Source organism: Dermochelys coriacea, chromosome 1 (genome assembly GCF_009764565.3).
Source record: "Dermochelys coriacea isolate rDerCor1 chromosome 1, rDerCor1.pri.v4, whole genome shotgun sequence".
Lineage (NCBI taxonomy): Eukaryota > Metazoa > Chordata > Testudines > Dermochelyidae > Dermochelys > Dermochelys coriacea.
In genome coordinates, this window is record NC_050068.2 from 178667500 (window position 1) to 178739588 (window position 72089).

Genomic DNA, 72089 nt, shown 5'->3' on the forward strand with positions numbered 1-72089 from the left:
TTCCATCCCTGTTGTTCTTGAACTCATTCTGTTGCTGAACTGACCTGTCATGCTTTCAGAAAAGGAGAGCTATTAACAAATCTAATGTACTTCTTTTACAACTTATATACTTTTTATGAAAGCCAATTAAATTATTATTATAGTGAAGAGTGCAATACTGATCGCTACAGGACAATTACCCTCAAAACAGATAACAGTTTCAAACTATGTCATTTTCGTTGGAAATATTTATGCTTTGGGAAGATTTCATAGTAAGAGATGCTTTGGTTTTATGCCATTGTTATCTTTTTAACCATTCTCCAGGCCCCATTTTCATGCATAACACCCAATAACTGCACCTTCATCTTCAGGGATTGTCCAATGCCACTAGTTTTTCTTCTTCCATGAGTACATGAACCACAGTGTTGCCAACTCTCATAATTTTATTGTGAATTTTCTGATATTTGGTCTTTCTCTGGAAGTCCTATCACTTGGAGTCATGTTGTTATCTGAAAAACAACAACAACTTTTTAAAAAGTAATTTTCTAGCCCTCATTCTTATGGTAAAAAACTTGTAAACATGACCTCTTAAAAGCTCAAAACCTAAAAGGCAAGTAAAAAGAACTCAACACTTGTGATTTTTTAAATCACTGTGTCATAATTTTGGGGGATCTGATTCATGATTTTTGAATGTTTGGGTTTGACAATACCGCCAGTCTCCTTTCTGGTGCACTGGAGGTGGAGTACTACTCTTTTTTCATTTTGATTCTATGTAAAAATACAAAACAAAAATGACTTTTTGATGTTAGCATAGCACACAGAATCCAGTCATAATAAGATCCATATTACAAACCCATATTATTAATGCTGCTTACTGGCATTAATGCTGCTTCTGTAAAATTAATCTAATTTCAGTTAAGTATTTTCCTTTTACTTAATTCTTTACTTCTGCTAATTGTTTTAGTAAGCTTGACTAAGGACTTCATGAGTCCTCTGTAAAGTAGGCAAGTATAAGTAAGTAGACTTATCTCTATTCCACACATGGGAAAACTGATTGAAAGAATGAAAGTAAGTCCCCTTCTGAAAGGCAGCCAGCAAGAGTTGGGAGTAGAATTCAGGAATTCTTTGCTACTAGTTCTGTGCTCATACCAATAGATAGGGTGACCAGATGTCCCGATTTCATAGGGACAGTCCCGATATTTGGGGCTTTTTTCTCATATAGGAACCTATTACCCCCCACCCCCTGTCCCAGCTTTCACACTTTCTATCTGGTCACCCTACCAATAGATATTAAAAGCACCTAAACTTGTCCAAAAATTTAAACTAGTAGGTTACTGATAGGTAAAGTACATGAGAATCAATGAAAGTTTGTCTACATCTAGGTATGTCTAGATAGCTTTTCAATAATGTCATACATTTAAGAATTTGTCTTTCTTTTTAGTCTTTACCTAGCTCCGTTCAGCATGATATTTGTGGTCCAGATCAGATTCCATATCCAAGACATGAACCTTAGAATTTGTCCCCATCATCCATTGGAGTACTATACCACTTATAGTTAAAAGAATTGCAATTAATACAAAGGAGGGAAAGTTGGGTGCATCAAGGACAGTTGGGCACATAACTGCCATTTGTGTCTGTGAAAATCTCCAGCAAAGTTCTTTGACTTTGCTTCCATCACATCAGACGGTTACAGCAAATACTGATAGGGCATACAGTTGATTTCTTGATAATACCAACAATTAGATTAACTAGAGTTGGTTTGAGGAAGCAGACTTTTAACGAGGATGTGGATTGTTTAAATTTGAGCTCAGTTCTATAGGGGGACCCTGTGTACAGGAGTATAGCGGTCAGCAAGGGACAGGACGTGGCCATGCTAGGGAAAGGGGCCGGCAATTTGCTGAGCAGATTCCTCTCATCTTGTGCCCCTGGAGGATTTATATTAGGTACTCCAGATCCAACCTCAGACATTGGGCTGGTGTAATCTCAAGAGAGTGTAACTCACAGCTTTTCTACTGCAGTATTTTATCTTATTTTATTTTATTAGCCCAAATAAATGGAATACAATATGAGTGTATGTGGACTTAGCTGGAAGTGCCCAGACTCAATCCAGAAGAGGGGTGTGGTAGTTTTTTTTCTTGAAGCTGCATAGAATGCCATCATTATTGGCAAGCAACCTGCAGCTGCGGTGCAGATCAAACAATACGACACATTGTCAAGGACTGCCTGCTAACCAAATTCAATGGTGGGCTTCAAGAGCTCCACTTCACCACTGACAATGCTATTGCTTGGCTTGGCAAATATGCAAAAACTAAATAAATATGGCAAGCAGTTCTGCATGTCTTACACATCCTTATCTTGAGAGCTTGTACAATAAGAGCCCAGGTTGGGAGAGCAATATGTTATGGAGCTACTGAGAGTCCAAGGAAAGCTGATGTCTCAAACCTGTAACATTTTAACAGCAGGCAAGATTTTCTATCTGACCACATGAACTGAAGAGGCCAAGTCAAGCCTAAATCTGCTAGATAGAGCTGTACTCACCAGAGTTTCTGCAGTTTTCATGCAAGTTCTGAAGAGTCCAAAATTTTGTTACCCAAAAGTGTAAAAACAATCTCTGAAGATCAGAGGAGAAAAGTGTGATTATATGGGTGTGCTAAAGTAAAGTAGTGTGAATATTATGCTGAACTGTTCCATTGCAATTGCAGCTGTGAAAGTCTGCAGAGGGAGAATTCCTTGGTAAAATTTCTACCTAATCGCTTAAAAAAAAAGTGTTTTGAGTATTTCATGGGTTTCTATTTCTTTCTATTTACTCATCTGGCCCCCATTACTGGAGTATCTGATACCTCACAAATATTGATGTATGTGTCTTCACACCACTCTTGTGAGGTAGGGAAGTGCTATTTATCCCTATTTGACGGATGGGGAACTGAGGCACAGAGAGACTGAGGACAGTACCATGCTCTCCTGCAGTTTGGACTACTAAGGGGGTCAATAGCAGTGAACACCAAAAGTGCTGCGCTATGACTCCCCCTGTGTTGACACTGTAGGCATGAGCTAAAAGGTTCCTACTTCGCATTAATGTAGCCCTGTTTGAAGAGGACTACAGTCATGACACTTTTTGGTTCATGCCCCCAGCATTCACATGGGAGAGTCACAGTGCAGGACTTTGGTGTTGACGGTTGTTCACACCCCAACAGTGTAAACTGTGGAGCATTGTAAACATGCCCTCAGTGACTTGCACAAGTCACACAGGAAGTGTGTGTGTCAGAGCAGGAAACTGAACTCGGGTGTCTAAAGTCCCAGGTGAGTGACCCAACCACTGGGCCATCCTTTATCCCTTTCTTTCTAATAATGCAATTGTTTTCACATTAAGAAAGTGTGGAATACTCTCTTGGAAGGTGACTAGCAGCTGTTCATATGACCTAAAGTTAGCATTGTTCATCCATTTTTTTAGAAAGAGTTATGTTGAGGTGCAGGAAAGTGGCGTATATAAGCATTTGAACATATTTAACCCATCCAGGTTACAGTAGCTACCTGAGGAGAAGGATTCGTCCCCTTCCCCTCCATGCAGCTACCTAAATGCAAAAAGAAACCAGTCATCACATGGTCCCAGGAATATTTCTTTTCCTTCACTCCTTCCATTTCATGATAGAGAGGTTCTCAAATATTTTTTGGAGTGTGTATTACAATTTAATAGCAAAACTGTGTCATGGGCACTTCAGGATCACATGAACCATCCCCCTATTCATGTAGTATTTGTGTAACCTCAACAGTAACTGCTTACATGAAAATTCACATTAGGAGGTATTTAATGCATTCTTAGCTTCTTTTTAATATATTTTGGCAGCTGGGCACAAGGAGAAGATCCAGCACAGTGTGACCAGCCAATTCTCCACAGACCATGGTTTAGGAAACCTGGCTATTTTATATCTTTTGTTTTTTCCATTAACATCTTTCATTTCTTTATTTACAAGCCTCTACCATATTTTCTTACAGGGACAGCATAAGTATTCATATCAGTTTATGCAGTGAGATTACTCTGTACATTTTTTGGGTAATTTCTATCAATTTTTTGGTGTGATATCCAATAAGCTGAATTTGTGGCTGTCATCATCTCTACAATCCCCAGCTATGATTTACCCCAGGGTCCCTCTGATGGAAGTGAAACTCTGTGAGCCAAGCTGTATCTCTCTTGCCCTTTCTTTCTTTCTTTCTCTTTCTTTCTTTCTTTTTCTTTCTTTTTTTTTCTTTCTTTCTTTCTTTCTTCTTTCTTTCTTTTCTTTCTTCTTTCTTTCTTTTCTTTTTCTTTTTCGTTCTTTCTTTTCTTTCTTTTTCTTCTTTTTCTTTCTTTTCACTGTTGTCATACAGCAAATTCATCCCCTCCTAGTTATTAAGGTGTCCCTGAATTTCACAAGAGTGACATAGACTTATAGAAGAGAAGGACTAGTCCAGTCTCCTGGATGCAAGGCAGGACTATGTAATAACTAGATCATTCCTGACATGTGTTTGTTTAACTTGTTCTTAAAAATCTCAAATGACGGAGATTCCAATTTGTTCCAGAGCTTAACCACCCTGACAGGAAGGTTGTCCTAAAGTCCAGCCTAAATCTCCCTTGCTGCAATATAGGCCAATTGCTTCTTGTCCTATCCTCAGAGGTTAAGGAGAACAATTTTTCACCCTCTTTGTAACAGCCTTTTATGTACTTGAAAACTGCCATTCTTTTCTTCAGACTAAACAAACACAGGTTTTTTTTTTTCAGTTTTTCCTTTCAGTTCATGTTTTCTAGACCTTTAATAATCGTTGTTGCTCTTTTCTGGACTTTCTCCAATTTGTCCACATCCTTCCTTAAATGTGGTGCCTAGAACATGACACAATACTCTAGTTGAGGCCTTTTCAGCAAAGAGTAGTGTAGAAGAATTACTTCTCATGTTGTGCTTACACAGGGCTGTCCCTAGCCATTCTGGGGGCCTATGCAGTCCCCCCGCGGGGGGACAGAGGAAGGGTTGGGAGGCAGGAGGAACCGCCCCCCAGCACTCCCTGGTGTGCAGCTGGTTCAGGTCTGCACTTCCTGCAGCCGGTGAGTGCAGGCCTGACCCTGCTGCAGTCCTCATGGGAGTGAGGGCAGGGCTGGAGCCATGGGGAAGAGGCAAAGCAGGGGCTGGAGCAGCACACGGCTGCATAAGGCACCAGGAAGTTTGGGGCACCAAATTTCCTGATGTCCTACACAGCTGTGTACTTTGCGTATGGGTAGGAATGGCCCTGTGCTTACAACCCTGCTGTTGATATATCCCAGAATGATGTTCACTTTTTTTGCAACAGTGTTACACTGTTGATTCATATTTAGCTTGTGATCCATTATAACCCCCACATCCCTTTCCACAGTACTCCTCCCTTTGTGGTCATTTCCCACGTTGTATGTGTTCAATAGATTGTTCCTTCCTAAGTGGAGTACTTTGTATTTGTCCCTATTGAATTTCATCATGCTTACTTCAGACCATTTCTCCAGTTTGTCCATTGTCAATTTTAATCCTATACTCCAAAGGAGTTGCAACCCTTCCCAGCTTGATATCGTCTGCAAATTTTATATGTGCACTCTATCATTTGCTAAATCATTTATGAAAATATTGAACAGAACTGGACCCAGGACCAATCCCTGTTGGGCCCTACTGGATGTGTCCTTGCAGTCTGACTGTGAACTACTGATGATTACTCTCTGGGAACAGTTCTCCAAACAGTTATTCACCCACCTTATAGCAGCTCAACCTAGGTGGTATTTCCCTCGTTTGTTTATGAGGAGGTCATGTGAGACAGAATCAATATCCTTACTAAAGTCAAAATATACCACATCAACCACTCCTTTCCCACCCCATTCATGAGGCTTGTTACTGAGTCAAAGAATGCTATTAGGTTGGTTTGACAAGATTTGCTCTTGGCAAGTCCATACTAACTGTTTTATCTCCTTATACTTTCTAGGTGGTTGCAAATTGAGTACTTGATTATTTGCTCCATTATCTTTCTAGGAACTGAAATTAAGTTGACTGTTCTGTAGTTCTCTGGGTTGCCCTTATCTTCCTTTTTATATTTGCCCTCTTCCAGTCCTCTGGAATCTCACCTGTCCTCCATGAGTTTTGAAAATAATCACTACTGTCTCAGATATCTCCTCATTCAGCTCCCTGAGTATTCTAGGATGTATTTCATCAGGCCCTGCTGACCTGAAGTTATCTAACTGGTCTTAGTAAATTTTAATTTTTCTTTCCTTATTTTAGTCTCGTTCCTACCTCATTTTCACTGGCGGTCAGTATGTTAGATATCCAATCATTACTAACCTTTTAAGAGAAAACTGAAACAAAAAAGGCATTTAGCACTTCTCCCATTTCCACATCTTATGTTGTTGTCTTTCCACTCTTCCTGAGAAATGGACCTACCTTGTATTTGGTCTTCCTTTTGCTTCTAATGTATCTGTAGAATGTTTTCTTGTTGCCCTTTATGTGTTTAGCTAGTTTAATCTCATTTTGGCCTTTCTAATATTATCCCTACATGCTTGGGTTGTTTTTTTGATATTCATCCTTCATAATTTGACCTACTTTCCACTTTCTGTAGGACTCTATTTTTGTGTTTTAGATCATTTACGATCTACTAGTTAAGCCAGGGAGGTCTCCTGCCATACTTCCTATCTTTCCCACACTATGGGATCGTTTGCTCTTGTGTCCTTAAAAATGTCTCTTTGAAAAACTGCCAACTCTCTCTCTTGAACTATTTTTCGTCTTAGACTTGCTTCCAAAGGGATCTTACCTACCAAATCCCTTAGTTTGCTAAAGTCTGCCTTCTTGAAATCCATTATCTTTATTGTTCTGTTTTCCCTCCCACCATTCCTTAGAATCACAAACTATCATTTCATGATCACTTTTATCCAAGCTGTCTTCCACTTTAACATTCCATTGTTAAATAGGTCTTTGCCTTTTTGTCTCTGTCTAGACTAGTGGTCAACTTCTCATGGTCTATGGACTATGTCTAAGCAGTCCGCGAAAGGTTGTCATTACCATAGAACAGTGGTTTCAACTCTTGTCCACAGACCCTGGGGGTCTGCAGATTATATCTAAGATTTCCAAAGGAGTCTGTGATTCCATTCAATTGTTTAGGGCTCTTCAAATGAAAAATGGTTGAAATTCCTTGGTCTAGACCTTTTCCTAACCCTCCAGGGTATTGCTGAGGACATGCAACAGCTTTTAAAGAAGAAGCTGTTTACCCCCTGTACGTAACTCTAAATTAATCCAAAATGGTATGCATGTTTCAAATATTTGATCTAGAGGCTATCTAGATTCCTTCCACTGTAGTTTCCCTGCAGAAAAGGGTTTTACAGTAGCTTATGTGCCTATATTTTTTGTGTCATATATTCTGATTTTTTTAAGGTGATACTTTTGAAATGTTGTAAACTAGCTCCTCAGAAGTCTAACTACACGCCTCAGAGGTTAAAGTCCACGTCACATAAGTCTGCCCTGCCTGCAGGAAGATGTGCCTTTTTTTCCACACTGACTCAGTAGTAATTAATAGAATTCATTCTGCAAAGCAAGAAATTCCATGCAAGGCAGGGGAACTTTTAGGTAACATGGCTGTCGTGAGACTTAGCACCTTTTTGATCTGCGAATAAATCAGGTTTCCAAACTCCTACTCACTTTGATGGTAGTGAATGTCTCCTTTCCCAACAGAATCATTCTCAAAAGCATACTCCTGGTATGGGATATCGGTCTATTCTATAACTGAGGAATGCAACATCTTTGTGTGTGAGAGAGACCAAACCTCTCATGGGAGCTTTTTTGGGGGGTGTGCATCCCATATCAGCCCTGTAAACAAAAACATAAGAGGCCAATTGGGTTACCTGATTTCCCTGTGAGAGAGGAGGGCCAGGGCTAATTGAGAGTGAGCCTAGCGGGGAAGGGCTGGGAGAGCTGTATAAAGCCAGGAACTGCAAGCAGAGGGATATCAGGGGAAGAAGTGTGTGGTCACTTCCTAGGCAGACAGAAGCTGTTGGGAGCAAGGAGGAAGTCTAGTGGGAGAGTAGCCCTGGGATCCTGCTTGAAGGAGTCTGGTAAGAGGCTGGGGGGTGAAGTAGCCAGAGCAGCAGAGTAAGCTTCCGTGATAACTCAGAAACAGGCAAGAAGAGAGAGAACCCAGGGAAATGGCAACAGGGACAGGGATTGACACACCTAGACTGACGTTGTAGAGTTCCTGGGCTGGAACCTGGCATAGCAGGTGGGCTTGGGCTCCCCTGTTAGCCATGGTATAGTGCACAGACTGGACTCACTGTTTAGAGATGATATTTGGACAGAGGTCTTGTTGGATTTCATACCCTGGAAGAGATGACTAATGGTGACCTGGCCAGAGGGGATATGTTACCAGAAGAGAGACTATTGCAGAGTTAGCAGAGAGCAGAAGGAGAATCCTATGCTGAGAATTGCTTTCCCAGATCTAGACCACAAGGAGGGGTAGGAATGGCCATACTGGGTCAGATTCAATGCTCCATCTAGCTAGTTAGACTGTTGTCTGACAGTTGCCAATTCCGGGGCTTCAGAGGGGAATAAACAAACAGGCAATCATCCCTTGTTGTTCACTTCCAGCTTCTGGCCCTCAAGGCTAGGGACACCCAGAGCTTGGGGTTGAACCCTCATCATCTTGACTAATACAAGGGTGCACTAGGAATGAGCGATAACTCTGTTACAAAGGGTATGCTGATTTACACCAGCTGAGGATCTGGTCCAGTAGCTTAGTGTACTTGTGAGTATGAAAGTTATTAAAGACACTCTGTGGAGACCTTTTGTTTTAGGTATCTCTGACTAGAATGGTGTCCCTAAAAACTCTGGAGTCACCCATTCTAGCTTGCTGTGCATTAAGAGACATTTTGAAGTTGAAAGTCCTGATTACAGATCAAAAGGTAATTCTCATTTTGTAAATCAATGCAAAATAATTGTACAATATGGATACAAATAAAGGATTATATCTGATCAGGGCTAAATGATTACTATCTTGAACACTGTATTACGAACAGCTGTAGTTTCACTATTTCACTTTCTCATTATGATTTGAGAATTATCCTGAAAGCATTAAAAGGGTAACATTTTCTCTTCCTGTTAGTACGTGGAAAAGCATGTGATATAAATAGCTGTTCAGTTTCCTAAAAACTTCACCTTTATTTGTAAGAAGTCTGCCTGCCTAGGGGGCAGAATTTAATGGAATTTAAGATGCAGGATTCACAGAGAGAAGACAACCCTTTCTGGTTTTTTTTTTTTCCCCTCATGGAGATTTTATGCAGTGTTTAGAAAAGCTGGTCAAAAAATCTAACCCCAAATTTTGGAGACCAAACCTTTCCCTTTTCTGTAGTGCTTCTATTAGGGTGTGGCTGCTAGTGCTGTCTTTGGTTAAAGTTGCCCAACACATCCCATTTTAAGACTCTGTGTCAGTTAATTATAACTTTGTCAAATTATAACTACTTGGGTGAAATTTTTTCATACAAGTCTCTGCTCTGGCTGAATGTTTTTGGAAAATTTCAGCCACAGTGGTTCTGCTATTTCCAGCAACAACCTTGGGGAAATATTTTGTTTTGCCCATGTTTAACAAATTCTTTCCCTCCCCTGATATTTTGGAGCAGAAAGTAGAAATTTGGCACTGGCGTCGGTGATCCATCTTTTGCCGCCCCTGTGAAAAATCTTCTTACATTTGGGCAAGTTATAAACTTTTTGGGGAAAAAAATCCCAGTTTATATGTGATCAGTAGAGTCTTGTTACATTTCAGCATCTAAAATCTCTGTGAGATGCTGTCCTTGGTGAGAATACTTGTACCACTCAGCTCTTGGTACTGAACACACTGCGAATACTGCATCTCCACAGAGCAAATGAGCATGCATCATCCCTCAGAGCTCCTGTCTCTGGACCAGTCCCGTGCCTGTGTATTCCTCATAGAGTGAGCATGCTGTAGCCTGGGACTACAGAGGCAATTCTGGACTTAATCTGGATTTATGCTGCTCCAAGCCAGGGTACGTCGGGGGCACTATAAATGAGAGCAGGGAGTCTGTCTCCCCCTGTGCCCTCTATGATTGCCTAGCTGGTACGGAGGAGGAAGCTGCCTGATTTGAATGCAAAGGGGGACACATACTGGACTGAATGGAGGGAAAGGAGTAGTTTGGGGTGAGGAGTCTGGTGAGATAAACTGAGTCGGAGTTGTGGGGAGACTAGAACTGGGAGCTGTGGGGAAGCTGGGACTGGAAATCAGTGAAGATAAGTGGAAGTGTTCAGGGAAGGGGATGATGGACATCTCAAATGGAGAGCTTGGTGGTGGTACCTGGGACTAGCTGAGTAATGAGACTGAGTCTGGGATGAGAAGTGTGGAGTTAGGGACTCTGTAGGCAGGAGAATGGGACTAGGACAAGGACAGGAACCAGAAAAGAGAAAAAGACGACAGGACTGGACAAGAATAGATTGGAGGGGTTGGGAAAGAAGGAGGTCTAGGTTGGGAGAAAGGAGACGGAAGAGTTTGTTTTCCCCTAGAAAACACTACCCTCTAGACCTGAAAGGGAACCCAAGATTCCAGTTTCTCCCCACTCCTCTATGGTTAGTAAATATTTGTGAACCATCACCCCCCTTGCAAATTGTACCTCATTCCCCCTTCAAAGCTGATCCCCGTAGGTATTCCAGTAGCTCAAGTAGTAGAGGTCTGTGTTAGCTAAAGGTTTCCAGCCCTGCTGATGAGCCATGTGGGTATCAGTATTAAGTCACATAATGGAATTTTGTTTTGTTGCTGCCTGATTCAGAGGAGGAATTTGAATCCACATCTCCTACTTCCTAGGTGAGCTCTTTAATTACCAAGTTAGTCATGCTTACTTTCTCTCTCTTTGGACCAATGAATATCTAAGTAATACAAAATGGAACAGCTTCAACAGGAGCAATTGAGAAGAGAAGAGCTAGGCAATTAGGGTACTCTCCTGGTGGGAAGGAAACCAGAGTCCAAGTCCCTGTTCCAATTACAATTTATTTACGTAGTTATATAAAGTGGGAAGGCTTCAACGGAGAGATGGAGAGTGCCCACCCCAGACCAGCCTGGTGGTTATGACACTCACATGGCTGGGGGGTGGGGAAAGATCTGAGTTCAAGTCACTGCTCTGGAGAGGGGCAAGTTAATCACTGTCATAAAGTTTATAATGGGGATGGACACACCTGTTTTTGTGAAGATGGCCCTGAAAAACCTTTTTCCACCCAAAACTAATTGGGTCAAATTCATGAATAGCTTCAAGTTGACCAAAACTGCATTTTTCAGCAAACAAATTATTTGTCCTTTTTTTTTGTCAGCTCTGATGCTAGTACTCTGCAAAATATGGTTCTAGTGATCTCAAATTGGGCACCCAGAGTTATTGATTTTCTTTTACCTTAATCTCTGTGTCCTCCATTTCCTATCTATAAAATGGGGAAAATAATATTCCTTCAGGTGCACTAGCCAACAGTTGCTCGGATTCAACAAAGATGGTTGCCAGAGATTCAACCAGTGCAAATGTTCTAGTGACATTATGATGACCTAATAACTCTGTTAGGTCGTGCTGCAGTTGCTCATTCAGCCACCAACTGATAGGCACCAACAATTTAGATGTGTTTGAATGGGTAGATAAGTTGCTAGAACTGTGCAAATACCAGCATTTTGATTTGTTTGATGGAAGCAAACCAATTCCTCCAAGGTCACTTGGAGGTCTGAGTTTGCTGAACACCTTCTAATGCTGATTTTTAGTTACAATTACAATGTTATGCCAACATAGAGGTTTATGCAGATATGTATCATATGTGATGAGCTACCCAGGACATACCCAACTTCCCAGAGGTTTACGAGGATCATTGAGTAATTCAATAATATCTCTAGCTTTTGTTTGTATCACATTTTGAGTAAATTAAAGTGTTCTCTGACAGCTAAAACCAAAATCTAAATAGGGCCCCTAGCAATGAAACAGATAACTCACCAAATATCAAATATTGAAAAGGTCATCTTGAAATGGCATAGGACATTTTATTTCATAAAATACATGCATTGCATTTCTGGAACCTCATTTGTGTGACAAAAACTCTGAGAAGAACAGAGGTTGGCACAAAATCAATATACTCATACAGCGTCTGTAATAAAATTTAAGCTGCTCCTCATTTTTATTATTTAAGCAGTTCTTATTACAGGCTAAAGTCAATCTGATTTCCTATGTAATTTCTAGGAGCTGCATAATTTCCAAAAACATCAGGGGAAGGTAATTTAAAAAAAATGGCTGGAAGGTGCTAATACAACTTCAGAGAGAGAGAGAGGTTTATTTCCTTCATTTACACCAGGAGGTTACTAATAGGAAGGGAGCTGTTGAGGAAGTGGCAGGTAAGGGATGCTAGTATGCCATGTAGTTGATGGCATATGTATTATGAGGCAAATTTGGTCCTCATATCTATGGCTGTGGAAAGAGAATTTGTGTGTTGTGCCACTGTACATGGAGGAGTGAGGACATGATTTGGGAACCATACAGGGATTCACACTCCATGCAAAGCTATACTAAAACTTGAAGGTGTTTGGCAGAGGCAGCTGGAGGAGAAAAGGGAGGGAAATGTGGGGTGAGCCCAGATGACCTGTCACTGCATATAATCCCCACTGTGGGAGGAAAAACAGGGGATAAGTGGCTTCAGAGCTGTTCTGTGGCCTGGGCAGGAAGGTCCCCGGGACTGAGAACAGCTACTTAGAAGGTAGCTGTCATGAGGAATTAGCCTTTCCTGATCATTTACTATAGGTGGCACAGGTCACTGCCTTTGTTAAGGTTGCCCAACACTTCCCATTATAATACTGTTTTCAGTTGCTTATAACTTTGCCAAACTTAGAAGATTTGAGTCCAAAAGATTTATGCTAGGTGCCTGCCTCAGGCTGGAGTGTGGGGGTTGTTTTGTTTGTTTTTTGTTCAGTTAAAAGAGTGCACCCACTTCTAAGAGTAAGGTTAGGGAGGGAAATGTTTTGTCCATGGTTTTTGTTTTTGTTTTTTGTTTTTAAATCTTACAACCCTTAGCTGAGAAACAATAGCTTATGCTGTTTAACTTTCCTAAAAACTAGGATGAAAACTTCATCCAAATTGGAGAGAGTGCTTTTTTTTTAGTGAATTAGGATATTTGTACAAGAGAAATCCAAAACAAAATTACATTTTAAATTTGTTTATAGCTTGGGGAAGTTTTTTTAGAATTATGATTAAACTGTTATCAATGGAGGGAACTAGTACACTGGACTGAACTATAAAGCACACAGATGTCTTAAGTGATTTAAGTTATATACAAACCATGGATATGCAGATGTTGTGCCAAAATCAGAATTTTATAGTTCTGTTACTAAGCACCCAGAGCTGCCAATCCACTTTACCTACCATTGATAATCACTACCACTGGAGATCATACTGAATCCAAGCCTTGCAACCTTCAGGCCATCATGCAAGATTTAGGTTTTTTTCAGCAGGCATTCCGCTAACAGCTGCAGAATGTCCCCAGCGATATGTCCCTGAAGGAAACCACGCAGACTGAATATGCAAGTAAGCAGATTAAAATTGAAGGGAAGAAAGTTTTTCTCTTGAAGCAACTGATGCAAATCAAAATGTAGGTAAGAGCTTTGGCACTATGGTGAGAGGTGCTTCAGAAGTGTATATCATAGTAGAAATGCCTTGCTTTAATTAATGATGAAATCTGCAATCTTTACCATAAGTGCCTGGCAGAAATATTGCCCTCTAGCTCTCCCTACTGGATCATTACGATGAATTTCACATATTTAATGTGTGCAATGTTACATCCCTGTATTACACAATTAATTCATATAAAGCAAGCATCTTGCTGTACTGTATAAATATTTTATATCATGTTCATGAATGAACGTATAGGGCCATCTTTCGTTCATTTTTATCCCACTTCTGGTTTTGTAGCATACCAGAAGAAAACCAGCTTGTTTATCCCTTCACGGTTCATGAAAGTCCCCTCTAGAATATGAAAGTAGTTCTTGTGGTTAAAATTTCAAAAGTGCTGAAAGTAACAGGCTCTTAGGATCCATTTTCAAAAGTGACATAGGCACTTAGGAGGCAAAGTCTTACTGAAAGTCAATAGGGTTTAACCTACTAAATTCCAAAGTCGGGCTACTAAGTCCCATTTTCAAACATAGGTTACTTATACAGTTTTGAAAACATTACCCCATGTCACTATCATGTGTCAGGCTGCTGAGTCCAGGTGCCAAAAGTGCAAGATAAATGCAGTTTATGACTTGAATCCTCTGTTCATCACAAGTCTCAAATTCATCACATGTGAGAGTGAGTATGCTAGGATGCATATTTATATATCCATGTGTAAAAAAGACACACGTATTTCTAATTTGGGAAGAAGATTGTACAGGAGAAAATATGAGATCCTTACTTTGTTTCATTCTGAATTATGCATCCTTATTTAAGACAAAGTATTTGAGTGAAAAACTGTTTAAGAATATTAAGGTTGCAAAGTGAAGTACTCAGAAGTAAAAGAAACTCCAAATGTAATGTGTTCTCAGAGCCTTTATGTCTACTCTGCTCTGCATAAGCCATTAGAAATCTAGTTACATGATCACATGCATTTTTTTAACTTAAATAACATTTTTAGTAATCCAGTAAAAATCTATCTTTGTGCAAATTTCAAGTTTCTAATATCTCCTGCTAAGGACCCAGTATACTTCCAAACAAATTATAAGTGCCTTTAAAAATGCACTGGCTATAGTTTCCTGTCTCCAAAATGTCCTAGGAAAAATGTGCAGGCAAGTGCTGTAGTCATTGTCTTTTGCTGGCACCTCAGGAAGTGACTCCTGTAACTCACTTGTGGCTCTGCTATGTATCCATAACGTGTGGCTCTAAAATCTTTGTCACACCACAGTATACTGTCTTCTGTTGAAGAGAGCAGCGATTTCTGAAAGGGTTTCAGTAGGGTCTGCAGTGAGAAATTTTACAGAAGATACACAATCCTTCAATGAATTCAGTAAAAGTATTGTACAGTGTTCCACTGGAAAGTAAATGCAGTTTTTTCAAAGCACAAATTACATAATTTTAAGAAAGTATGTATGTTATTATGGTTTAACTGCTGTTTCAGTGGAAAAAATCAACATAACAAAAGTATAATTTACATACTTATGGTCTAAACTGGGTATAGCAGAATGGAGACCAGTATTGTAATTTTACCATCATTGTAAAAAACACAGCAAATACCCAGTTACTAGACCAAACTTCCACTGACTAAAATGGAGTGACCACAAGTTTCTGCTGTAAATCTCACAGCATTTTTAATGCTAACTCAGCTTTTACTTTGCATCCACAACCATTATCTCTACCTGTAAATCCCAGTTAACCTTTAAAAATGCTCCCAATCACTATTTTTCTTACATTTTTCACCACTTGTGCTTGGTCAACAGCAATTTAAATGTATTAACTGAGAGTGCCTGCATTGTAGTAAATTAGACTATTTGTATAAAGAAATCCAGCAATTACCCCAAAACTAAGCATTTATTTACATCTGGAATTTCTTGGACCCTCAGTCACACTCATACAATGGCTGTAAATCTGAAACTTACAGAAATATGTCTTAAGAGTGCGCAAGGAATGCCATCTGAGTTCCCCATGCCATGCTGTGGCAAAAAAGGGCTACTGTGATCCTTAACTGTGTATGAGTAGGGAGGTGATTTTACCTCTCCTAATGGATGACAATGGTGTGACTGATACTATAACATCATGCCCAGGTCTGGTGTTCATATTTTAAAAAGGGTGTTGAAATACCAAAGAGGGAAGAGCCACAAAAATGATTTGAGGGTTGGAAAAATGCATTGCAGTGAGAGACTTAAAGGGTTCCATCTGTTGGATAAACTAAACAGGAAATTGAGAGGTGATTTGATTATGGTTAAGACTGCAATTCTGTCACAGAGGTTGTGGAAGTCACAGATTCCATGACTTTCCATGACCTCTGTGACTTCCACACCTGCAGCAGCCAGTGTGGCTAACCCCAGGGCTGTCTGAGCAGCTGATCCCAGTGAGCACCCACACTAGTCACTGCTGGAGTGGCTCCAGGGACCACCCGAATATCGGTCCTGGTGGCAGCTGGAGCAATGGCCCTGGGGAGCGCCCCAGCATCAGTCCCAGGGTGGTCCTGGGACTGCCCAAGCAACATCGGTCCTGGGGGCAGTCAGAGTATCAACCCTGGGGGTGGCCTCTGAGACCATTGGGGAAAATGGTCCCTGGGGGCCTCAGAGCAGTGGGCTTCTGGGGGCAGTCAGCCCCACTGCTGGAGCAGGGGACCCCAGAGCAGCAAGGCCCAGAAGAAGAGATTTAGTAATGGGTATTTATAGTAAAAGTCATGGACAGGTCACAGGCCATGAATTTTTGTTTATTGCCTTTGCCCTGTCCATGACTTTACTGAAAATATCCATGACAAAATCTTAGTTTAAATTATGGTGTATAAGTACCTGCCTTGGGAGAAAATACTATGTACTAAAAGGGTCTTTAATTATAATGGAGAAAAGCATAACAAGAGCTAATGGCTGGAAATGAAAGCAAGACAAATTAAAAATAAGGCACACATTTTAGCTGTGAGGGTGATTAACCCTTGGAACAAACTACCAAGTGCAGTGCTGGATTCTCCATCTCTCAACCTCTTCAGCTCAAGAATGTGTATGTTTCTGGCAGATATGCTTTAGTCAAGTCAAAGTTGCTTTGTACGGAGCTCTGTAACTGCATGAAGCTCTATTGCTTGTGTTTAGGAGGTCAGACTAGGTGATATAATGGTTCCTTCTGGCCTATGTCACAAGCTGGATGACTCTTTAAGGGAATTCAGGCCTAGCTTTGTCTGTGATGGCAGCAACTATCCCTCACAACTGATCCTGAGAGGGTGGCTTAATTCCAATTATTGGATACAGTTGGACAATGGCCATGAAGGTCTACAAAGAGAAAGCTCAGTTAGGAAGAAGGAGACTTAGGAGTTTGGGAGTTCCTCCTTACGTGTGTGCTAGAAGTTAGCCAGAAGGAGAACTGGAGAAAGCCACAGGACAGGAGTTAGTTCCTGTGGTTTGCCTCAAAATAGCAACAAGGCTCCATGGGGAAGGTTGGGCATTCAACTGAGGAACAGAGTGTAGGGGAAACAAAAGAGGGATGAAAGATCAAGCCCAAGGATGTCAGAAGTGGTTTGAGTTTATATTTTCATTTGGGATTTGTTGAGGGACTTCAGAAGGAAGACTGTGAGCCCCCTGCTGGTGAACAGAAACAGGCTGTGAGCCCTTGGCTGTTCAAGAGGTCATGTAGCCTGGGAGTGAAAAAAAAATATACAGTGGGTCCAGGAAGGGTTTGGGGAAAAGGCCTGATGACAGGCTGAGGTAGGAAGAAGCCTAAGGAGGAACCCAGGGCCAGACAATATGCTGAATAAACAGATCTTACCAGCTCACCTCAGGGTCCCTGGGCTGGAAGCTAGAGGATAGGGAAGACTTGGGTTCCCTACAGGCCTACTGAGAAAATGGTACAATGAGCCAGAGATCCAGCGTAGAAGGACTAGTGAGTCTGAACTTGGATCAAAGACCCCATGTGAGGCTATTGGACTTTGATTGGTCACACTGTCTTGCCCCAGACGGGGTGAGACATGAAAGTGACCTGCCAATAGGGCAGAGTCACAAGAAGAGGCAGATCACCACAGAGCCAGAGCAACTTCAGTGGGGGGCACAAGATAAGGAGATCCTGCTGTGCTAGCCCAACCACAAGGGAATGCACCAACAGTGAGTCCACTTATCTACACCTTCATCTGTTAATCAAACATCGTTATATGCAAGCCACAGCTGCACATGTTCTGAGCCAACTTCAATGGAGGTGTATAAAACCAGGTAAACTTGGCTCATTGTCTCTGCAGCATCAGAATATGCACAGACTGCTCTGTTCTTTTCAATGCTGAAAACAATCAGCTCTCCAGTGGACACAAAATTTAAAACTCTGAATGAATTCACTTAAAAGGTTAATGATGACCAGACACTCAACACCTTATTAACAACAATGGTGAAGGATCTCAAGTCGAACTCAGGAAAGAACAGGTTAAAGAATATTTAACTAAAGTTAGATATATTCAAATCAACAGGGCCTAATAAAATTCATCCTAGGGTACTTAAGGAACGAACAAAAACAATCTTAGCACTGTTAGCAATTACCTTCAAGAACTCATGGAGGATAGGTGAAGTCCCAAATGAGTGGAGAAGGGCAAACATAGTATCTAATATTAAAAAGGGGAATAAAGAGGACCTAGGGAATTATAAACCAGTCAGCCTAAATTTGATTCCTGGAGAGATACAATTATTAAACAATCAATTTGTAATTACCTAGGTAAGAGGATTGTAAGGAACACCCATCATGGATTTGTCAAGAACAAACTGAATTTCCTTCTTTGACAAGTTACCGGCCTAACGGATGGAGGAGGAAACAACAGATGTGATATGTCTTGGGGCTGTGGGTTTTTCTTGTAGTGGTGGTGTTTGTTTTGGGTTTTTTGCTAATAGAGGCTTTCTATAGAGTCCCACATGACATTCTCATAAGCAAACAAGGGAAATATGGTCTAGACAAAATTACTATAAGGAGGGTGCAAAACTGGTTGAAAGCCCATACTCAAAGTAGTTATCAAAAGTTTGCTGTCAACACCCAGGCAGAGTATTCTGTTCCATTTTACCACAGTCCAAGCCTTGTGTATAGGAGAGTTGCATGGATCAGAGGTCATCAAGCTGAAACATATAGCCATATTTCCAAATATGGCTTTTGGGAAAGTATGTCTTTTCAAGATTTAAATAGGAGCTGCATAAAAGTGGGTTTGACCAAACAGTAGGATGCATTCATCATAGTGATATCAAAATTTGAAAATACTGTAATCTGCCATAATAAATGTTATCACAGAATACTATTTTAATTCAAGACCACACTGATAATTTTTAAATAGTTTACTGTAAATGCAAACACCAATTCACCCTGATAGGCTATTTAAAAATCTTTCAAAGTAACCTTTATGGCAGATCTGACAGTACGATTTTTTCAGAGTTTTCAGAGTCTATAAATATTCCTAAAGGGTATTTCTTAATATCAGGTCATGTACTAATATATGATGCCTTTAGGTTGGCCATCTTTAGCCCAGTTTCTTCAGCAGATGCATATATTTTTAATCATGCTTTAAATTTACTTGTCAGAATAAGTGAGATTTTTACTGACTGGTGCACACAGTGGCACGTAGTTGATAAAGCACTCCATGGATCTCCATTCATCAATTTCTTGCATGTGTACAGTTTCATTTTTAAACACTATAATGTTGTGTCAGGTGGACTGCATATAGGTGTAGGACTCTATTCAATAAGCTACACTTTGTGCAGGTGATTCTTGATGTTAGTATGGAGTTGGGGTGCGATTGCAATTTTCAGTTCAACATTGTTTTATTCTTTTCATCCCACTCATTTATAGGCATATGGTTGTAACTGGAAAAAAGAGGGCTCTTTTCCTCACAATAATTACAAAGGGACAGAGCCTCTCCTATAATTTGGCCGCTTAGCACAGTGCTGGAAACCTACCTGACCTCTCTGGCTGGGAATTCGCCTGGTGTGAGGGGACCCCAGGTGCCTTGCAACTGGTGTAGCACTCCCATTTATATGACCTCTCACTGTAGTCACTGGTGTAGGGTACATATCAGGTATCAGAGGGCATGGCTACTGCACTCCAACTAATTTCGGCTCATTTTGTCAATGCTGGATCCATTGCCAACCAGTATAGCTTAGAGCAGCCCTGAAGATGTTCTGAAGTATGCTCAGGATAGTTTAGAACTACAACAGGGAAGATAGAAAACTAGATTCTCACTAGAGAGCCCTGTACTCTTTCCTTTGTATATATTTATCCTTCTGGGAAATTGATATTATACCTACATCAAAGAGGCTTGAGGCTTAATGTTTGCAGGGAGATATGAAATGCTTTACAGAAAGGTTCTATATAAATAATTATTGTTTTGGAACAGAAGGAGCTCATGCATCCAATCAAAATCCATCCTGCTACTTAGGGAAATTATATTATGCACTTTACTATGTCTATTCTCTCTGGTCTTCATGCTGTTTTCAGATACATAGCTGCAACTCCTCATGAAGTCCATGAGAATTGCATTATGGGATAGACTTGCAGAGTCTGATCTGCTCTGTTCCTCCAGTATCATGCTGGTTTCTGTTTCATAGAAACTTAGGGGCCTTGAGAGGTCAAGTCCAGCACTCTGTGCTGAGGCAGGACCAAGTATACCTCTAGACCATCCCTGACAGGTGTTTGTCCAGACTTTTCTTAAAAGCCTCCAGTGATAGGGATTCCACAACCTCCTGTGGAAGCCTATTCCAGATCATAACTGCTCTTACTGTAAGAAAGGGTTTCTTAATACCTAACCTCAATCTCCCTCACTGCAGGTTAAGCCTATTTCTTCTTGTCCTACCTTCAGTGGACATGGAGAACAATTGATCACAGTACTCATTATAAAGAGCCCTTAACATATTTGAAGATTTTTATCATATTGTCTTTACTTAATTTCATCTTGTTGATTTCAGACTAATTCTCTAATTTGTGAAGGTCTTTTTGAATTCTAATCCTTTTCTCTGAAGTGATTGTAACCCCTCCAGCTTGGTGTCTGTGCTCATAGAATTTGCAGATCTTTCCACTCCATTATCCAAGTCATTAATGAAAATATCAGTTCATACCAGATTTAGGACTGACCCATGTGGGACACCACTCACAGAATATCAGGGTTGGAAGGGACCTCAGGAGGTCATCTAGTCCAACCCCCTGCACAAAGCAGGACCAATCCCCAACTAAATCATCCCAGCCAGGGCTTTGTCAAGCCTGACCTTAAAAACTGCTAAGGAAGGAGATTCCACCACCTCCCTAGGTAACCCATTCCAGTGCTTCACCACCCTCCTAGTGAAGAAGTTTTTCCTAATATCCAACCTAAACCTCCCCTACTGCAACTTGAGACCATTACTCCTTGTTCTGTCATCTGGTACCACTGAGAACAGCCTGGATCCATCTTCTTTGGAACCCCCCCTTTCAGGTAGTTGAAAGCAGCTATCAAATCTCCCCTCATTCTTCTCTTCTGCAGACTAAACAATCCCAGTTCCCTCACTAGATAACTGTAACTAAGCTTAATTCAGCACATCTGCAGACTACTAAACAATTCAGTCCTCATCTGCTGAGTTGTTGACCTAAGTCAGGTGGGGCAGGACAGTGCAGAGCAGAAATAAAATATCCCTGTAACATGTGCACAAAGCATCTGTTCCTTGCATGGCTTAATGATGCAAGGGAAAACATGTTAAATTGTATGATTTATCATTACAGTTTTTCCTAATTAATTTCAGATGATGCATTTTTCCATGCTAGACAGCCATGGCAGTGCATTACACATCTAGTGGATGTGTGTGTGTATGTACTCTTTATTCAGACATGTTGTATACATATATACACACCCCATATCTGAATAAAGAGTACATATATATCTATATTTACCTATATAATATAAGGCAAATATGTCTGTTTATCAACTGTCTTTGGAAAGAATCAAACCAACAGCAGTGGGCAGAAACTAAGGACCACAATCTTGGCACATACTGCAACGTCTATGTGCGGATCCACTGTCTTCTTTCAGTGGAGCCAGCTAAGAGAGAGGGGCCCCCAAGGCCCGACATTTTCCTCTTTCTCCTCTTTTCCCTTTCTAGCTTTTATCCCTTTGCCTCTCGTCCTATTTCCTTCTTACACCTAACTTCCTCTTTTCCCTTCTTTCTTTCAGAGTGTGTGAGATGTGGAAGGCAACAGTAATTAGAGCCCTGCATGGACACAAAATTTATATCTGCAAATGCAGATATCCATGGATAGAAATCCGTGGTATTCATGGAGCTGCAGGGTTCTACCGGGCCCCAAGTGGCGAAAGCTGCACATGTCAGGCTGCTGCTTCCAGTAGCCAGTGCCCCACGTGGGCAGCTCATATGGCGTGGCTGTACCACTCCCAGCCCTGCCCAGTGGGTGAGCACCAAGCTCACTGACAACTGTCTCTGGTTGTGCTAGTGTGTAGAAATGGCTCACAAGCCCCTGGACAGGAGAGGCAGACCTTGGTGTGGAAGGAACAGCTGCCAATGAGTCTGGTGCCCACCCCAGTGGACAGTTGACCCCAGCTGGGGTCAGTTAGAAACTAAGTGTAAGCTCCTTTAGACAAAAAGGTAATTTACTAGTTATCTTACCCAAAGTTTGCTCTAGCCTTTTTAACCAAGCTTGGTTGAGACCACTTTTTCATGAAGCAAAAGCGCTTTCCTTTTACTTCCTCGGTGAAGGGCACAGGAGACTCCTCTGTCCTCCTCAAACAAACCTTTGTTGTACACCTCCAGGTAAGGTATTTTCATCTGCTGCTTTTTTCTTCCTGTTAGTTTCTTTCTGATGTCCTTACAGTTCCTCATTTGCACTTACTTCACACTAGTGATAGACCAACTGTGAATGAGGAAATATTTAATTTACCTGTAAATGGACAGATGGACATGAAAACATCTCTTGTTTGACAGAAAACCTGTTTTTCACCTTTTCTGGTGATACAGACTAAGAATATATTGTCAGTAGCTATTTACATAGTATCTATACATGTGTTTCAGACTAGAGACCAAGTGGCTAGGCTGAAGTTCTGCAGAAAAGGACCTAGGTGTTACAGTGGATGAGAAGCTGGATATGAGTCAATAGTGAGCCTTCTTCTCAACAAGGGCAAACAGCATTTTGGACCGTATAAGTAGGAGCATTGCCAGCAGATCGAGGGACGTGATCATTCCCCTGTATTTGGCATTGGTGAGGCCTCATCTGGAGTACTGTGTCCAGTTTTGGGCCCCACACTACAAGAAGGATGTGGAAAAATTGGAAAGAGTCCAGTGGAGGGCAACAAAAATGATTAGGGGGCTGGAGCACATGACTTATGAGGAGAGGCTGAGGGAACTGGGATTGTTTAGTCTGCAGAAGAGAAGAATGAAGAGAGATTTCATAGCTGCTTTCAACTACCTGAAAGGGGGTTCCGAAGAGGATGGATCCAGGCTGTTCTTGGTGGTATCAGATGACAGAACGAGGAGTAATGGTCTCAAGTTGCAGTGGGGGAGGTTTAGGTTGGATATTAGCGAAAAACTTTTTCACTAGGAGGGTGGTAAAGTCCTGGAATGGGTTACCTAGGGAGGTGGTGGAATCTTCTTCCTTAGAGGTTTTTAAGGTCAGGCTTGACAAATCCCTGGCTGGGATGATTTAGTTGGGGATTGGTCCTGCTTTGTGCAGGGGGTTGGACTAGATGACCTCCTGAGGTCCCTTCCAACCCTGATATTCTATGATTCACAATTATATTGATGACCAGAGTGCACCAGCTTTCATTTGAGAACTAGAACATACATATCAGATTCAGGAGATTCCTGTAACCTCTTGATAGTTGGCATTAAGAGATTCTTTAGACACAATGACTGTCAAGCCACTTATGATTTGTTTGGGATGAGGGGTAGATTCATTTTTGTTTCTTTGTTTGTTTTAACCCTTGGGTTTGGCAGTACTTCAGGAAGCGTGTGAGAGAGGGAAACTAAAAGGGATAGCAAGGAAGAGTATGTGAAAGGGAAACAATGAATGGTGGAGAAGAGATGGTAATGAACACAGAGTATCGAATGAAGCTGTGTAAGAGGGTATGCTGACTCAAGAGCTAACTCAGCATTCTGTCCCTCAAATCTCTGCCCATTTACACTAATTGAACTGTAACTAAAAGACAGGAAGTTGGCAAAGCCAATTAACTGAATGGGGATATAGCTGAGGGGCAAATTGCATGGAAGTATCCCCAGCAGGTAGGTGTATCTAAGCAATCGGGGAGAAGAGTTGGAAGGCAGAAGTAGGCAGAATTGGCTCGTCCTTCTCCTTCAGAAATGCCACCACCCTTCCGCAGAAGCAAATGGGGAAGCTGGTGACTTACTGTAAATTCATATGCAATAAAACAGGGTGAAGGAGGAGACGTAGAGTGGTTGTGGTCTGTTATTAAGGCATGACAGCCCCTCCATCCATCCAGGAAAACACTCAGTCCCACTTGTTGGTCTTTAATGCTTTAATGCTCTTATGCTTAAAGTTAAGTATGTGCTTAAGTGCTTTGCTAGATTAGGACTTGAATGAGGAGGGAGGAAGGAGAGGAAATGAGGTAGACAGAATGAGGAAGAGGCGAGAATAAGAGATGCCAAGAATGGGAGTGCATTTATCAGTTTTAAACTTGATGTCTGGCATTACTGCATTCTGTACACAAGAGAAAAAAATGAGTTTGAATTGGGACTTGTGTAAGCCTTGAGGGTAACCTTATTCCTTTTCCTCAAGCCATCTTTCCTGTTAGTATTTGGGGACAAGGTGGGCTGAGGGAAGAAGACTTGTGTCTTATGTTAGCTGGTGTGCTGATTATTAAAGGGAGATTGACTATTACAGCATTTTCAACATGTTTTAATATAGCAAATTGTGCATAAGCACACAGAGTGTGGGATTGTCGCATGTTGATCTTTTTAAGAAATTGGACAGAATAAAATAAACAAACAGTTTGCAGAGTATCCATGTGGCTCAATAGATATCAGTAATAGGCAGACACACAAGTGGGTCTGGGAAATATTCTACTGGTGGGTGAGCTATGAATTTCAAATATAGTCTTCCTGTTTCATAGCCAGTCAGGGCTTGAGCCTGATCTGCTGAAATTACTGTATGTGCAAAATATGAGACTCTTTGGGATGGTTAGTACTTGCAGGGAGCAATTTTTGCACATAGGGTACAGTGCATGCAGTTTCACAGAATTCATGCAGAAGGGCAAAATACAGGAGTGATGTCCGGTCTGTTTGTGATGGAGGTGGTTGGGTGAAACTAGGGGAAGGGTCTGCTGGAAAGCTGGCAACTCTACTGGGGCAGAATTAAGGTTCTGGTGCATTCTCTCTGTGTGGTGGTGGGCCTCTGGATGGGAAAGTAGAAGGTATGTATTATTCGTAGCCTCAACTTTTCATTTCCTTGCTCTTTTGGTTTTGTGAAGATCTAGAACAAACTTAACTGACACACAGCAAAGTGCTTTGTGCATTAATTTTCCTAGGGGTTTGTGCATGTGTTTGTTTTTCTCTTTGTCTTTATTGTTTGGTTTCGTTTGTGTGTTTTTTAGATAGGATCTTTGGGGGAGGAGAGATTCCCTTTATGAAGAACAGGATCTTTGTTAAAGCCCAGTTGGCATGGGAATGGTGTTTTAATGAAGACTATATTCTGTGAGAAAGGAGCCATTACTATGTCAAATCCTGCTCTTCATTAAATTGTCCAGAGGACCCAAGTGTTCTGTTCCTGAACTGGCTGAACAGTAAAGCTGCTGGAAATTTTTTGATTGAAAAGTATTTTTCACCCAAAGTCTTTTTTTTCTGAAAATGAACCATTTCCAAACCCAGCTAGATATTTTTCAAAATTGTGGTTGCTGTGTTTTTTGTTTGTTTGTTTGCTTTTCTTTTTCAAAAAAGAGCCATTTGGGGATGTGGGCGGGAAAAATGTTCTAATGCAGAAAGTTTTGTCCAGCACTTCTCAGCTGATTCATGAGCTTGAGCAAGCTGAACAGTTGAATGAAGAGCAGGATCTTTGACATAGCAATAGTTCCTTTTAGACAGAGCAGGATCTTCAGGAAAGCAACAGAGTACTTTGAAGATCCTGATCTTCATGAACAGTTCAGCGGAACCAGAAGCAGGTCATATAATTTAATGTATCAGCCAGTGCTTGACAAACCATCAAGAACTGTGTAGAAGATCTCTTCTCTGATGTAGCACAAATGTTCACAGACTATCAGAATTCATTCCCCAAACTCCTGATTTTAGATGGAGAGAGCATTATTGAGGGCAGTTTTTCTCTACTCATGTGTTCCAAAGGGCTTCCCTTTACCATGTCAAGGAATGGAAGTGTCCGTTGTAAATCTTGTTCTCTGTCCCTTAACTATTTCACAATGGCTATGTAACAAAGGGCTTGTCCACATGTGGTGTGGACTACATAGTTATGAATTGCAATGTGCAATGAAGTGTTGCTCTGTAACTGCCCCTGCAGATGCTGCTAGCACAAACTAAAAGGTACCTAGTTCACATTAACATAGTCCTGTTTGAAACAGTGAGGTAGCTATATGATTTGTACAGCACCTGGCACAAATGGGTCCTGCTCCATGACTGGGATTCTTAGGAGTTACTGCTAATTTTCATGAAAAATATATTGGCATATGAGTAGAAACCAAATACTGAGGATTTGTTACTGTTTCCATGTTACGAAACTCCAGCTGAACAAAGGATCAATTCTTACTGGATTTAAATGAACCTGTAGTGATGGATGAGATTAGGGTACTTTTAATGCTAGAGAGGGAGCCAGGGTGGGTGTTAATAATAAGATAGTAATACACTTTTAGCAGTGAATAAGAATGACTTTTAAAAAAGAAAAGTGTGTGGAAACATAGAGTCAAATTGAACTGAATTGTTTACCACCATGTAGTTCATGGTAGTGGAGCACTCTGAGTTAGCTAACAGCATTAAATTAGAGACTGCAATGATATCTAGGGATTTTTAATTTGCCTCTGATAGTTAATCATCCAGTAATAAAAAGGACTAGGATTTTGTAGAGAATCCATTTTTGTATCAGTATATGTTAAAGGCAGCTCACTGAGAATATTTTAGACTGCATTTTGTTCAGTAAAGTGGATATGGTAAGTGCAGTGATCATTGGGGTGTTTTTGGATACAAATACAGGTACATTAAAATGTAAATGGCCCAGTTTGACAAATCAGAAACATATTAAGCAAAATGAATTGCTAGTGTATACAAAAAGAGAATAAAATTTAAAGAGATGCTGAAACAGGATCGGGGGATAGTGTAGTGTTATGTAAAACTAAACATATATAAGTTTTAAAACTATTGTGGATGAATTACACTTCATTAAAGAAACCAAAACCTGTGGCATAGATTTTTATGGAAAGAAATATAAAGAGGATATTTGATGAGCAAAATGGAAAAATCGGATATTGCTGCTGCCCTTTCCTGGAAGGGTAAGTGGGAGAATTCCATTCTGTTGCACCTTCCCCAGCAGATGGATGATGATGCAGACTGAACCTTTTTGCACCTGTGGGGTTGAATCTGGCCCAGTAAATGGAACTCAGGGAGTTATTTATGAAGAGAGTTTGACAAAACTGGGCTTCAACCACACAACAGAACCACTAACCCAGGAACTTATCCTTGCAACAAAGCCCGTTGCCAACTGTGTCCACATATCTATTCAGAGGACACCATCATAGGGCCTAATCACATCAGCCACACTATCAGAGGCTCGTTCACCTGCACATCTACCAATGTGATATATGCCAGCAATGCCCCTCTGCCGTGTACATTTGTCAAACTGGACAGTCTCTACATAAAAGAATAAATGGACACAAATCAGACGTCAAGAATTATAACATTCAAAAACCAGTTGGAGAACACTTCAATCTCTCTGGTCACTCGATTACAGACCTAAAAGTGGCAATACCTAAAAAAAAAAAAAAAAAACAAAAAAAAAAACCCAACACCTTCAAAAACAGACTCCAATGAGAGACTGCTGAATTGGAATTAATTTGCAAACTGGATACAATTAACTTAGGCTTGAATAGAGACTGGGAGTAGATGGGTCATTACACAAAGTAAAACTATTTCCCCATGTTTATCCCCCCACCCGTTCCTCAGACATTCTTTTTAACTGCTGGAAATGGCCCACCTTGATTATCACTACAAAAAGCTCCCCCCTCTCCCCCCTCCTGCTGGTAATAGCTCACCTTAAGTGATCGTTCTGGTTACAATGTGTATGGTAACACCCATTGTTTCATGTTCTCTGTGTATATAAATCTCCCCACTGTATTTTCCAATGAATGCATCCGATGAAGTAAGCTGTAGCTCACGAAAGCTTATGCTCAAATAAATTTGTTGGTCTCTAAGGTGCCACAAGTACTCATTTCTTTTTGCAGATTCAGACTAACACGGCTGCTACTCTGAAAACTAGGCTTAGTTAGTCCTGGGAGAAAATAGTTAAGAGAGGACATGTCTGAAGCATTTCAACTGCCTAAAGATTAATTAAAACAGCAGATATAAAATTAAACTTGATCTATTTAAGGTTGTTGGAAAGATCTGATCAGGTAACCGATGAGGGTGAAGTTAAGAGGGAATATATGCAAGAGGAATTTATAATAATAATGAGTAGAAGAGAGTTGTGAATATATGGAATGGATTTGAACAGGTCATGGAGTCAATTTACATTTTCTCCCCTGCTTGTCACCATAATATTTAAAACATCTTTCCACTCAAGTAGAATCGATATACTTAAGCAAAAATTGGATAGTATGTGTGAGTTCATAAATTAAAGGGATGTTAGACAAGTTTTGTTTTGCACAAACCATCACTCTTTCTAAATGTAAAGAAGGGAATTTTCACTGATTGTGCTTTATCCCCAGGATGGATGTGGAGGTTTTGCACCAGAGTGGTTTTTTTCCCCCCATGCGAGTAAGAAAAAGGGTTTTTAAAATGTTTTAAAATGTATAGAAGAGAGATGGCGAAGTTATCATGAAAGTATTACAGACAGCTAGGCTACTTCTTAGCAGATGACAGAACGAGGAGTAATGGTCTCAAGTTGCAATGGGGGAGGTTTAGATTGGATATTAGGAAAAACTTTTTCACTAAGAGGGTGGTGAAACACTGGAATGCGTTACCTAGGGAGGTGGTAGAATCTCCTTCCTTAGAGGTTTTTAAGGTCAGGCTTGACAAAGCCCTAGCTGGGATGATTTAACTGGGACTTGGTCCTGCTTTGAGCAGGGGGTTGGACTAGATGACCTTCTGGGGTCCCTTCCAACCCTGATATTCTATGATTCTATGATTCTATGATTCTGGTCCCTATGCAACTACTACATCTCTTTATTAGTACTAGACCCTATAGTAAAAAGAAAAGGAGTACTTGTGGCACCTTAGAGACTAACACATTTATTTGAGCATAAGCTTTCATGAGCTACAGCTCACTTCATCGGATGCATTTGGTGGAAACTCCACAATTTCAGCCCGTGCACGTCGGCGGAAGCACTCTACGTAGAAGTCCAGTCTGCTGTTTCAACCTTCAGGAGGAGTCCACCCAGAATCCTTCTTTTTGTAGTGTTGGTAGGAAGGTCTCTGTGGGTTAATATGTTGTTCAGAGGTGTGTTGGGAATATTCCTTGAGTCGGAGACGTCGAAAATAGGATTCTAGGTCACCACAGAACTGTATCATGTTCGTGGGGGTGGAGGGGCAAAAGGAAAGGCCCCGAGATAGGACAGATTCTTCTGCTGGGTTAAGAGGATAGTTGGATAGATTAACAATATTGCTGGGTGGGTTACGGGAACCACTGTTGTGGCCCCTTGTGGCATGTAGTAGTTTAGATAGCTTAGTGTCCTTTTTCTTTTGTAGAGAAGCAAAGTGTGTGTTGTAATTGGCTTGTCTACTTTTTGTAAAGTCCAGCCATGAGGAAGTTTGTGTGGAAGGTTGGTTCTTTATGAGAGTATCCAGTTTTGAGAGCTCATTCTTAATCTTTCCCTGTTTGCTGTAGAGGATGTTGATCAGGTGGTTCCGCAGTTTCTTTGAGAGTATGTGGCACAAGCTATCAGCATAGTCTGTGTGGTATGTAGATTGTAATGGATTTTTTACCTTCAGTCCTTTTGGTATGATGCCCATCTGTTTGCATTTGGAGAGGAAGATGATGTCTGTCTGTATCTGTACGAGTTTTTTCATGAAGTTGACAGATTTCCACTCTATACGGCTAAATTCAGTGCCTTGCATAATGACAGGTTTCAGAGTAGCAGCCGTGTTAGTTTGTATTCGCAAAAAGAAAAGGAGTACTTGTGGCACCTTACAGACTAACAAATTTATTTGAGCATAAGCTTTCGTGAGCTACAGCTCACTTAATGCATCCAATGAAGTGAGCTGTAGCTCATGAAAGCTTATGCTCAAATAAATTTGTTAGTCTCTAAAATGCCACAAGTACTCCTTTTCTTTTTGCGAATACAGACTAACACGGCTGCTACTCTGAGACCCTATAGTGAAACAGTCCTGAGACAGGTTAAAAGAAAACTTACAATGGAGACTCCACTACTGTTAAAGCAAAGTATAAAACACTGAAATATAGAACAGTGTCCTACAGCACTGTTAAGAAAAACTTAACAGATGGTTAAATACACACAATTCAAAACCAGCTTAGAGGCTCGGACCGCAGCCATAGCCCGAGCGGCTTTATGCCACCAGAGCAGCACAAGACAACCAGAAAGTTGGCTGAAATGATTACATGTATAAGGGGAAGTTTCCAAGTGGTGTATAGAGCTCTCTGCTACCTCCCTCCCACACTCCAAGCTAAAACAGGTGTAGTGGCTAAAAAGCCTCCCTGTGCAGGCTTTCACCAGCTACCAGGAGAGCACTTGGGGTATGTCTACACTGCAATTAGACATCCACTGTAATTAGATGCCCAGGCCAGCTGACTCAGGTTCGCAGGGATATTTAATTGTAGTGTGGACCTTTGGTCTCGGGCTGGAGTCTGGGCTCTAGGGCCCTTCCTCCTCACAGAGTCCTAGAGCCTTGGATCCAGCCTGAGCCAAAACATCTATTCCACAATTAAACAGCTCCGCAAGCCCGAGACAGCTGGCATGGTCCAGTTGCATGTTTTTAATTGCAGTGTAGACTTACCCTAGGTGTTTTAGAGCAGTGAAAGCGACAGCTGCCTTTGCTAGGCATGAATGGCCTAGCCCTAGACAGGTGTTCTTCAGCTAGTGGATTGTGACTCCCCAATTCCCCAGTTACCTTTTTGTGATCCACAGGGAGTTGTTGAAAAATGTATTACATTTCTAAAGAAAAGAAAAAGAAATTCCAGCATAACTCTGGGGTGACCAAAATCTTCAAAGTTTGTGAGGTTAAATTTAGTAGTTGTATTTAAGACTTATCATTCATAAGTTTTTCCTTTATCACAAATGTTAGGGGGTTGTGAAAAAATCACTTTGAATAAGGGATTGTCAGTCTGAAAAGGCTGAGAAACACCATCATAAAACAAGCTAAGCTTCCTTTACTCCACCAAGGGACACCTCTATGCCAAGGAAATCCCCAGCTGGCTGCTTAGGCTAGCTCTAAGGATGGCTTGTGAAGCTGGAGTGGGACAGAGAAGCTTTATGGGGGGTCAAGCATTTGGACCCATACTTTTAAAACTTCATTTCTAATTTTTTATAAAGTTCATGTGGCCTGTGAAATTCCAGTGGGAGAGGTTTCTTTCTGGAGAAGTTGGGAAGCTAGCATCAATCTTATAAATGGTGTAGCCACTCCCTAATTAAACCAACATTTGGAATGGCTGCAGATGCTTGGTTACCAACCCCCATTCTATATTGATTCTATTTTTATTTCATCTTTCTGGTTTGATTAGTACCAGACCTCTCATCAGTGGTTGCAGCTCCCATGGGTCTCTTCTTTCAATCACTTTGCACTTATATTCAGTCTTCCTGTGTGTTCACAATTGCTGGGGGTATCTACTGTATATTTGCTTTTTATACCAGCCCCTCCCCTCACAAAAAAGTGGGGTGAAAAAACAGTGGAAAAAGGCAGGAATCAGCTATTCAAGATGAACAAGAGGTTAAAATGTTTCTTTGGTCCAAAAAAAAAAAGTTTTTGGAAATATTGAAAGACAAGGATTGGGTAACAAAGGCAACTTGTAGGAATTGTCACCAATGAAACTGAGCTTGAAACAGAAGCTAGTCTACAACCATATGGAAATGTTTAACAGTGCCATGGTTTATGAATCATTGTTTTTCCTGGACTTTACTTTCTCAAAAGAATGCAGGGCTTGGATAAGGTTAAATGTGTGAGGAAATGGATTGAGTGCACGTGGCTATTAAATTTTGTTAAATGTATTTTACTTTACTTTTTTGCCACATGCCCTAATAGCAAGGAAAGGAGAACATTGGTATTTGCGTTATTTATTTAAATGTTTGGAACAGAATTCTTCTCTTACATCTGCATAGCCAGTTATAACACAGATATTTTGCTCTTCTGACATGCACATAAATTTACGGGTAACTGCCCTGGCATCAGTCGATCTGGTACGCTGATCCTCGATTAAGTTCAATGGCACTCCATGAGGACTGAAGGGTCCACCCTCACAGATCTGCCTAAAGGATTGCGATCACAATGAACAAAAAAGCTGGTGATTAATACCAGGTCTTGGCTGGGGGGAAGAAAGAGATGCCTTTAAACTAGAAATATGCCAAAGACCTTCTTACCCATTTTATTTGGAGTATGAAACTCAGTATACTAATATGATGCAATTGTTTTATTAATTTGTTGGTTACACTGAATACCATATGCAGCACCCATAGTCAATAATAACTTAGTGTATAGATTATGCTGGAACTATTGTGAAATTGGGAGGAATTTCTTGGTGACATTCAGAGGTTAAAGTATAAATAGCATCAGTGCTGCTTTAACCTTGGGAGAAATTCTAAACAATTTTCAAATACAAAGGGAAGCTCTGAGAGCAGTTTTATGGCTACCTATTTCTAATTTTGGCTTTGTGTACACAACAATTGTATAAGATTCATATTCTGTAAATATGCATCTCATAAAGAAACCACTATCTTTGACATCTTTAGAGAGAGGAGAAAATTGTCCTTAAACTTAGAAGAGAGTATAATGGGGAAGTTAATATGGGTGTGTCAGAAAGGTCTCATTTGAAGTAGATTACTGTAGATTATTAATTAGGTAGAATTAGCTGAGGTGTGATCTGACTAACGTTTGTTGTTGCATGCAATTAAAAAAGCAGATTATTTGTAACTACTAATCTCCAAACACTGAAAATGTATGTTCATTTGTTACTGAAATTTAGTTTAATATTTTCTCTGGTTTCATTCTGAAAATAGTGGTGATGGAAATTGACTATTGAGTTAAAGTGAGCTGTTGTTGTACCTCAAGGATTGGAGTCCAATTTACAAATATGGCCCCGGTGACTAAAGCTGGGAGCACAATGGATTTTTGGGTTGTTGGCAATTTCGAAAAGTCAAAATTTTGTTTTGGGTTGAACAAACTATTGTGTTTTGATGTGAAAAGAAACATAGTGGTTCAATTTTGAGCATTTTTAACACGTTAGAACTTTCCTTTAATTTTATAAAATTCAAAAGTCATTTTGAACTGAAAATCAAAATAATCTGTTAGAAAATATTGAAATGAAAGGCTTTTATTTTTTTCAGATTTTTCCAGAAGTATCCATTTGGTGAAAGCAACACAAATTTGCAAGACATTTCAGTATCACCATCATTTTTTGCCCAAAAAAAAGTTTTTGTTTGAAAAATTTACCCTCGTCTACCTGTGGCTGCTAACAAGGTTTAGGATCAAGAAGAAGAAATCTGCAAAATCCCTTCAAAAATCTATTTATAAGCCATGAAGGATTTAGAGTTGGTGACAAATCAGTATCATTCACAATATTGTTCAAACAGATCTTACACCCACCTTTTATTAAAACATGCTTGATTTTCATCAGTCTTTACTCTGGTGAATGTTTGTATATGCGCTGTGCTTGATCAGGGAACCTTAACCTGAGGACTGAATTGTAAAGCTGATTTCTTTAAATACTGTAAGGCTAGAACACTCAGCCCTTATTAATAGCATCAGTCCTTTTGGTTCAGTATTGTGACTGATCCCACAGCAGGGTGTTGTGTACCACAGCACTCACAACTAACTCCTTATTGATGTTGTGCGCACCATGAGCGGGAGGCCAAGTGCAGTAGGTATTTGAAGTGCTCAGTTGTACAGGTTCTTGTTCTTATTGGGTTCCCATAAACACAGACACACAGTGAGGAAATAACAGAACTACTTTACTTGGGCTGACAGAAGAGGCAACCACTCTGACACTGTTTGTTTAATACAGTAGAACCTCAGAGTTACAGACACCTCGGGAATGGACGTTGTCCATAACTGAAATATTTGTGGCTCTGAACAAGCCATTATGGGATGTGCCTCAGGGCAGACTGCTCAGAGCGGGGGCTCACAGCTCTGCAGTGGCTGCCCGGCGAGTGGGGGTGAGGACAGGCAACTGGTTCTAGCCCCTGGCTGCAAGGGTGATGGGTGAGGCACCCTGGGGCACCTCAGTGCAGGCTGTGGCCCTCTAAAGCTGAGCTGCTCCTCCAGAGCTCAGCGTGCAGGCAGGAGCTCGGGCTCTGGCTCCAGCAACTTACACTCCAGACCAGGTTTCAGTAGCAGCTTGGGAAATTTCTTTCCCAGCCTCTGAGCTTGCAAGCTTGTCCCCCTCACAGCCAGGTGGGAGAGGGGAAAACAGGGTTCACCACCTCCTACCTGTAAAATGGCTGCCCCAGGCCGTGGTGAGTACAGGGTGGGGGTGCAGACAGGCAGCCTACATGTGCCCACCTTTAAGATGCAATACAAGCACAGTACAGTACTGTATTTTCTGGCTTGTTTGTGGTGGGTTTTTTTTGTCTCCGCTGCTAGGGTGACCAGATGTCCCAATTTTATAGGGACAGTCCCGATATTTGGGGCTTTTTCTTATATAGGTGCCTATTACCCCCTACCCCCTGTCCTGATTTTTCACCCTTGCTGTCTGGTCATCCTACCCACTACTGCTTGATAGCTTACTTCCAGTTCCTCACAGTGTCCGGTTGATCGCTCAGTCTGTAACTTTGGTGTTTGTAACTTTTGAGGTTCTACTGAAGTTGCAACAAAAGATTAAAACAGTTTTGCATCTTCCTGTGGCTACTGCTGTTCCCCTGCTGGCAACAGGGTAAATGAGCCCAACTCTCAGCCTTCCAGGCCATTTGTCAAGCTGCTTACTGCCTACCCTTTTCTTTGCAGCTCCCTTCCAGGCTGTGCATCCTGCATGCAGGCAGCCTTCGGCTCTCCCTTAAACCTGATCCCCTCTGGCCTCAGATTATTACTTCCTTTCCTGTACTGGAAGAGATTAAGAACCCCTCTGATAACTGGACAGAGAACCGTGGCGTGAGAATGAGCCAGTAAATTGGTTACAATATTGCATCCAGCTTCCCAACAGAGCACTGCTGAAATCTTTTGCCTGGCCATAGAATCACCTCTTACCATGGAAAATGTTGCTGGAACGTACAATGGTGTATAATAAGCAGTTTAACAACATTACTTTGGGAGGTTCATAGTTTTCTGTTACCTGTAGGGCAAAGGATGAAAGCTGCAGTGGGAGGGGGAGTTAATATAAATGGCATAAGCCATTCATGAAGGAAAGAAGATGCTTCTGCTCCTACAAAGAACAAATTTAGGCCTTGCAGTCTGCATTTTTAAAGCCCCAAAAGTTTAGGTTCTGTAGCTACAATAAATTAAATTTATATTTACCCATATATATAAATTCATAGAAATTTTTTTTAATTTCAAAAGTAAGAGATGACGCTGTGCTTGACCAACAGCCATAGGACAAGTGGTAGCAGTCAGAAGTATAGCAAATGGGACTGGATGAATGGAATTAACTTAATGACCACAATATGATTTATGATATTTGGGAGAAAACATCAAATAGCTGGAAATGCCATACCTCCCAAGCAAATTAAGACATGCTTTTAAAGGCAATGCATTCCCAAGAGAACTCTAGTGAGTATGGCAGATCAGAGCTCAGCTCACTTTTAAAGCATCACAGATGATGAAAGTGTCTGAGCTAATCTGCATTCAAAATGTTTTCCTTTTGTAATTAAAAAATGTGTATGTAGATGCATTACCTAGGGACACTACTGACTTAATCAGAACATTTACACAGTGGCATGATCTTAACCATAAGATGAGGCTGGGAGACAAGAGAGAAAATGGACTTTGTTAGTTCTAGCAGAGATGTCACAAGTAAAGCTATCTGAAAAACAGATATTTTGGTTCAGTTCTAAAATATATATATTTTTTAAATTGTTGACCTGAAAGCGATTTTTCAAAAATGTTGGTAAATCAAAAAGCTGGGGGAAAAATATTGATTTCATGTCAAATTAAACATTTTTAAAGTGTTGGGTTTTTGTATAACATTTAAAAATCATTTTGACCCAAAACCACAACATTTTAAAACAAAATATTTAATGTTTATACTTTTTTCAGAATTTTTTCAACATGAATAGTTTGGTGAAACAGACACAAATTCATGAAACATTCTAGTGTTGCCAAATCGGAATTATTTGCCAGAAGAAAGTCTCGGATGAAAAATTTCACCCAGGTAAGATTTGTTTATATGATTGCAGTTAAGGCAAAATAATACTTTGCTACCTGACCCTCTACATTTTACTTTACATCCTTCCCCTCTCCGCCAGCTACAGAAATTGCCATTTCCAAAAATTGTATATACCGTAGTGTCAAGTGTTATCTAGTGGATGGAAGGTAGAACTAGACAATAGTGTCACACTACAGTATAGACAGGAGGACTGTACTAAAAGCATTTTGTTATCTATTTAATATTTGGTGGAGGAGGCAAAAAAACCCTGTCTCATCCATTCATTGGAAGTCTCCCCTCAATTTCTTCACTCCCCCCACTTATTTCATGAAAATACAGAAACTGAATCAAAATCAGGTTTTGAATTGTAGTATAATTGTGCTTTTCGTGGTAGATAATTAAACTGCTATGTCTTTGGGAAAAGGTCAGCATGTTGGGGTAGCATATATTCATCTCTCTAGGGCATTTGCCTTCATTAGCCATGAATCACTGTTTCATGAGCTAAGAACCTTGGCTAGGCTCCATCTACCCAAAAATATGTTGTAAAACCATATGAATTCACTGAGATTCACTGTAATAGTTTGTTACTAATTAAGCTGCATATGCCTCTTTATGTTACTCAGACAACTAATACTCACTGGTGTTTAGACACAGATTAGATGTTTAGTACTTCTTTTTTATTGCCATGCTTTGGAGTCCATTGACATGTTTGTCACTGCTCTTGTTCTATGTACACAGGGACCTGCTAGAAGGGTTAGTGAAGAGACATACATTAGGATGCCTTCAATATGCTGACAACACCCAAGTTTCTCATTTCATCTTTGCCAAACCAAATGGTACAATAGGCAAACACTGATTGGTCTATGATTGGGCATAGACAAAAGCTAGTTTGTTGTGGTTCAATACAGATAAAATGGAAGGAACATTGCAGGGAAGCACCTGGAAGAGAGGGAGAAGATTATATTGGAAACTTTCATTGAAGGTGTATGCCCACCAGTTGTAACAAGTTCAGAATCTGGGTGTCTAGTTAGATGCTCACTTGCTGTTAAGGTGATCAGATGGCAATGGTGGACATGATTTTATTTCATTCTGTCTCTTTTTTTTTTTGCACGAGATTGCAACCTTTTCTTTAAGAAACAAACTTCACTCCATCCCATATCGCTTTGGCCCAGATCCACAAAGAGATTTAGGTGCCAAAGTCCTAGAATCAGGCACCGCTGTGATCCAAAAAACTATGCTCTGCTGCCGGCTATTCCAATAGGTGCTTTGTGGATCTGGGCCTTTGGATTTTAAACCACTGCAATATGATCTGCATGGGGCTGTGGGCCCTAGCATCATCCATACACTAAAGCTGTTGTAGAGTCTAGCAACCTGTTTATTAGTGGAGCATCCTACCTACATAGATAGGACTTATTTTACACTGGGTTTAATTTTTTTAAGTAAGACACCATAAGACACCGTATTTTTTAAACTTTTTTTTGTGCTTAAAACCCTTGTGATCAAAATAATAAGTAAAATAATATTTGTAGTACCTGTGTGAGTAAAATAAATTGCAGTTCCCACAGAAGTGAATTTTGTTTTGTTTTTCAATTAACCTTTGGGCAATATACAGAAGAAGGCATTCCCACTGTCCTTTAGCACACTTCAAATTCAGCCAAACAGCTGACAGCATGAATTGAAACTTTGATAAGAGCTGAACATGACTTTAGCAGAATATCTTCTTAATGAACTAAATTTGTTCGGCAAACCTAGAGACAGAGTTATTGTAATAGAACTCAGATTTGCTTTCAGGAATAGACTGGCAAGGATGAGATGTGTCTAGCAGCACAGTTTAAAAGTCTGATTAACTTACACACAAAAACTGAGCAAGTCACCTTTTCAGTGTACTATAATAAGCACAAAGCTTGTATTTATTTATACAGAGCACAGGAACAGCCGTATTGATCAAACCAGTGGTCCAGTTAGTCCTACATCCTGTGTCAAACAGTGGCTAGTACCAGATGTTTGAGAGGAATCTGCAAGAAGTTGTGCAATAGCCTGCCCAGAGGAAAAGTCCTAGCCTCCATTACTTAGAGGTTGACTTAAGCCCTGAATTACAAATATAGCTTTATAGTTTTTATAGCTTTAAAAAACCTGTTCTTAACAAAAATCTTTACTATAATAATTGTGGATATTCTTGTTACTCACTTTAATGCCAAATTCTTTTTAAAATCTGGATAAGGTTTTGGTGTCATGGATATATTGTGGCAGTGAGTTCCACAAGTTAATTCCATGTGTGGAAAAATATTTCCTTTCATCAGCTTTTTGCTTTTCAGTTTTATTGAATGTCCCTTACTTTTGTATTATGAGAGGGTGAAAAGAAGAGATTGGTCTACCTTCTACATACCATTTATTATTTTATTATTATATACTTTTATTACATCCCATCTTCTTTGTCTTCACTCTCAGGTTCACAATCAGAAACTTTCCACTCTCTCCTTCTATGGAGTTTTTTAAACTCATGTTGCTTGTCTCTGGTCACCTCACCCCCAGTCTCTGCTAAATCCTCCATGAGATAGCAGCCATTACTGAACACATTATTCCAGGTGAGAGCATACCATTGATTTATACAATAGCATCAGAAGATGGCCACTGCACACAGAGTAGGCCTTTGGGAACCACAAAGTCTGCTGCTGAATATTCTGCCAATGGGGAAATGAGAGAATACTCTCAATTTTCATTTCACAGAAAAAGTGCTGTCCCCTTGTGAAGGTAGGATTGAAAGTATAAACCATGGCTAGCTTCCTACTAGGGTTAAACGCGACAATCAACTGGATTCTACTTCTGCAACTGGAGGCTACAGGGCATCCAAAATTTTACTTTCATTTTATGCAAAAAGTGAGTGTATGTAACAGTTTTATTTGGGTAGTATCCTTAAAAACACCTGGCTAATCCTGCCCCAAATCCTTAAACCAGAACGTTGCATAGCCCTATGATCAATAGTGAACAGGAGTTTGTGGACAGGGTAGGGAGGAAATGGTGGGAAAAGTGGTTCTTCAGGACTCCCAAAAATACAAAGGTTGCCTATGACGATGCTAATTCACTATTGAGAATGCTCTTGATTGCAGTGCTGCTCTCTACTTTCGCTGGAAAGATTAGCAATTTTAGGGGCTGGGGGCCACTTGCCCTTCCGTCTACAGACTGCACTCTGATATTGCATTGAAGGGGATAGATGCTGCCAGAAACCCTCACTGCTCTCTTCATTTGCACTATTTGAAAGAAAGGGACAAAGAGAGGCAACTGCCACCCCTCAGACAGAGAAAAACACCTACAAGACCTCTATCATGCATTCCTACAACTACAATACCCACCTGCTGAAGTGAAGAAACAGATTGACAGAGCCAGAAGAGTACCCAGAAGTCACCTACTACAGGACAGGCCCAACAAAGAAAACAACAGAACGCCACTAGCCATCACCTTCAGCCCCCAACTAAAACCTCTCCAACGCATCATCAAGGATCTACAACCTATCCTGAAGGACGACCCATCACTCTCACAGATCTTGGGAGACAGACCAGTCCTTGCTTACAGACAGCCGCCCAATCTGAAGCAAATACTCACCAGCAACCACACACCACACAACAGAACCACTAACCCAGAAACCTATCCTTGCAACAAGCCCGTTGCCAACTGTGTCCACATATCTATTCAGGGGATACCATCATAGGGCCTAATCACATCAGCCACACTATCAGAGGCTCGTTCACCTGCGCATCTACCAATGTGATATATGCCATCATGTGCCAGCAATGCCCCTCTGTCATGTACATTGGCCAAACTGGACAGTCTCTACGTAAAAGAATGAATGGACACAAATCAGACGTCAAGAATTATAACATTCAAAAACCAGTTGGAGAACACTTCAATCTCTCTGGTCACTCGATTACATTCCTAAGAGTGGCTATACTTCAAAAAAAAAGCTTCAAAAACAGACTCCAACGAGAGACTGCTGAATTGGAATTAATTTGCAAACTGGATACAATTAACTTAGGCTTGAATAGAGACTGGGAATGGATGAGTCATTACACAAAGTAAAACTATTTCCCCATGCATCCGATGAAGTGAGCTGTAGCTCACGAAAGCTTATGCTCTAATAAATTTGTTAGTCTCTAAGGTGCCACAAGTACTCCTTTTCTATTTCCCCATGGTATTTCTCCCTCCCACCCCACCCCCCCACTGTTCCTCTGATATTCTTGTTAACTGCTGGAATTAGCCTACCTTGCTTGTCACCATGAAAGGTTTTCCTCCTTTCCCCCCCTGCTGCTGGTGATGGCTTATCTTAAGTGATCACTCTCCTTACAGTGTGTATGATAAACCCATTGTTTCATGTTCTCTCTGTGTGTGTGTGTGTATATAAATCTCTCCTCTGTTTTTTCCACCAAATGCATCCGATGAAGTGAGCTGTAGCTCACGAAAGCTTATGCTCTAATAAATTTGTTAGTCTCTAAGGTGCCACAAGTACTCCTTTTCTTTTTGCAAACACTTTGTGTTTGTTTAAGGAGAGAGGGGTTTAACTAGTGGGGGTTAGCACCCTTCTCCCCTCATTCCCAGCCACCACCTCAAAGAGCTTTCTTCATGTCAAAGGGAGTCACCTATCCTTTGGTATCATAATAGTGTAAAATGAGAGAGACTCCCAAATATGCTGTACTATAAATGAGTGATCCAGAAAGATAGTAGAGCATAAACAAAAAGAAAAACAGGGATAAATGTTAGGTGCTTAAATTAAGATAACTCCTGTTGGCTCTTACATGGCAGAAATCTAACATTTTAACACCATTGCAAAAGTTAATATTTTTACTCCCAAATTATTTAAAGATTTATTCATGTGTATTTTAGGCAGGAAGCTGTTTTTGCTCACGTGTAGGGAAGCTAAATAATTTCACAAGGTAAAACCCACTCTTCACCATTTTTTTTGATTCTTTTCCCCAGCATCCTTCACATTTCTGGGGAGAAATTATGCAATTCAGGATATTGTTCCAAAACCATATCTTGATTATCCTTCAGGACTCCACTGCACTGAACTAGCTGGTGGTTTTTAATGACTCTCTGTAGTGTCTCCTGGGGATGGAAATGGATTTTTCTTGTCTTGGTGTCCAATGAGCCAGAGAATGCCCCTTGTCCTATTGCCCTTGCTGTGTAGTGTATAGTGGCATCAGCAGCATTGTCTAGGATATCAGAAATGTCAGCATCAGGACTTTCAGAATGTTAAATAGACTAATTTGGGATATTTCTTCAACAGTAGGGAGTTTTAGATTTTTTTTTTCAGTGTGGACCATATCTTAATAGAGAGTTTATCTGAATGGATACCTCCTATCCATTCACCATTGCACAAACTCCTCCCCTCTGTTTGTAGTCATAGAACATTACTGTGGCAGTTACAGGAAATGCTTATATTAAAAAAAAAGAGGTATTATTTAGTATTTATTTTAGCTTTCCTTCAGTGTAACTTAGTAGCTGATTACAAGAAGATGAGCCATTACCACATGCTCTATAGCTGAGTGGTGGCCATGGACCAAAGTTTCGGGATCTTTCTCCAACTCTATATAAAACCAGCAAATTTAATTCCCGTTGTTTCAAGGCCCTGTACAACTCCATCTCTGCTCGGTCTAACATACTCTTCTTATATCTTCCCATTCCCACTGCTCTTTACTAATGATGCCAGTCTCAATGCCCCATTTGTCTGCTTTTGCCCCCAACATCTTTCCCCACAGACTTTTTTCCCCACCTTCTATGCATTAAATGACCTCCCAGTTCTGAGATGCCAAGCTGTTGCCTCTTCTCATTCAAATCCCTTATTAACTTCCTGCTTCTATGCAAAAAGTGAGCCAATAATTTTTTTAAAGTTTAATTGAATGATCATGAGAAACATATGTCTAAAGAGATTGACTGTATGATACAATTGCTCTAATTTCTTGTCCATCCTTATTCCATTTCATCCCAGCTGCTTATACCTTCCACTTGTTCTATATAACATTAGGACTAGATTCTGCTATGCTTAAGTAATAGCTTAATCCACAAGTAGTCCCATTGACTTCAGTAGGGCTACTTGTTGGGTGTTTTGTGCTAGCTCATAATGAGTAATATCAGAATCTGGTCCTTAGGGCTGAATTGTGGCTTTACCACAAACCTTGAGCAAAGAACAGTTGTGCTGGCCCAAGAATCAAACTGTAACATAGTCAGAATCTGTTTCCCCATTGCCCTCCTTGTGAGTATATATGTGTGTGGGTATATATCTGTCTGTCTCTGTATCTATAAAATGCACCCACTTGTCTGTAGAGAGAAATTATGTATTGATACTCCCCATTTCTTAAGCTTAAATCAAAGGAATCATCTATTTTTTAAATCTATATATTGTGACAGGCAAGGCCAGATGGCTATGGAAGAGTAGTGGGAGATAGATGTATTAGCTCCAGGCTAAACAAATCCCTGGTACCAGGATAAGTGAAACGGAAGCTGCTCCAGGTCAATTAAGACACCTGAGGCCAATTAAGAACTTTCCAGAAGGCAGGGAGAAGGCTAGGTTGATTGGGACACCTGAAGCCAATCAGGGGCTGGCTGAAACTAGTTAAAAGCTTCCCAGTTAGTCAGGTGGGTGTGCATGTCAGGAGCTGTGGGAAGAAGTTGCGCGGTTGGAGAGGTTGAGTAGTACACACCATATCAGGCACAAGGAAGGAGGCCCTGAGGTAAGGGTGAAGTGGAGCTTGAGGAAGTGAGGGCTGCTGTGGGGGAAGTAGCCCAGGGAATTGTACATGTCATGTTTCTAAAAGGTCAGCTACCATAGCTGATACTATTAGGGTCCCTGTGGAGCCCGGAGTAGAGGGTGGACCCGGGCTCCCCCCCCCCACCTTTGCCCCCTGTTTAATCACTGAGACTGGGAGACAACAGAGACTGTGCAAGGAAGGATAAATTCTCCTCACCTTCCTCGCTGGCTTATGATGAAAATGGCTCAGCAGACTGTGACCCTTGTCCCTAGAGAAAGAAGGGTTACGTGGAGGGTCACAGTGAGCCTCTGAGGCTAGCGAAATCCACCAGGAAACGCAGGACCCATGGAGGCAAGGACAGAGCTCTGTCACACTATATATATTTGAATGTGTAGTATGGGATTTCCAGAAATGGCTACATAAATTAGGAGAACAAGTTCTGTTGTATTATGTTGTTTACAGAACCACAAGCTTGCCCTATAGCCTTACTGAAATTCTAGAATCTCTTCTAAAGTATTATGTGTATGCTTGATCTTTGAAATATTTTAATTCATCACTGAACATGTAATAAACTTTCTTCTGTCACTGGATGACATGAAGGATTTTTTCCACTGACATTAGTTTTTTGAACTGTTTCTGGTCAGATGCTAGGCTCCTCCAAAAATATTGTAAATAAACATGAGCAATTCAGTCTAGCATATATGCAATTGTGACAGAATGTCCACACCCTACACACTATTGTAGCAATCTTTGTACAAATATGCTTTCTAAAGTATCGTTTGCAAACTCATCATTTTCTGGTCAATAGTGTCCTGATAAAATTTGTGGCAACACTGGATGTGTAATTACAATAATCCTCTGTATGGTGTTATTAGCACATGTTCCAAACTGAGGTTGGCAAACAGGTCTGTCTCAAACAAAGGAATGTGTGCTCTGCTTAATTTGCATTTAAGCAGTAAACAGAGTCATCAAGCAGGAATGGAAAACAAAAAAGCTCCAGCAGGCGAGGAAAATCAGCAGGTAACATCCTTTCTTATAGATTCTGTCTCCTGAATCTCAGCTGGAAATCTTTTCCAAGAGGAGGACTGGCACACTCTCTCCCCCTGCCAAATGATTCACTGCCCCAGAAAGAGCAAAGGAAAGTGCCATTAAACTGGAAAAGGGGTCCTGACCTACAGGGATTTCCCTACACACACCCCTGAATTTCCCCAACTGCGCCCCTCCCCGTGTTACCAATTTAGTCATTGGTTGGAAATTTGAATTGAAAGTGAAACATTAAAAGCATATACAGAGAAAATATTTGCACCTGAGAAAGCATAATGGGTTTGAAAAGTATGAACAAAGACTAGCTTCCTGATACAGCTGTTATTTATGACCTGCCCCTCTCTCTTGTCTCTAGAGAGAGAGAGCTGATTAGGCTCCCAGAGAGTCTTTTGGTTTAAGTGACCACTAGAGCTGAAATCACTGATAGTCAGGTTTAAGTGCTTAGACCTGCTGTGGGACAGTGTTTCTGTGGAAGAGACAGCCCACTAGCAGCAAGGTTCCCCCACTGAGAGCTGAAAGCTGGGTGGAACCTTGAGAGACCGACTTGCAGAGGTCACAGTGGCAGATGGCAGCAGGAGGTGACAGTACAGGGCCACTGGGGATAGAGCAGTGGAGTGAATGATGGCATGATGAACAACAGCAGTCAGAGCATTTGTTTGTTGGACTATGTTTTAGTGACTTCACCCCAGAAATGCTAGATTTGTGACTGGGAAACTTTATATAAATATACATTTCACAGTTGGCCGAGATTTTTAAAATGCATTATTTGCAAGGTCATTATCTCACATAAATGCTATATTGAGAGGTCATTATCTTGGAGTTTCTGTACTAAACTTTTTTTTTTTTATGTAAGACTGTCCATATTGGGTCAGACCAATGGTCCATCTACCTCAGTATCCTGTCTTCTGACAGTGGCCAATGCCAGGTGCTTCAGAGGGAATGAACAGAACAGGGAATCATTGAGTGATCCATCCCCAGTTGTCCACTCCCAGCTTCTGGCGAACAGAGACTAGGGACACTTAAAGCATGATGATGCATCCCTGCCCATCCTGGCTAATAGCCATTGATGGACCTATCCTCCAGGAACTTATCTAGTTCTTTTTTGAACCCTGTGATAATATTGGCCTTCACAACATCCCTGGCAAAAAGTTCCACAGGTGACTGTGCATTGTGTGAAGAAGTACTTCCTTTTGTTTGTTTTAAACTTGCTGCCTATTAATTTCATTGAGTGACCCCCCTGGTTCTTGTGTTAAGTGAAGGGGTAAATAACATTTCCTTATTCATTTTTTCTCCACACTAGTCAAGATTTTATAGGTATCTATCATATCCCCTCTTAGCCATCTCTTTTCCAAGCTGAAAAGTCCCACTCTTAATTTCTCCTCATATGGAATCTGTTCCATACCCCTAATCATTTTTAAAAACACCGAGGAGTCCTTGTGGCACCTTAAACTAACAAATTTATTTGGGCATAAGCTTTCATTGGCTAAAACCCACTTCATCAGATGCATGGAGTGGAAAATACAGCAGAGAGGTATAAATACACAGCATATGAAAAGATGGTAGTTGGCTTACCAAGTGTGGGGGGGATCAGTGCTAACAAGCCAATTCAATTAAGGTGGAAGTGGGCTATTCTCAATAGTTGACAAGAAGGGAGGAAAAATCACTTTTGTAGTGCTAATGAGTTCAATGTAATCTGGTGGCCCATTTCAAACAGTTGACAAGAAGGTGTGAGTAACAGCAGAGGGAAATGTTAGTTTTTGTAGTGACCCATCCACTCCCAGTCTTTATTCAGGCCTAATTTGACGGTGTTCAGTTTGCAAATTAATTCCACTTCTGTAGTTTCTCATTGGAGTCTGTTTTTGAAGTTTTTTGTTGAAGAATTGCCACTTTTAAGTCTGTTGTTGAGTGCCCAGGGAAATTGAAGTGTTCTCCTACTGGTTTTTGACGGTTATAATTCTTGATGTCAGATTTGTGTCCATTTACTCTTTTGCATAGAGACTGCTGTCCGGTTTGGCCAATGTACATGGCAGAGGGGCATTGCTGGCACATGATGGCATATATCACATTGGTAGATGTGCAGGTGAACGAGCCCCTGATGGTGTGGCTGATGTGGTTAATTCCTATGATGGTGTCCCTTGAATAGATATGCGGACAGAGTTGGCAACGGGGTTTTGTTGCAGGTTTAGTTCCTGGGTTGGTGTTTTTGTTGTGTGGTGTATAGTTGCTGGTGAGTATTTGCTTCAGGTTTAAATCCTGCCCCCTCAAAAAAAAAACCTGTTCTATACTTCTCCCACCCACACCCAGGAACCCTCCAGGTTCCCTCCCAGGTTCCTTCCCAGCAATTACTTCCCTCTTCCTCAGCTCCTCCATTACCCCTGACTTCCCCAAGTGTCTGCACTGCTTCTGAGGGATGTGGGAAGTATGTTTCTGTTTTGTAGTTTAAATGAAATATTACTCAAAGTTCTGAGTTAATATTCCTAGTAACGAATCTAATTGTCAAATAAAAAAAATTAAGGAAATGTTTATTGTCTGTAACAATACTTGTTGACAGATATTTTGAAATAAAATATCAAAATAATTGAAACTGCCATGACAAATAAAAAATAATATTTTGACAAATACAATTTGCAGAATTGTGTGAAGAATTTTTAATTTTTTGAGCAGAATTCACCCTTGAGGAGAAATTGTCATTGTCCAGCAGTTTGCCAGAAAACTTTAGGACCTAACTTTTTTTTTCTTTTTTTTCTTTTTTTTTTGTGCTGATTTCTCATGTTTGCAAAAGTGTAAAGTTTAAACCATGTTGCTGTGAGACTTAGAAGCAAGAATCCACCCTACTGTGATTGTGTGACTATTTGCATTATATATTGGTATGTCATCACAGAGAAATTCAACACACAAAAAGATAACATTTCTGAAATAAACTTTTGTTCTTTCAATTTCATTTACCTGCTACAAACAGAATCACATAATATACTACAAAGATTGTATATGCACATCATTAAGTAATACAACAAAACATATGCCTTCTAGAGGAAAACTTGGAATCTTTGCACATTCATCTGTAACAATTCTATTCTCTTCCCCCCACTCAAGAAAAAAAAAGAGGGGGGACTCTGAAAGTTTAGAGATGTTCTGCAGGAGTTTCCTGGTATTCATTCTTCCTGAAATCAGATATTCTTGATCTGAAGCCCTACATTGCTCTCAAGCTGTTCTTTTTGACAATCTGAAATCAATTCAAACAGCCTACAAGCTAAAGTTGAGTTTGAAATGAAAAATAAACTCCCTTCTAATAACACTATTCTTTTTAAATCATTTTTAAAATTTAGCTCTCTTGCTCTGTTATGGTATAAATAGTTTGATATGAAGTTTACATATTTGATGATTTAGCAGGCCATCCACTGATTTAGTCACATCACATCCCCAGAGTGTTGAATGCAGTGATGATTTATATATTTGAGCAGCACAGGAAACATTACGTATGAAGGTGGTTCTATTTTAAAGTGTGTGTGTGTGTGTGAGAGAGAGAGAGATGTGCATTTTTTAAATAGTAGAAAATGAATGCCCAGAATCAATGATATGCCTTACTGTCTGTACTTTCAAAAAGAAAAGGAGTACCTGTGGCACCTTAGAGACCTTAGAGACTAAATTTGTTAGTCTCTAAGGTGCCACGGGTACTCCTTTTCTTTTTGCGAATACAGACTAACACGGCTGCTACTCTGAAACCTGTCTGTACTTTATTCGCAAAAAGAAAAGGAGTACCCGTGGCACCTTACTTTAGTGTTCTATATCTTAAGGTTGACGGTACCAATTTGCGCTAGAACCTGATAAACCTGAAAACAGGGTCGGACCTGGTATGTACATGAATAGGTGACCTCCAAAGAAAAATCTAGGATTAGGGTTGCTGATTCAACAGGTGGCACTCTTCCCTTTGAACCAAGTTGGGAGTTGTTATAACTTAGTCCTAGTGTACAGCTTTACAGAAGAGACGTAAAAATGAAGTTTTTTCCAAACTACTTATCTGGGTATTTCCTGTGTTCCACAAAAGCCATTATGAAGCCTAATTTTTAAATGATTTCTCAGATTGAAACGTTGCATAAGAATTCTAAAGATAGGAATGACTTGGTTCAGAAAGATACCATTAGGGAACATTTCCCAATTGCCTGTTTCATGGGGACAGGAAAGGAAGCAGATGTTTTCCATCAACAACTAACGTTGAAAAGCTACCATTACTCCCTCCCTAAGTACATGCTGTAGGCCATAATCATGTACTCCCTTCTTCTGCTTTCATAGACGCAGTAGCATGTAATAATTCAAATTCTGTCTTGACACAGCTTGCTTCAGCTGTTTCACATAGCGAGTTGTTTGTACACGGCATCTATGGGCACATCAGCATTTTGTAGAGCGATTAAATGGAGTTGCTGCTTTCCTGATGATGGTTGCAAATGTTTGCTGTAGTCTGAGAGTTCAGAAAACCTGTGGGTGTAAGATTAAATACTGCTGATCACTGTAGCACTAATATTTGCATTAGTAGAAATAACAAACTTCTGCTAATTCCCTTTAGGTACCCAATCTAAAATAAATCTGTCTTCCTTGTTAATTGACGAAGATGCTTACAGTTACTTTTTTTTCAAATAATTATGCCATTTTTTGGTTACTCGACTCTAAGTAAGTAATGGCAACAATGATTGATGGCAGACTGCACAGATCAGTAGCCCTGCTCCAGAGCTGTGTTCTGTAGCTTCAGCTATGGGATGCAAGTGACTAGCAAATAAATTGTTCTGTGCTCTGTATGTATACATGTATTAATATGACAGAATATTGTATGGATGCCAGTAACTCACCAATACAGGATTTTCCAACAGGCATAAAGCATTTTTGTTGTGTATATGATGATTTTAATGGCATTCCATATCAGCCTAGCTAATCCTCTGTATAATAAAGATTGCCAAATGGGTTTATTTTTGTTCATTTTTCTAACAGCCACAGTAATTTGCAGTTGAGAATCTACTTCCTTCATATTTATAAATATAAATTCCGGACATTCCTCTAAATGAAAGGTTTTAAACACTGTGAAAATAGCTTGTATGTCCTTTCTTGGAAACTAATGTGGAATAAGACACTTTGGACATGACTTCAAACTGCTTTGTTCTGCACTACTAGTGAAGACCAATGTTAAAAAGTGGTCATTGAGTTTGGGTCCCACTATTTTCCCTTGCCCAAGCTGTTAGAGTTGGTGGGGCTATGGGAGAATCTAGGTGACAGAGAACATGAGAGCAATAAACCTTGGTGCTGATTTTCACAGATGTTGAGCACTATCCTTCCAGAGTAAGTTAATGGAAGTGAGGATGCTGCGCATCTGTGCAAATGAGTCCCATATATTTTCCCCAATTCTTCCAATGACTTAAAAACAAATTAACAGGAAAGTGGCTTTGCATGGGGAGAGAATAGAGTCCCCTGAACATTTAAAGGGATAGGTCATCACACAGCCCTTTTGTATGGAGTTAAGTGTGCTTTAAGAATCGCCCTGCACCTAGTTTCAGGCTCCCACTGAGGCTTATCTGTCCAGGTGCCTAGACTGAGACAGGAGTGTGCATGTTCAGAGACAGAAACGTAGCCACCTAGGTGTTGAGGGACTTCGGATGCCTCCAGTGATAGTCAGCAGCTGAGCAAGGGTTTTGTGAATGCCAGTGGTGCCTACCTTTTGGACTTTGGTTAGACATCTAACTCCATTTGTGAGTCTAGCACTTTGGATTTTCTGATGTTTCTCCCTTTCACCATGGTTTACTACTTAGTTACATTGTGTCTTTGTGTTACAATGTTACAGTTTATCATAGTAAGACATTTATCTGCTCAATACAGTGGCCAAAACTTTCAAATGTAACCTGGTCATGTTGAGTGCCTGAGCTTGAGACACCTTAAAAGACTTTGATTTTCAGGGGATTTCTGCTCAGCATTTCTAAAGAATCAGGCCACAGTGAAATGCCTCAAGTGAGCCATCCAAACCACTAGTCACTGTTGACAATTTTGGCCAGTATATTTTGATGTATTTATTTTATCATCAACAGAATATTTAACAAATTTAACTAGATAATAGACAATGTTAATTCACCTCCCCATTGAAGCCTCAAACTTGTCCTTCTCATTCCCCTCATTTATTCTTCCAGTCACTCAAACTCTAAACTGTGGATAGCTTTTCTTTGATGGAAAAGGGCTGGCTACATCCATCCTCTAGAGTCTAACAGAATCCTTCATTAGCCAGAGAGAGGCCATTAAAGAATGGCATACCCACATGTCAAGAGCACATTCCTCCATCTAGATTATTTCAAATTAAAGGAAAGAAAAAATTATGAAGTCTCTATGAGAGAGAGAGAGAGAGAACACTGACTTAATGCACTGGAGCTAAAAAGCAAAAGGCATCTGTCTCACCGCAGCTCTTCAAGCAGACAGGGACCCTTCTGCTTCTAAGGGTGCAATATATAGGCATATGAATGGCATCATCTCTTTTCAATCATGCAGTTGCATATGCCAATAGCAGAAACTGCTTTTTGTTCCCCGTGTAGACTTATTGATGGATTGATTTATTAATTAGTATTGATTATTAATAAATCAATTAGACCAGTGGTCAATAAAGGTTTGATCTCCTGAGATCTACAGTATCAGCAATATTATTAGTGTCATTGGAATAAGAGAACCTAAAAGCACCCTAGAAACAAATGCTAGTTATCATAAGACCTTTATTAACAATCCCACTAAGCAGACAAACAACCCCCCACACACTGAAATACAACAGACAAGATAGAGAGTGCAAAGTGTTTAGCCCTATGACTGGCATCCATCGCATCTCACGTCTCCTGCTGGGGGACTTTGGAGCATCAGTCAGTATCTTCCTCATCAGCATTTTCATCATAATCACTTTTGGTTGTTGTCCTGGCATCCACCTGTGCATTCCTCCCCCCCCCCACCACACACACACACACACACACACACACCCCCAGCACATGGGCCAGGCAACATCTTTTTATCCTGAATTATGCCTACACCCCTTTTTCCTTATCCTTATTTCCACCCCACTAATTTAGGGGTATCCCATTTATCATTGTCTATTCCCTTAGTTCCCCTTATTTTCATTAGCATTTGCATCACATAGTTACCATAGGTTTCAGAGTAGCAGCCGTATTAGTCTGTATTCACAAAAAAAAAAAAGAGGAGTATTTGTGGCACCTTAGAGCCTAACAAATTTATTTGAGCGTAAGCTTTTGTGAGCTACAGCTCACTTCATCGGATGCATTCAGTGGAAAATACAGTGGGGAGATTTATATACACAGAGAACATGAAACAATGGGTGTTACCATACACACTGTAAGGAGAGTGATCACTTAAGATGAGCTATTACCAGCTGGAGAGTGGGGGGAGAAGATCTTTTGTAGTGATAATCAAGGTGGGCCATTTCCAGCAGTTGACAAGAACGTCGGGGGGGGGATAAATATAATGGGGAAATAGTTTTACTTTGTATAATGACCATCCACTCCCAGTCTCTATTCAAGCCTAAGTTAATTGTATCCAGTTTGCAAATTAATTCCAATTCAGCAGTCTCTCATTGGAGTCTGTTTTTGAAGTTTTTTTGTTGAAGAATAGCCACTCTTAGGTCTGTTATCGAGTGACCCGAGAGATTGAAGTGTTCTCCAACTGGTTTTTGAATGTTAATCCTTGACATCTGATTTGTGTCCATTTATTCTTTTATGTAGAGACTGTCCAGTTTGGCCAAAGTACATGGCAGAGGGGCATTGCTGGCACATGATGGCATATATCACATTGGTAGATGCGCAGGTGAATGAGCCTTTGATAGTGTGGCTGATGTGATTAGGCCCTATGATGGTGTCCCCTGAATAGATATGTGGACAGAGTTGGCAACGTGCTTTGTTGCAAGGATAGGTTCCTGGGTTAGTGGTTCTGTTGTGTGGTGTGTGGTTGCTGGTGAGTATTTGCTTCAGGTTGGGGGGCTGTCTGTAAGCTGTCTTCCCCCCCTCGCCCCCGCTCTCCTGCTGGTAATAGCTCATCTTAAGTGATCACTCTCCTTACAGTGTGTATGGTAACACCCATTGTTTCATGTTCTCTGTGTATATAAATCTCCCCACTGTATTTTCCACTGAATGCATCCGATGAAGTGAGCTGTAGCTCACGAAAGCTTATGATCAAATAAATTTGTTAGTCTCTAAGGTGCCACAAGTACTCCTTTTGTTTTTATAGTTACCTTAGTAACTTGTGGTCAAGATAATATTTCCTAAGATGTTACATTGTAACATATTTTCTACTTTGTTGCTGCATAGTTTCCAGAACATCAGCACTTAAGCTGTCTTTTACTCTAATCTTACTCTTTACCGATACAGGGGTACCTCTTGGTTAACTTGCCATGCCAACCTTTTTCAGGCCCAATTCCCCCTTTGGTTATGCTGAATATCTTACCACCTGAGGCCAATAGGCCCTGTATTACCACAGTAATTATACTTATATTTCATCTCTATATCCTGAATATACTTAACATCTTTTAGCCTTGGCTACACCTGGGAGCAATCATGCTGCCTCCACAGCACTCTGAGACCTTGTTGGTCTGGTTTGTGTTTACGTAGAATTAGTTTAGATTACTTGACGTTAGCCAACACTTTCTCAGGCTCAATTCTGCACCTACACCACTGCCAACAATGTAGGAAGATTTACATTAATTTTCATGATGCAAGGATTCTTGTGCAAAACTCAGTGCCAGTACCAGACACTTCAGCAATTGCCAGCTAGAAGGGGTTAATGTTCAAAGATGAACTGCTGAAACACACACTAATTGCTACTGATTACTTTTATGTTGTAATGATGGAGCAATAATGATCAAAGCACAGGGCATTTCTTGGGGATTCCTGACTGCCTGGGTTTGCTTCAGGCCATTAACCCCAGTCAGTAATACCTCTGGAAATGCACTTTGTGGAGGTCATTATTGTTAATCATTGGAACAATGCGGAACATTCACACACACTATAAAGTGAGGTGGCTGAATCCTGTGCACATGCAAGTTTTGTGATTTGGAGTCAAAATGTAAGAGTGGTTAGGTTTGCTTATCATAAGCCCTAAGGGAAATATATAATACACAGAGTGAACTTTTCTTAAAGACCACAAAGAGATATGTTTGTGCATATGAGTATGTACTTTATAGAAAAATACAGTAGGTGCATATGTAGTTGGTTTTATGAACATTTTACATCCTGGTCATCAATTTCTTAATTTTCTTTTCACCATTTTTTTCTTAAAATATATGGGCCAGATTTTCTTTTAGGATTTGGCTCCTTTGCACTGCTCAGGCAGCTTGAAAGGGCCAGATTCTTGCTGCAGATGGTCAATGGTGAATTCCCTTGGTGGAGGGGAACTCTCCACTACCATAGGATAGACATCAAGGGAAGGTTGGGGACACATCAGGAGAAGGGAGGAGATGTGGAGAAGCTCTCCATCTCGTCCTCTATTGGTTAATGGCTTTTGGAGACCACAGGCCAGTGGTGTAAGTGAGAACAACTCCTAGTCTATAGTCTCTGCAGACCAACCCCAGCTTATTTAATAGAGAGGAATGGAGAGTCCATGATTTGTAAGGGTATGTGTAACCTTTGAGCTGGTGGGAGGGAGCTGTGATTTCCAGTTTTAGCAAATGTACCCATGCTAGCCCCCATGAAGCTAGCATGCTAAAAATAGGGTTTAGCTGCAGCAACGCAACAGCCTAGGTGCCTTGAATACATGCCACATCTTGGACTGGATCACAATCAGCACTACTAGCCCCTCTCTTTGCTCACATCCTAATGTCTGTAATCTATTTTTAGCATACTGGCTTGATCAAAGCTAGCATAGGTTTCTCTCTTCAGGCTGGGAATCATATACTCAGCTTAAATTTAGACAAGCCCTTTGTTTCTCATTGTATATCTGTGCAATGGGGTTCCCAGGGTGCAACTTGGACTGTGGGAGTGCTGAGCTCTCCCCCAACCCTCTAATCTGGGGTATCCTTCTCAGACTGTGATGCTGATGTCAAGCCATAAACCTCTGGCAGGTTCAGGCACTTAGACATCCACGGGCAGGGACACATTCAACTGGAGTTATATAAATGATCTCTCCCAGACACTCATGAGCCATCAATAGGGAGGCTCAACCAATTCCCCCCAGCTCCCCATCCTTGCACCCCTGAACTGTACCATTTTGCACTGGTCAGAAGCCTGGCCCGTATAAGTTTACTATCCAGTCTGCCACTCCCTCAATGGGGAGAGAACATATGCTAGCCTTCGTAAACTGAGCTGAAACTTTCTAAGCACTTCAACCAAAACACACTGTTTTAGGTAAAATATCAAAACGATTTATTAACTACAGAAAGATAGATATTAAGTGATTTTAAGTAGCAGACATAGAAATCAGAGTTGATTATTTAAGAAACAAAAATAAATTTGCAGTCTGAGTTCTACAAAGTAAGCAGGAATTGAATTAAGCAATGTCTCACCCCGATAGATGGTACAAACAGGTCACAGATCCTCACTACCCAGGCTGGAACTCTTTCCCAGTCTGGGACCACCCTCCCACTAGTTCATAGTCTTTGTCCTCCAGATGTTTCTTCCAGACGCTGAGGTGGATGGGGGGATAGGTCAAGTGATGACATCATTTCTCCTCTTTCATAGGTTATTCCTGTGAATAAAGATCTATGATCTGGAAAGATCTATGCTTGTAACATGGGGTCTTCCCCCATTGGGAAAGCAGTCTCCATCGTCTACGTGCTATGAGGAGTCTTTTGGGATGGCTTCTGGGAGAGTGGATTCCCTTTAATAGTCCATCAGCATGTCTGGCTACTCTATTGTTGTACCTGAAAGGCTGGTTGTTGGTGTTACCAAACTCCCAACATATTTCAGTAATATATACATGTAACCCTTCTCTCCGTCAGAGTTGGCAGCAACAAAAGCTGGTTCAGTATCTAGGGTTTCCATCCCAATAACACAATTCAAAACCGGCTCAAGCCCCCACCCAGTGACCTGGGACAAATATATACCACCCCTGCTGGGCGCCTCTAAGAGTCAATACTTCCCCTCTCGCAAGCACAGAGTCTGAGTGTAGCAAAAGCCTTTTAATAACAGAGAGAAATAATGTGGCATTATGTTGGGGAAACACCACCAGCAGGATTCATAACACAATCCATGAGCAAAAACCCACCCCAAGCAAATTGGGCCGTGTCCTTTCCCTTTGGCTCTTGAGTCCAGCAACCTCAAAGTCACCCAAAAGTCTCTGTCCCTGGTCAGTGCAGCTCCAGAGTCCGAAAGTTTATCTGTAGAGTTTTACCTCCCAACCTGGGTGGAAATGGTGGAGGAGGTAAGGGGCACCTTACATGATCCAAAGCTGACTTCCCCACCTCTCCGTGGGGGCTCCGCTCTGCTCCACCAGCCATCCCATGAATTGCTCTGCTCTGCCAGCTGCTCCACTCCACTAGCTGTCCCGCAAACTGCTCCACTCCACCAGCAGTCCCATGAGCTGCTCCCCAAACTGCTCTGCAGTATATCTTCAGCCCCCCACCACTACTTAACACAATACTCAGTGATTTCAGCTTATAGTAGGGGAGCCTCAGGGCTGGTGGACCATTGGCCCAAAGTGAATCTAATTCAGCAGCCTGTAATCAGACTCCTAGGGGAATCAAAACTAGCTCTGATATTCTACAGTGGAGAGAGAAGGTGCAATTGGCATGTAGGGCCCTCACCAGGGCCCATACCACCAGGAATTAATATCTGCCTCCAACCTCTCTCCATTCACTGGATTTTGGAGCCAGTGACCCTTGCCTAGCAAGTGCTGCAAAGTTGATGGCGAGTCCCTCCATCATAACAAAAGGCCAATTACAGTTCCACTGTCCTTGGTTCACATAATCAGGATAATAACAGTTTATTCTTCCTGCCCCAATAACAGAGAAACTGGGGCTCCTACAGCAGCCAAAGTCATCTAGGTGGGGTGGGTATGCCTATGCAAATGAGATCAGCCCTGGAAGTTCTTTTCCACAACCCACCATGACTCGCCACCAGATGTCAGGGTAGAGATCATCCTGACTCTGCTTACATCCGCAATCTATAAGTTGCTTATAACCATGTATTAATTGCTACGTATCTGTAACATGCTTACATCCGCAATCTATAAGTTGCTTATAACCATGTATTAATTGCTACATATCTAACATGCTTGTATCATTTATTAACCCCTTGTATGCCATTTATAAATGGATCCTTACTATTGTGACAGGGAATTGTGTTAGTCGACAAGAAATATGAAAGGCATGAATTAGAATCTCAACCAAAACTGTTAAGATTCATCAAAAATTACAACAATTACAGTGCATTGCTGCTCTCTCTTGTAGGATCACCATAGCATTATATATATTTTGAGAAGTTTTTTTAAAACATGTATACAGTCTGAAAAATATTTGGCCACATAATACATTTATGGAGGAAGAATGGAGGAAGAGGAGGAGAAGGCAGTGCTAATAAATTCTGCAAAGGGTACTGCTGCTCCTGGATGTTTTTGTTGGATTTACATGATGTATTAAAAGCTGCCATGTAGGGGTTAGTTTACCTTTGTTATGGAAGGTTATGGAAGGTTACAGTATTCTGGACTTATAATTTATTTGAAGTCTTATGCAAACAATGTAAATATTTATTAAGGATTTAACTCCTTAAATTTTGTGCAGCCTTTGCACTACAAATTTGTGTGTGATTCATTGTATGCTGAAAACATGAATAACACCGTTATATCATGTACATTCACAAAGAAAAAACTTCAGCTATTTCACTTCAACTCTTCACCTTAGAACAGACAAGATAAGGAGCCCAAAGGGAAACATGCTTGTTTCAGATCGAATATCAATTCACTGGAAAAATAAGTACATCATTCAAAAATGCATAGGCATGAACACTAAGCAGGTGAGGAGGGCAAATTTAATTTACCTGCTCTAGAACTTTAAAGTAAACACTTCCGTTTTACACATAACCTAACCAGTGGTGAGCTGGAGCCGGTTCGCACCGGTTCGCGCAAACAGGTTGTTAAATTTTGAGGCAGTTTTAGAACCGGTTGCTAACCTGCTTCCCTGCAGGGGGCGCTGAGGCTTTGATTGGCTCCATTGGGGAAGTGATGTAATTCCTTCTCCAGCCGCCAGGGGTGCTGTGCTGTGAGAGCCATGTGGGCTGCCGTCTGGCCCTGGGCACGAGCCCTGTTGCTGCTGCTGCTCCCCTGGCCCTGGGGTTCCCAATGCTGCCTGGTGGGTCCCCGGCTGCTCTGCTGGGTCTGGGCTGCGTCCTGCTGCTCTCCCCATGAGCACCCACCACTCTGCCCGCAGCCAGCCCCTGCCACACCCTCTGCCCTGCCTGCAGCCAGCCCCTGCCTCCAGCCACCCCCTGCCCTGCCCACAGCCAGCCCGTCTCCAGCCACCCCCTGCCCTGCCTGCAGCCACCACAGCACCCCCTGCCTGCAGCCAGCCCCTGCCACACCCCCTGCCAGCCCATCTCCAGCCACCCCTGCACCCTCTGCCTGCAGCCAGTCCCTGTCTCCAGCCACCCCCTGCCCTGCCTCCAGCACCACCGCACCCCCACCTGCAGCCATCCCTGCCACACCCCCTGCCCTGCCCGTAACCAGCCCCTGCCTCCAGCCACCCCCTCACCCTCTACCCGCAGCCAGCCCCTGGTGCACCCCCTGCCCTGCCCACAGCCAGCCCCTGTCTCCATCCACCCCCACACCCCCTGCCTCCAGCCAGCCCCTACCGCACCCCCTGCCCTGCCGGCAGCCAGTCCCGACGCACACCCAGCACCCACTGCCCACAGCCAGCCCCTGTCTCCAGCCACCCCTGCAACCCCTGCCTCCAGCCAGCCCGTCTCCAGCCACCCCCGCACCCCCTGCCTCCAGCCAGCCCCTACCACACCCCCTGCCCTGCCTGCAGCCACCCCCTGATGCACACCCAACACCCACTGCCCGCAGCCAGCCCCTGTCTCCAGCCCCTGCCACACTCCCTGCCCTGCCAGCACCAGCCCCTGCCACACCCCGTCCTGCCCGCAGCCAGCTCCTCCCACACGCACCCCTGCCCTGTCTCCAGCCAGCTCTGCACCCCTTGCCTGAAGCCAGCCCCTGCCACACCCCCTACCCTGTATCCAGCCAACCCCTGCCGCATGCATCCCCTGCCCTGCCCACAGCCAACCCGTCTCCAGCCACCCCCGCACCCTCTGCCCTGCCTGCAGCCAGCCCCTGCCGCACCCCCTGCCCTGCCCGCAGCCAGCTCCTGTCTCCAGCCAGCCTTGCACCCCCTGCCCTGCCTGCAGCCAGCCCCTACCTCCAGTCAACCCCTGCCCTGTCTCCAGCCAGCCCCACACCCCCTTGCCTCCAGCCAACCACGTACCCTCTTGTCTCCAGCCAGCTCTGCACCCCCTGCCCTGCCCTGCCTGCAGCCAGCCCTGCCCCCCTGCCTCCAGCTAGCCCTCCTCCTTGCCCCTGTCTGCAGCTGGCCCCACATCCACTGGCCCTGCAGTTCCCAGGGCAGTAACCTCAACTTCAATGAGGTGGGCAGGGAGCAACTGGGACCCACACATGTGCACACCCTAGGGTGACCAGACAGCAAGTGTGAAAAATCAGGACAGGGAGTGTGTGTGTGTGGGGGGGGGGGGTAATAAGAACCTATATAAGAAAAAGACCCCAAAATCGGGACTGTCCCTATAAAATCAGGACATCTGGTCACCCTAGCACACCCCCAGGGAGTGGCGGGGACCCACACATGTGAAACGGAGCTCATTTCTAGTTCAGGCCCATCTTTTTAAAAAAGAACTTTAGGCAGGGTTAACATACATCCGTATTTTCCTGGACAGGTCAGGCTTTTTGGTTCTTAACTCACCGTCCGGGAGGAATTTTTAAATTTTAAAAATTCCTCCCAGGAAAATACGGACGTATGGTAACCCTGTTGGTACAGAAAATACATACTGGGGCATATCCCTTAAATCAGAACTTTTTATAGGGAACCGGTTGTTAAGATTTTGGCAGCTCATCACTGAGCCTAACACCAGAGTAGGAATAAAGAGATTTTTTGACAGCCTGTTATCTCTGCTGTTTTGTTAACCATCCATTACAGAGTAATTATATAAAAATGGTATATCGGAGTACTAATGTGATGTATTCAGAGTCAGAATCTGATACTCCAATTCATGCTGCAAGAGTGATCAGTGCCATTAAGTTCTTATTCATATGCAATAAGAATATCAGAATCTGGACCACATGCTGTGTTGTTTTTGCGATTGGTCCAATGTCCACTGAAGTCAATGGGAGTCATTCTATTGACTCGAGTGCCATTGGCTTGGGGCCTTTGGAAATAATATTAGAATATGCAAGACCAGATCCTCAGCTGGTATAAATCAGCATGTCTGTTGAAATCTGTGATGGTTTCATCACAGCTGAGGAGCTGTTCATTATTTCTAGTCATTTTGCACACTTTCATTTTTATACATGCATGTTCATAATTAGGGCTCTACCAAATTCCCAGTCATTTTGGTCAATTTCGGGGTCATAGGATTTTAAAAATTGTAAATGTCATGATTTCAGAGATTTAAATCTCAAATATCATGGTGTTGTAACTGTAGAGATCCTGACTCAAAAAATGCAATGACCTTGTGACCCCCTCACAACCTTTGAGAAACACTGGTCTCCCCTGTGAAATCTGTGTAGCCATTGGGCCAATGAGGCCTGTGCCCAGGCGCCCTGGCCAATTGGGGGCGCCCCTGAAAAATGGGTACCACTGGACCCCAATCTGCCTGCCAAACCGATGCTCCTGACAAGGTGCAGGGTCTGGGCTCAGGGTCCCCAGTAGGAGCGCTGGGTGGGTAGGGCAGGGCAATCCCCCCCATTCCCTGACCACATTTCCCCTGCAGGAGCGCCAGGGTGAGCGGGGTAGGGGGACTGCAGGTGAAAGGGGTGATGAGGGGCCCCCACTTACTCTGGCCCAGGGCCCCATAAAACCTTAATCCGCCTCTGTGTACAGTATAGGGTAAAAGTACAGAAAAGACTCAATTTTACAGTCCGTGATGCGTTTTTCACGGCGATGAATTTGGTAGGTCCCTATTCATAATGAAAGCATTTATTAACACACACCAGCACCATTACCTCAGGCCACCAGATAAAAGTACTGTTGAGTACAAGAAAATCCATCTTGAAACTTGAAAGTTTAATTAAAGAATAATCTGTCACTGACAAATTACCAAGGGGTGAATATGTCATTCACAGCCTTTGCACATAATTTCAAAGAACACAGTTTAAATCGCCAGAGACCAACAAATCAGTCTGTCTGTTTGTAATTAACAGACAATGGTTGCATAATTGATAGGAAGTACTTTCTAGAAGTTTTCTGCATGAGAAGATTCAATGGGAATTACTTCATACTAAAAGGTGGACCAGGCACCGGTGTCACTGCTGCTTTGTAAAAGATTTTTTAGAAGTCCTAGTAAAATGAGCACTCACTTGACAAGTTTAGAGTTCTAGAGCTAAAGTGATGGTACTTAAAACTGGGTAGTGGCTTATCAAGTGTCTTCACTGGATAAACAACATAGCAGCTTTTTACTTGGCTTCATGGATGCAGTGTTTATAGTTCAACACTGATTATTTTTCAAAAGACAGGAACTAGCAACAATGTGTGAGATAGAAGCAGGATCTTTCAAAATAATGAAAAATCTTAGTACTACAATTCAGAGATTTTTCATCTGTTGATGATCATCTTTGTAACCATTTAGAAATGTATCACATCTTTATTCTAAGTTTGTATGGAATCATCATTTTATTGGTACAGTAATGTCAATTTGCACATTCTGTCATGGTGAATGGGTGACAAACAAGCATTACACAAGAAACAGTAACAAACAAAGATGCCTATGCACCTGATGTGTAAAGGTATTTTTCATCTCAGGATCTCAAAGCACTTTAAAAGAGTATTAATTTATTACAGCCTCTTAATTCCTCTGTGAGATGGGTATTATCCTCTATTTACTGATGAGTGACTAGCCCAAGGACATAAATCAAGCCAGTGGTTAAATAGAGGATAGAAGCCAGGAATCTAACCACGAAAGCAATTTATATTGTATAGCCTTTACTCAGGCAAAACTCTCACTGACCTAAAGTAACACCAGTGGGAGTTTTTCCTAGGTAAGAACCTAAACAACAACAGTTAATTAGTGAATAGTGGTTATGGGTTGTCTGCTCCTTTTCTACAAAGCTGGCTTTGTTTCACCTTCACATCCTCCAGAAGATTCTGACCAATTATTTACCTCTCTTCACCCCTCCCCCCACCAAGAAAAGAAATTAAACAAAATTATCAAAGTTTCATTTAGCTCTGGTATAGCTTGCAGTAGGGAGAGATTCCCATTGACTTGGTCCAAAACATGTATTCAAACCCCCTTGAGCTGTGGGGGAACATCTGCCTTCAGTTGTGTCTCTATAAACATCTTGACCTCTCTGTCCGTTTCCTTTTTTGTGGTGTTTATTAGCCTTGTTTCTGTCTCTTTTTTTGATTGAACAAAAAGAGAATAGATTGGGGTTTTTTACCCACTGAAATTCATCCAGCAGAAACTAATGAAAGGAATGATGAGGCTGAAATGGAAGCACGGACATTGGCATCAAAGGATCAGAGCTGCAGTAGCTACAGGAGCAAGCCTGCAAGATCTTGGGAGCCCTTAACTTCTGCGGACTTCAGTGGCAGCAGAGGATGCTCAGCACCAGATAGGAGTGGTCAGCACATTGCAGATATACAATGGGATGCCCTCCTAGCCTTCTGAGTGCTGCTGTGACGGGGAGTTGGGTTGTTTCATTGTCAACAGTTCAAGTTCTTGCTTTTCTGATTTATCATCTTTTTAATGTAGCTTACCTTGGTTTCAGAGAAATATACAATGCCCACATAGTGAAAGTCAGTGTTTTAGGGAAATGGCCAAATGCAAGCGATCCCGAGCAGAATTTTAATTTTCATGAAAAATATGTTACATTTACTGGGTCATCGCAAATTATATAAATGGTGGTTTCAGTGTGTGACTTACTTTTAATTAAATTATATTAATAAAGACCCATCTCTGTTACACATGACTCTAAAAAAGGTGTTCGATAAAAGGTCTGATATTTTTTGTTAATTAATTCCCTTTGATAAAGCTTCCACATTATTACATTTTTCCATGGCATGCTGATCCTACATAATAGGCTATCATTCTAGCAAGACTGTATAACTATTAACAACAAGCTTTGCTATGCTCACTGGGTTTCTGCTATTAAGATTTTTAATGCAACTATAAATAATATTGACAACACACATTGAGCTGGATCAATTTAAAATTCTACCCCAAAATAGTAACCTCAAACCAGTTATCAAATGGCATCCAATATAATCATTAAATAGGAACTGAATTGCAGATGTTATGGCACTAGAATTAGATGAAGTTGAACTGCTTTTAAGACCTAGAGCCCTTTTATGTGACAAAACCAAAAGCAACAAGACAAGAAAGCAATGGCAGCGAGTTTTTGTATGCAAATATTCTGTAAAACTGACAAATTGCTATTTCCAACTAATGTCCTCACCAGGTGATTTCCAGTGACTTGAACAGATTTTGTTACTCTGTACTAAACAAAATGGGGTGCATGGTAGCTCCATTTCTTTCTGGGAATCAAAGCAAGACGTGCACGATTCTGTATTTTCACTCATATATTCCACTTTCTATGCTATGTTTACAGTTTCTAAAATCAACCCTCCATATAAAAAATGTGAAAAATAGATAGATTTTATTCCTTTTAATTGTATTGTATAAATGACTGAGATCTTGGATTCGATTGCTGATTGTTTATGCTGCACTGATGTCGCAAAGTAACCTTTAAACTTGCATAGTGAGCACCAACAGATTACATCACTGGAATAGAGCCAGCACCGTGGTTTCTATGGAGCACAAAAGCACCCCTCCCCCTGAAAAGGTGTTCCCCCCCATTCTTCCTGGGAAAAGGCTGTGATTTTGCATGTGTATAGAATTCTCCCCCCCACCCCTGCAATGCTTCTGAAGGGAAGCATTTTAAACTGATTCAAATTCATCAAACTTCGGCTCAGCCAGATCCCTTCTGGCCAGAACCTCCACAGCCCAGGAATGTTTTGTTCCCACTGCCTGAAAATAGGGTCCTGTGTCTATCCAGCTGCATCATCCTTGCAGAGTACATGTTGGGAATTATAAGGAAATCTCTCACTTATAAACATTCATCTGCCAAGTTCTCTTCCCTTATGGATAGTGATTAATATGGGATGGTGTAGTTTATATTGGAGGATCTGGTCTAGTGGTTTGAGCATGTCTAGGAAGTTGTGTGCTCCAGTACAGACTCTGACATGGATTCCCCTTGTGTTCTTGGTCAACAAAATTAGGACAAAATTTCCCACTTATGTTAAGAGCCTGCAATTTTGGATCCTCAACTGAAAATATTTAGAGCCTGCTTTTCAGACATGTTGAGGACATGCCCTTCCCTTTGACTTCTCTTGGAGCTCTGGGTGCTCAGCATCTTTGAAAATCAAATTCTAGGTCTCATAAGATGAGTACCCAAAAATTGAGACACACAAAATGAGCACACCACTTTCTGTCAGAATTGACTTGCCCAAGGCCACAGAGGAAGTCAAGGTCAACAGCAGAATTAAAACAAACTTAAGAAATATGTCATAATTTCAAATCCAAACATCTGGCCATCATTAACCATCATTATTCATACATGATATTTTACTTAGACTCAGAAGTCAGAGAGTGATTCATAGTTCTTTATTCAGTGAAAAAAAACCTGAGAGAATTTATAAATGGTCATAGATGAAAGCCCCTGGCAGGTTCAGCTTTGGGTAAAATCAGTAGGGAGGTAGATTTAAGAAAGGAAACCTCACCCTTGCAGATTTTTACTGGCCTAGAATGATGATGTTGTGCCTAAACTCTTCAGGATAGGAGTGACGTTAAAGTAGCCTGTGCCTCAATGTGCCTGGCTGTCTCTGAGGAGCTCTTACAATATAAATGTTAGGTTTAGTTGTGTGTTTCTTTGCTTTTACTCTTTGAGGACTGGCTGTATTCCAGTTTCGGGGGGGAGGGGGAAATGTGCCAATCGAATTCTAGCACTGCTACATTTAATTCACATTTGGCTTCCTTAAATGTTAGATTAGTAGCTCTCAGGCAGTCAAATATAACCACAAAAGAGTTTGACTGTGTACTTCCTGAGTTTTGCCCAAGACTAAAATGTCATCACTATAGTTAAGAACATTGGGAATGTGCTGAATTACTCTCCAGATTATGTTCTGAAAAGTTTCAGCAGCTGAGCATATTTCAGACATTAATCTCTTGTACCATTTCAAGTCTGTCTGAATTTGCTTCATGGGCCAGACCCTCAGCTAGTGTAAAACAGGAAAGCTCCACTAATTTTAGTGAAACTACATTTATTTACTGTAGGATCTGGCCCTATTTATTTAGGTATTTAAAGTTATCCCTAGGTTTTAAGGGGGGGAGGGGAGGTTGTGAAGTAAGTTATGCAAGGCCCCAGAAAGCCTCACATATTCCTGGGGTTGGAGGATTTGACAGGTGGACAGATCAAGAACATTTGTTTTCAATGCAGTAAAAAGGGTCTTACAAAAACATTAGTCCTTTCCCCTCATTTCTAAGTGACATGGAGGTCAGAAGGTTTCCATCATTCAGAAGAAAGCACATGAAAGGGTTAAACAACTTGGAATAGAATTGAATCCCCACAGTTAATCATTCAGTATGGGAGACAGGTTATGGAAGCCTACTGGCTGGTAGAGATCTTGTCAATAAGCTGGGAAGGGGCATGGAGAAGTGTGGTCCTTAAAAGCATGGGACACAACATATACCATAGTCTTGGAACACAACTAAAGCAGCTCCTGTATATTAATTCATGTATCTATCTAAAGTATTTAGAGAGCATCAATCACTATAGTATCAAGGTGCCTTATAAAGAACAAACATTCACTGAGTCCACATAGTGGCTGACCCAACACAGTGTTGCTTCCACCCCCTTGCTCCCCACACACACATACCTAGCCTGCATAAAGCCATCTTGCTTTGGTGAAAAAATAATCTCATACAAACTGAAAACATAAGCTTTGCCATGTGCCTGGAGTTCACTGAACTTTGGCTCTTGAATCTACAACCTGATAACATAAATTCATATCCATCTCCAATTCAGCTATACTGACAGACTCCACAGCTTTCTGGAGCCTCCTGGGACCTTCCTCTCAAATATGGGGTTCACAACCATGGTGGACTGGAGCCAAACAATTATAGAGGCTAAGCATGTGTTCTCTTTCCATTCTGACCTTTGCCGGATTGCTGGGACAGTGTGAATACCCCCACTCCTCTGCTCTCCAACTCAGCTTGCCTATTCTGCATCTAGCTCCTCTCTTTGCTTCTAGATGGATCCCAGCACCTGTGGGGTACCCAGCGTGGGATCTGAAATAGGGGTAAATGCTGCCATTGAGGTTGTTGTTCTCCCTGGACAAGGAAGATTCAAGAGTTAGTCCACAGAAACTGGAGACAGAAAAGTCCAATCTTGTCCCCATTTCTGTTTAGCGTGTCTATTGAAAGGCTTTGTGTCATGTGATTTTTGTCCTATTTTCATTAATACATAGTTTTCCTTGGAGGATGGTGTATATGCCCAATTCCATATTCCTCATACAGACAGAATAGTCATTGAAATCAATGACCTGAATGATGAGTTTCCCACTACTTCCCTTGGGATAGACTACTTAGAAAAGCATGGCTGTTTCTTCCTTACCCACTGAATACCTATGTTTGTGGTTTTTTCCCTGACATATTTTTCCAAGATGAATTTCACTTTCTTATATCCTGCCTTTGGTATATATCATTAGGTTGGGGGTTGGGTGAAACCTCATTGGAGCTGAGGGGTATGACAGCTGCACTTCATCAGGCTAAATGTAAGAAGCACTTGCACTCTTTTAGGCATATGGTAGCTGAAACAGTAGGAGCCGCCATCCAAAACACAGTCCACATGCAAGGCTACTCTGAAACTGAGCTAAGTGGGCAGAGGGAGTTTTCAGAGTATTGTTTTGCTAGAGCTGTGTGTACGAGAGCAGAAATACCACAGAAGTAGACAAAGAAGGCAACAGAAAGCAAGGACAACCAGAGAAGCACTCATAGCACGACCCCGAGAGAAAGCCCAATAAAAGATTTTTAAGTACAGTACTGGCTGTAAAAAATGTGGATTGGAATATGGAGTAAGGAAACTGTTGCCTGGTGTTTGATTCTGCTATGTTCAGCAGAACAGGACTATGTACATTCTTTGTTAAAAAAAAAAAAAAAAAAAAACCACAGGATTGCAGCAAAGAAATACCTGACTTTATCATCAATTGCTCCTCCTAATGGAAACAACCTGCAAGACTTTATAGTCAAGTACATTATAGAGCTGTTGTAATTATCCCAAAATCCAACATTATAAATCCAGGAAATTCAGGGTTAAGGTTAATCTTGAAAGTAACCCAAACATGTGAAAGTTAGGAAATGCACAATTAAAGACCCCAAACACCCTTAGCTCTGCCCTATAGTGACAAAATGGGGGGGGGGACATCAAATGTGCCTTTCAAATGCAGTTTTATCTAATTTGGGACCACAAACACTAAAACGCCTTAATTATAATTAAAAAGTTATTGCATTGTGGGCAGAGTTAAGGTTGTCTGGGTTTCCTAACTGTGCATTCCTTTAACAGAATAAGACCTTGTGTGAGCAGTTTTCTAAATGACATGAAAATATAGTGGTGTGTCAACACCCATTTAGGATTTGAAACTTATGTCTGGGCACCCTCAACCCACATTAGCTTTAAGGAAGTTGAGATTGGTCAGCATCTCGTAGGACTGAGTCCTTACAGAATCATAGAAATGTAGAGATGAAAGGGACCTGAAGAAGTCATCAAGTCCAGCCCCTTGTGCTGAGACAGGACCAAGTAAACCTAGACCCTCCCTGACATGTGTTTGTCCAACCTGTTCTTAAAAACCTCCCGTGATGGGGATTCCACAACCACCCTTGGAAGCCTATTCTAGAAATTAAACTACCCTTGTAGTTAGAAAGTTTTCCTAATATCTAAGCTAAATCTCCCTTGCTACAGTTTTAGCCCTTTACATTTTGTCCTACCTTCAGTGGACAGGGAGACCAACTGGGCATTATCCTCTTTGTAATAGCCTTTAACATATTTAAAGACTGTTATCAGGTCCCCCCTACATTTTCTTTTCTCATGAATTAACATGTCCATTTTTATTAACCTTTCCTCATAGGTCAGGTTTTCTAAACTGTTATCATTTTTGTTGCTCTCCTATAGATGCTTCCCAGTCTGCTCATATATTTCCTAAAGGGTGTAGCCCAGAATGAGAGCAGTTCTCTAGCTGAGGCCTCACCATTGCCAAGTAGATTGGGACAATTGTCTCCTTTCTGATGAGGTTCCCAGGGTACAACCTGGATTGTGGGACCACTGAGCTCTCTGTCCCTACAACCTGGGGTATCCCTCTCACACTGTGGTGCTGTATCAAGCCATAAAACTAAGGCAGGCACTGCACTTACACAGACATCCACAGGCAAGGACACACCCAAATGAGTTACATGAATGATCTCTCCCAGACACTCATGAATCACAAATAGGGAGGCTCCAGTTAATTTCCCCCCACTCTCCAGCCTCACACTCCAGAATTGTACCATCTTGCACTGGTCAGAAGCCTGGCCAGTATAAGTTAATTACCCAGTCTGCCCCTCCCTCAATGTAGAGAGGGCACACACTAGCATTTGTAAATTGAGCTGCGATTTCTCAAGCACTTAAACCAAAACACACTGTTTTAGGTAAACTATAAAACAGATTTATTAAACTACAAAAAGATAGATTTCAAGTGATTATAAGTAGTAGGCATAGTCTAGAGATCAGTGTTGGTTAATTAAGAAATAAAAATAAATTTGCAGTCTGAGTTCTACAAACTAATCAGGATTTGAATCAAGCACTTTCTCACTCTGACAGATGTTACAAGCAAGTCACAGATCCTCAATACATAGGCTGGAACCACCCTCCCTAGTTCAAAGTCTTTGTCCTTCAGACGTTTCTTCCAGGTGTTGAATTGTGGGGGGAGTGAGGACAGGTGATAATGTCACTTCCCCTCTTTTATAGTTTCTTCCCACTTGCTGGAAAGATCTATGACATTGAGGTCTGCCCCCATTGGTGAAGCAGCCTCCATTGTATATATGCTGTCTCTGATACATCTTCTGGGATGGCCATTGGGAAAGTGGATTCCCTTTAATGAGTCATCAGCACATCTGGCTACTCCATTGTGGTACCTGAAAGGCTGGTTGTGGATGTCTCCAACCTTACAACATATTTCAGTAATGTATACAGCAATACTTCATAATCTCACATATTATAATAGTACATACAATCCAACAGGATATCAATATTCAGCAGATTAACATTTTTAAAATGATACCTCACAGGGCATACTTTATGCAACACACATAATTATCTGACAGTGGTGAATATGGTGGTTCTAGGGTGCCACTCTGAGGTACAGAGTGTTACAGTCTTACATATGACACTCATGTTAATATACCCCGGAATGATCTTAGTCTGTTTAGAGTAACAGCCATGTTAGTCTGTATTCACAAAAAGAAAAGGAGTACTTGTAGCACCTTAGAGACTAACAAATTTATCTGAGCATAAGCTTTCACTTCTGGAAACGTAGTGTAGGTGTAGCTACATGTCACAGTGGAAAAACAAGCTGCATCCACACTGTGATGTATAGCTTTACATGTCAGCAAAAGGCTTGGCAGGATGAGGCAGTGAAGAAAGGCTTCAGCAGCTCCTCCCTGCCAGAGACTCTCTCTGCTTCCGGAGTCCTTGTCTGCAGACAGTGAAGATCTCCAGGAGTGGGGAGCTGCTGGAACCTTTCCCCACTGCCTCTCCCTGCTGCCAGAGTCTTTTCCTGAATGCATCCGATGAAGTGAGCTGTAGCTCATGAAAGCTTATGCTGAAATAAATTTGTTAGTCTCTAAGGCACCACAAGTACTCCTTTTCTTTTAGTCTGTTTAGCAACTCCATCACATTGTTGACAAACTCAGTTTGTGATCCACTATAACCCCATATCCTTTTCAGCAGTACTACCACCTAGCAAGTTATTCCCTATTTTGTAGTTGTGCATTTAATTTGTTCCTCCCTAAGTGAAGTACTTTACAGTTGTCTTTACTGAATGTCATTTTTTTAATAACAAACCAATTATCCAATTTGTCAAGGTCATTTTGAATTCTAATCCTTTCTCCCAAAGCCTGCGACCCCTCCCAGCTTGGTGTCATCTGCAAATTTAATAAGCATACTCTCCACTCCATTATCCAAGTCATTAATGAAAATATTGACTAGTACCAGACCTAGGTATGACCCTTGTGAGCCTGCTAAATACTGGCACCTCCCAGTTTGACAATGAACAATTGGTAACTACTATTTTAGTTCAGTCTTTCAACCTTTATAGTAAATTCATCAAGATTGCATTTCCCTAGTTTGCTTATGAGAATGTCTTGTCAAAAATTTTACGACTGCTTCCCCCTCCCCCTATCCACTAAGCCTGTAAACCTGATAAGGATGGAAATTAGGTTGGTTGGCATGATTTGTTCTTGACAAATCCATGCTAGCTATTCGTTATAAACCTATTATCTTCTAGGTGCTTACAAACTGATTGTTTAATAATTTGTTCCAGTATCTGTCCAAGTATCTAAGTTGGGTGGACTGGCCTATAACTTCTGGGGTCCTCCTTGTTTCGCTCTTTAAAGATAATTACTATGTTTGCCCTTCTCCAACCCTCTGAATCCTCATCCATCCTCAATGAGCTCTCAAAGTTATTTGCTAATGGCTATGAGATTGTTTCAACAACTTCATTAAATACCCTATGATGAATTTCATTGGGCTCTGCTGACATGAATATATTGAACTTAGCTAAATATTCTTTACCTATTCCTTCCCTATTTTATCTTGTGTTCCTTCCCCTTTGTTAGTAATATTAGTTGTTTGATTATCTATTCACCATTAACTTTTTGTTCCTACATCTACATACCACCTCTGGAAACATGTAGCGTAGATGTAGCTACATGCCACAGTGGAAAAACAAGCTGCATCCACACTGTGATGTAGAGCTGAACGTGTCAGCAAAAGGTTTAGCTGGATGTGAAGGCAGTGAAGAAAGGCTTCAGCAACTCCTCCCTGCCAGAGACTGTCACTGCTGCCAGAATCCTTTGTCTGCAGAGGGTGAAGATCTCCAGGAGTTGGAAGCTGCTGGAGCCTTTCCCCACTGCCTCTCCCCTGCTGCCAGAGTCTTTTCCTGTGGCAGGGATTGGGGAAAGGCTCCAGAGGGTAGGCAGCAGGATGCTACATAGCTAAAAATAACAGTGTAGATGGAAAGAAACAGCTTGAGTGAGTGGGGAGCCGTGTAGCATATGTTTTTGCATACACACTCACACCCTTCAGGTGTATCTGTACTCTACTCACCTAAGTTATGCCTCATCATCTACACTGCTACTTAAATCCATTTTAGGGGAGCTACCCCAGTACATATGCTACATGCTGCCAAAAGAAGCGTGGGGTGTAGACAGACTTATAGTGAATACTGAAGCAAAATAGGTATTAAACAACTAGGACTTCTTGCTGTCATCCATTATTCGGTCTCCTTCCCTGCTAAGTAGAGGAACTACACTTTCCTTTGTCTTTCTCTTGCTCATAAGAGAGTCAATGAGGGTGAGATAATATGTTTTATTGGACCAGCTTCTCCAAATATCTTGCTTCTAATGTATTGAAAATAATCTCTTCTTATTCCCCTTTATGTCTCTTGCTAGGTGTAACTCATTTTGTGCCTTAGCTTTTCTGACATTGTCCCTTTGTGCTTGCACTATTCTATTGTACTCTTCCTTCACAATTCATCCATTTTCCACTCTTTCTAAATTCCTGTTTGATTTTCAAATCATTAAAGAGCTCCTGATAGAGCCCTGATGGCCTCCCTTTAATCTTCCTATTTTTGCTTTGCACTGGGATAGTCTGCAGTTGTGCCTTTAATATTGTCTCCTTGAGAAACAGCCAGCTCCCCTGAACTCCTTTTTCCCTTAGATTTTCTTCTCATGAGACCGTACCCACCAATTATCTGAGTTTGTTAACGTCCGCTTTTGAAGCCTATTGTCCTTATTTTGCTGCTCGCGCTCCTTTCCTTAGAATCATGAAGTCTAGAATTTCATCATCACTTTCACCCAAATTACCTTGTACTTTCAGATTCACTACCAATTCCTCCCTGTTAGAACCAAGTCTAAAATGGCTGTCTCCATGGTTACTTCCCTCATTTTCTGAATCAAAATGTCCCCAATACATTCCAATAACTAACTGGAAATGTGTTTTGCTGTATTACTTTTCCAACAGATGTCTGTGTAGTTTAAATCCTGCCATTACTACCAGACCTTGTGTTTTGGATATTTCTGTTATTGTTCTAGAATGGCTCATCCATCTCCTCTTCCTGATTTGGTGGTCTATAGTAAACCCCTATCACGACATCACCCCTCTTTATCTTTACCCAGAGCTTTCAACTAGTCTGCTTCTAACCTCCTGCTGGATCTCAGAACAAGTGTATATATTCTTGATATAAAATGTAACCTTCCTTGTTTATCCTGCCTGTCCTTCCTGAACAAGCTACACCCTTCTATAAATTAATCCAGTCATGAGACTTGGCCCATCAACTCTCTGTGATGCCAATTAAGTTCTAAGTTAGTTTATGGACTAATACCTCCAGTTCTTCCTCTTTATTCCCCGTACTCCTTGCATTTGTGTATAGACATCTAAGATGTCAGCAGATTCCCCCACTAATTTCCCTCTTGTTACTCTGATGATTTTATTGCCATTTTCCATCTCACCCCCAATATCTAGCCCTCTGTTAAGGTTCCCTT

General features: G+C 41.4%; 1 long non-coding RNA gene across 1 annotated transcript; it reads left to right on the forward strand.

Moving 5' to 3' along the window:
- Positions 1-7955: 7955 nt before the first annotated feature.
- On the forward strand, positions 7956-37880 carry LOC122457728. Its single transcript, XR_006277402.1, has 3 exons — positions 7956-8062; positions 36201-36295; positions 37028-37880. It is a non-coding gene; the product is annotated as an uncharacterized LOC122457728 (long non-coding RNA).
- Positions 37881-72089: the final 34209 nt, after the last annotated feature.